Here is a 72,089-nt window from a genome sequence, read left to right as displayed (position 1 = left end):
AAATATTTAGAGAAGAGCTAACACCTAACCTTCTCAAACTCTTCAAAAATATAGCAGAGGGAGGAATATTCCCAAACTCATTCTATGAGGCCACCATCACCCTGATACCAAAACTAGACAAAGATGTTACAAAAAAAGAAAACTACAGGCCAATATCACTGATGAATATAGATGCAAAAATCCTGAACAAAATACTAGCAGACAGAATCCAACAGCACATTAAAAGGATCATACACCATAATCAAGTGGAATTTATCCCAGGAATGCAAGGATTCTTCAATATACACAAATCAAACAATGTGATACACCATATTAACAAAATGAAGGAGAAAAACCATATGATCATCTCAATAGATTCAGAAAAAGCTTTGGACAAAATTCAGTGCCAATTTTTGAAAACAACCCTCCAGAAAGTGGGCACAGAGGAAACCTACCTCAACATAATAAAGCCATATAAGACAAACCCACAGGAAATATCATTCTCAATGGTGAAAAACTGAAAACATTTCCTTTAATATCAGGAACAAGATATGGGTGCCCACTCTCACCACTATTATTCAACATAGTTTTGGAAGTTTTAGCCACAGCAATCAGAGAGGAAAAATAAAATAAAGGAATCTAAATTGGAAAAGAAGAAGTAAAACTGTCACTGTTTTCATATGACATGATACTACACATAGAGAATCCTAAAGATGCTACCAGAAAACTACTAGAGCTAATCAATGAATTTTGTAAAGTTGCAAGATACAAAGTCAATGCACAGAAATCTTTTGCATTCCTCTATATTTACAACAAAAAATCTGAAAGAGAAACTAAGAAAACACTCCCATTTACCATTGCAACATAAAGAATAAAATACCTAGGAATAAACCTACCTAAGGAGGTAAAAGACCTGTACTTAGAAAACTATAAGACAGTGATGAAAAAAATCAAAGATGATACAAACAGATGGAAAGATATACCATGTTCTTGGATTGGAAGAATCAACATTGTGAAAATGATTATACCACCCAAAGCAATCTACAGATTCAATGCCATCCCTATCAAACTACCAAGGGCATTTTTCACAAAACTAGAACTAAAAATTTTAAAATTTGTATGGAAACACAAAAGACCCTGAATAGCCAAAGCAATCTTGAGAAAGAAACATGGAGCTGGAGGGATCACGCTCCCTAACTTCAGACTATACTACAAAACTACAATAATCAAGGCAGTATGGTACTGGCACAAAAACAGAAATATAGATCAATGGAACAGGATAGAAAGCCCAGAGATCAACCCATGCCCATATGGTCACCTTATCTTTGACAAAAGAGACAAGAATATACAATGGAGAAAGGACAGCCTCTTCAATAAGTGGTGCTGGGAAAACTGGATAGCTACATATAAAAGAATGAAATTCAAGCACTCCCTAAACCATACACAAAAATAAAATCAAAATGGATTAAAGACCTAAATGTAAGACTGGACACTATGAAACTCTTAGAGGGAAACATAGGTAGAACACTCTATGACATAAATCACAGCAACATCTTTTTTGACCCACCTACTAGAGAAATGGAAATAAAGCCAAAAATAAACAAATGGGACCTAATGAAACTTAAAAGATTTTGTACATCAAAGGAAACCATAAACAAGACAAAAAGACAACCCTCAGGATGGGAGAAAATATTTACAAATGAAGCAACTGACAAAGGATTAATCTCCAAAATATACAAGCAGCTCTTGGAGCTCAATATCAAGAAAACAAACAACCCAATCCAAAAATGGACAGAAGACCTAAATAGACATTTCTCCAAAGAAGATATACAGATTGGCAACAAACACATGAAAGGATGCTCAACATCACTAAACATTAGATAAATGCAAATCAAAACTACAATGAGGTATCACCTCACACCAGTCAAAATGGCTATCACAAAAAATTTACAAACAATAAATGCTGGAGAGGGTGTGGAGGAAAGGGAACCCTCTTGCACTGTTGGTGGGAGTGTAAATTGATGCAGCCACTATGGAGAACAGTATGGAGGCTCCTTAAAAAACTAAAAATAGTACTACCATATGACCCCGCAATCCCACTACTGGACAAATACCCTGAAAAAACAGTAAATCAAAAATAGTCATGTACCACAATGTTCATGTAGCACTATTTACAATACCCAGGTCATGGAAGCAACCTAAGTGTCCACTGACAGATGAATAGATAAAGAAGATGTGGCACATATATACAATGTAATATTACTCAGCCATAAAAAGAAATGAATTTGAGTTATTTGTAGTGAGGTGGATGGACCTAGAGACTGTCATACAGAGTGAAGCAAGTCAGAAAGAGAAAAACAAATACCGTATGCTAACACATATTTATGGAATCTAAAAAAAAAAAAAAAATGGTTGTGATGAACCTAGGGGCAGGCCAGAAATAAAGACTCAGCCATAGAGAATGCACTTGTGAACATGGGGATGGGGGAAGCGTAAGATGGGACGAAATGGGAGAGTAACATTGACATATATACACTACCAAATGTAAAATAGATAGCTAGTGGGAAGCAGCTGCATAGCAAAGGTAGTTCAGCTAAGTGCTTTGTGACCACCTAGAGGGATGGGATAGGGATGGTGGAAGGGAGGCACAAGAGGGAGGGGATATGGAGGTATATGTATACATATAGCTGATTCACTTTGTTATACAGCAGAAACTGACACAGCTTTGTAAAGCAATTATACTATAATAGAGATGTAAAAAAATAATAATAATACAATTTTAAAAAGTTATTCCTTTTGATCATCCCACCTGCTATGTATAAGAACCCCAGTGTTCTCACACTCTTGCTAACATCTAATATGTTTTTATACTTATTGAATTATGCCAATCTAGTAAGCAAGAGTGGTATAAGATTGTAATTTCCATTGCCTTTTATACTTGACTGTCAGTGTTACTTGACAGGGTGGAAACTTTATGGATCACATTCCCTTTTCATCTTTAGAGGTTATGGTCATGGCTTCAACCAACTTCACAGGGAATACAGCCATGGTTTTGTAATAACTTTAAATGGAGTATAATGTATAAAAATGTTGAATCAGTGTTGTATACCTGAAACTAATACAATATTGTAAATTAACTATACTTTAATATAAATAAATAATGAAATCATGAACATTCTTTTCCCATGTCCCTCTCTACCTCTGTTTCATGTTTACTGATTTGGGCAGCCCTCTCTTACTTTGTTGCTCAGGAATTTAAGTGGTCTGCATGCTCCAACAAAATATTAAATTTACTTTTTTTTTTTTGCTGTACGCAGGCCTCTCACTGTTGTGTCCTTTCCCACTGCAGAGCACAGGCTCTGGACGCGCGGGCTCAGCGGCCATGGCTCACGGGCCCATCCCCTCTGCGGCGTGTGGGATCTTCCCTGACCGGGGCACAAACCCGTGTCCCCTGCATCGGCAGGCAGATTCGACCACTGCATCACCAGGGAAGACCTAAATTTACATTTTTATTTCTTATTTTTCCAGTTACTTTTTCATATTTGATAGAATAAGTAGGAAATGAAGGCTTTAATCAGCCATGTGAAAACTGGAAACATTTTAGTGTCCTTTTAAGGAAATATTTTATACCATATTTTCTTTATTGTAATTGGTCTATCAAGACTACCTATTCTTCTTGGCTCAATTTTAATACTTCACATTTTTCTAGAAACTATTTCATCTAGATTCTAGATTTTTTTAATGTATGTGCTATTATACATCTATCTTTTTTCAATGAAAAAAGTTTTCTCTTTATTTGTCATATTTACTTATCCTTTTTCCTTCAACTAACTTGCAAAGTAGGTTGGTATGGATCTTTTCAAGCTACCATATATATTTTTATATTTTAAATATTATTTAAGAATTTTTTTCTTTAAAAATTCTATTTTACTTGCATTTTGCTTATTCTGCTTCTAGATTTTGAATATAATACTTTATTTTAAACCACTTTTTTTTTTTCAAATAATGCTTTGGAGCTTCTAAAATTAACTCTGATTATTGCTTTTGTTGTCTCTCATAGGAATTTCTGAATAGTATTCTCATCGATTTTAAAAGAATCATTTTTATTGAATATAGTTGATTTACAATATTATATTATTTTCAGGTGTACAACATAGTTATAGGAAAAGAGTTTCTAATATCAATTTTGATTCTCAAAATTTGTTTTAAAGGCTGATAAAGAATTGTAACAGTTATCTATTTTTTAAAATTTCTATGTAAATAGATTAAGTTGGCTATTATTTCATTATTCATTTCTTAATTTATTGCATTGTGATTTAAGGATATAGCCAGAATAAAATCCATTTTTTAATTTTTTGTTTGTTTATTTTTGTTTGTCAATTTATTGAGACACTGATTGATGCTTAATATATAGTAAACTCTCTGTAGGTATTTCAATAATTTTAGAAAATAATGAATATTTTTAATTTGTGTTATATACTTCTATGTTTAGTGAATAAATGTTGCTCATGTGTCTTTTAAATCTTCTATACTTTGTTAGTTAGTGTCCAAGAAAGAACTATTAAAATGATATAGAATATTGAAGAGCGGTTCAAAGAATGAAGGAATCGTTAAGTGCCGACAAGAAAAATCCTCAAGATATAAGTGCTAAAACCAAGTTTTGGAACACCTCCTACAGGTCTTTGCTCATATCTGACTCTCTTAGGGGAGCTGCTTGAGCATCCTATTTAAAATTGCAACACTCTCCACTACACATACAAGAACTTCTCACACTCTTTGCTTTTCCACAGCATTTAAACATATTCTACAATATTAAATGATTTAATTGTATGTTATGTATATTGTTAATTGTCTGATTTTCTCCACTAGGATGTAAGCCCCACCAGTCCAGTGATTTCTGTCTTTCTTGGTCACTGATGTATCCCAGTGCCAGGTACATGATGGGTAAGTGTTTAATAGATATATATTGAAAAATGTGTATGTATGTTTTTGTAATTCATGTAAATACAAAATCCCAAACTATTTTGAAAACACATAATATGCAAATGCCTAGAAAAAGATCCATAAGTACACTCATGGAATTGTTAATTGTTTGATTCTAGGGTGGGATTGAAAAATCAAGGAAGCTTTTTACTTTTTACATGATATCCTTCCACATCTGATAATTTTTATAATAAAAAATGTGTAAGTTTTATGTATGTAATCACAAGGTTAAAAATTATATTAGGAGTAATAAACAGATCAGGATAAATAAAATGTTTTGATAAAGAGTTATAGATGAGGATTCTCCTTACCATATATGAAAATATAAGATGTCTTTGTAGAATGGAGCTGATAAAAGAATAGACCTACACATCATGGAACCAGGAGGATATCTGATATAAATTACTTAGCATAAATGAGAAAATACTATATAATAAAGGCATTTCAAATCAGGCAGGAATTGGAAAATGTGGGAATAATTATTGAGATCTTGGGAGTAGGGGTAAAACAATGTGAATTTTGATCTCACATCAAAAAGGAAAATATAAATAGGTTTGTGAATATAGAAACAACACAGAAAACATCGTAAGTAAAGTTAAAAGTCCAATACTACCTTGGAAAAACATTTTAAGCAAATATAGAAGATATTGGATAGAGATTTTTATTAAACCAAGCTCATGTACAACCAAAAGAAAAGCACTAACACTCTGGTAACTGAACAAAGCTCTTAGACATGCAGTACTGATTCATCCATAAACCACCAGTTTGGTTCTCTGCCTTAATGGACAAATAAGACATTTGCAGATGATTACTTTACACTGAGTGACCCTGAGTAGTCTGAAATCTACAAACAGTATACTTGCAAAATTTTTAAACCGCTTTAAGATCATAGGAGTACTGGTCTTTGTATAAGCCAAGACTTCCTACATTTATTTTTATTGTAGTTTAAACACAAATCAAGGATGCTGGTTCAATGACAGGCCTGTGCAAAGTAAACTGGGACAAGAAGTTTTTTTAATTGCTCAGAACAGGGAGAATCTCTCTCTCTCTATCATCCCTATCAGTAATAATTAGCCCTCTCTGAAAAGGCTGTTGCAGATACACAGTCAAAATGATTCTTAAAGAGAGGATATAATTTGGCTTACAGAAATCCATTACCAACAAATAACTGCTTGTGGAGGAAAAATACAACAAAGTACCACATTTGGAAGTGATAATCACAGTAAATAGCACCCCAAGCCTAGACTCGGTCTTATATAAGAAACTATCATATTGTCAATTAAGTAATATTTTCTCAGTGATAACACTTTGAAATGGAGAAATACAAAACTGGGAGGAGAAAAGGAGTCACTCTGTCACCTCTCTGTCCCCCTTCCCTGCCTCCACAGCTCCCCAAACAAAACTACACAAGAGAAAATCCAACCTTACTGTAAAAATGATTTTTCTGGCTCACTTTCATAAGAGACCTGGAAATAATATAGCATCAGTTTATAAACCAGACAGGGCCTGGCCCAGTGTGTCAACATAAAAAATCAATCCAGGAGTCCCAACCCTGCTTTGTGGCCTTTAGGGCTGCTTCAGAAATCAATCCTGGAGAAGAAGAAAAGGGCAGTGCCACAAGGCTCGGGAACACACACCTCAAATCAACAGCTGATACCTCCAGAGACTTTGCAATTTGAGTTCTAACTGTGGATTCAAGAGCAAGAATTGTCCTGGCCAAACATGCATGCTTTTTTGAAGTGATGCCATTTTTTTTTTCCAGACTGACATTTTTGAGGACTTCATGGGTTAGGTACTGAGTGAAAGCTTTACATGAATTACCTCATTTCATCTCCACAATAGCCCTTTGAGGTAGATGTTATTATAATTCCCCTTTATAGAAAGGAATAAAGATAATTAAAGTCAGTTGGCTAAGGTACTGATCTGGTAAGTGAAGTTAGCCCTTTTTATCTTAAGTGTTTAGAAAATAAAACCTTTTACTGGCATCTTTGTATTCATTTGTTTGGATAGCCAGAGCAAAGTACCACAGACTGGGTGGCTTAAACAACAACGGTTTACTGTCTCAAAGTTCTGGAAGCTGGAAATCCACGATCAAGGTGTTGGCAGGGTTGGTGTCTTCTGAGGCCTCTGTCCTTGGTTTATAAACAGCCATATAATCCCTGTGTTTTCATATGATCTTCCCTTCATGTGTCTCTGTCTCTTAATTTTCTCTTCTTCTAAGAACACCAGTCATATTGGATTATGACCCATCCTAATGACCTCATACAACCTAATTACCTCTTTCAAGGCCCTATATCTAAATATACTCACATTCTGAGGTATTAAGTTAGGACTTTTAACATGAATGTTAGTTGGGGGTGGGGGGACACATCTCAGCCCATAACAATCTTTATTATTGTAATTTTTATAGACTTTCCATTTAATGTTTTAGAAGACAATGACCATAACCTGTAAGTCCAACTCTTTGCCTATCCCATAAAAAAAAATTATCTGATTTTGGCTGGAGAAGAACCTACAACACACTAGCTGACTGGTCTCACTTTGCATTGTTCTTGACATTCAAGGTAGTTAGGGTGACTCAAAAATCGTACGGTACATACTCATCCAGTGGCTCTGAAATGTCAGTGTGCATCAGAATCCCTGGAGGATTTTCGGGGTTCACCCTCAGAAGTAAGGTTTGAAGTGGGTCTGAAGCAAGTCCTTGAGAATTTGCATTTCTAACAAGTTTTCAGGTCATGGGGATACTGCTGGTCTGAGGATCACCCTTTGAGAACCACAGTCCTAGTTCATTCCCAGTCCACTCTCTTAGGTGACTCTTCCACACCTACTGTTTTTAAAACCACCAACCTGCCCATCTTCACTCTCAGCTCATGATCTCTCTCTTTCACTGAGAAGTGAAGCAATCAGAAGAGAACTTGCTTAGACTCCCTTTACTGCCTTTCCTCACCCACCATTGACATACGTACTCACTCAGCCTTCCTGGCTGTTTTGAAAGATGAATTTTCTGTGTTCTTTTTAGAGCCAATCCCTCCACCTGTGTACTAGGTCCCAAGCCCTGTTGCACACTCTAAAGCATTAATCCATGTATTTTCCCTGTCTCTTACATTGTCAACCTTTTTCTCTTCTCTAACTCATCCCCATCAGAACATAAGCATTCTATTAATCTTCTCATCTTGAAAAGCAAAATCTAAACCAGAAAACACACCTTTTACTGGACTCGCTCTTCCCATCAGCCATCACACTATTTCTTCTAGTCTTTGTAACAAAGCACCTGGAAGAGGTGGTCTATACTCAGTCTATCCAGTTTCTCTCCTTCTAATCTCTCATAAACCCATTGTAGCTAGACCTTCACTCCAAGGTCACAGAAAACCTCCACATTGCTAAATCTCATGACCCAACTTTAGGTCTCTGATATTTTACACCATTTGACAGATACGACATTCCTTATTAATACACTTCTTTTGGCTTCTAGAGCATCACACTTAACTTGTAATGGGTTAATTATTTTCATTTAAAATATATTAGTGATGAAAATGTCAAAAAGTCCTCAGTTGTTTTGATAATATGGTAAATAAAATAGCTATCTATGATCCATATTAAAAAAAAGTCTTTGGGGTCTTCCATGACTTTTTTTTTTTTTTTTTTTTTTTTTTGCCTCTCACTGCTGTGGCCTCTCCCGTTGTGGAGCAGCCACTCCGCGGCATGTGAGATCCTCCCAGACCGGGGCACGAACCCATGTCCCCTGCAACAGCAGGCGGACTCTCAACCACTGCGCCACGAGGGAAGCCCTCTTCCATAACTTTTTAAAACTATAAAGAGATCCTGACACCAAAGGTTTGAGAAACACTGCAATCTCGAATGCCCCTGGTTTTTGAGATGTCCGTACTTCAGTGCCTTCCATATCACTCTACCTCTAGTGTTTACATTGAGTTTTATAAAAGGAGGGTTATGCATTGTGTAATGTGGATGATGAGGATGTGATTCTTAGAAAGGCACCACCATACCCAGAAAATACAAATATCTTTCATGTGGCTGAGGTTTAGATTTTTATCTTCATGAAGGAAGGAACAACATAGAGAAGGGACAAATCTTGCAGGGTCTCAAATCTTACAAGTTTCCCAGCTGCCAAGTCCCCATCAGGTTCTTTGAAAAGTGTTCCTTTGCCAGTGTAAACTGTTTGGGGACTTCATTATAGCCGTGCCTTCTCACCAAAGGCAAACAACCAGCAACATGTTGGAGGATTTGTTGAAAGTGTGGGTAAATTAGAGTTTTTGTTGCCATGTGAATGATTCCCCTGGCAGGCCTGAGCTTTAAGCCTAAAGATCTGTTATTCCAAATAGAAACTCTATAAATATTTATTGATTAATTTGGTTGGTTGATTGAAGAAATAAAAAATATAAATCAAGGAGAAATGATATATGTCAAATTGTCACAGCTGTGTAAATATCCTGAAAGAGATCATTTGGTTTCGAGTGAAGTTTAAGCAATATTAGTAATGTAATATTAGGAATGAATAATTTAAGACAAATTATAGTCACAGTAATTTTTTAAAAACCTATTCCCACAATGGTAAAAGCTATGAGATTGTGTTATTCACATTGGCAAATATCTTATATCTCTTGAATTATTATAAACGGGGACACAAAAAGCTCAGGTTTTCAAAGATGAATGATTCAAAATAGTATTATTTTAATGACACAAATAAAGGTTCCCAAGAACTATACAGCAAATTGATAAAAGTTGGTACTCTAACCTGGCAAGAACATATACTGCCTTCCTTTAGCAAGGAAATAAAGGGAAAAAAAATTACTGATAGTTAAATTATACTGAAATATTGCAAGAAAGAAACAAAGAAAGAAAGAGAGAGAGAGAGAGAGAGAGGGAGGGAGGGAGGGAGGGAGGGAGGAAGGAAGGAAGGAAGGAGGAAGGAAGGAAGGAAGGAAGAAAGAAGGAAGGAAGGAAGAAAGAATTAGGTGATGCATAAAACATAGTTTTTAGTGTTTCTCCTTGAGTTTCAAAACACAATTCAGCCATTGTTTCTTTTCCAGGAAGCCAAAAAATATTACTATTTGCAAACTAGGCAAGTAACATCAAGAGAAGAAAATATATTTCTCTTTATTTTCTCTGCCATTGAAATTCAACTAACATTAGCAGAGAAGAATCCATTAATACATAACAAGTCACAGTGCTCTATGAGCTTTATTCTATATCAACCTAAACAGGGAAATTATAATTCTGACTCTTCACTCTTCTTTACCCCTTTTTAAAACTATGTTAATGTGAAGCTTTCAGAGATAAAATGTTGCAATCCATTCTTTCCAAATCCAAAGAACTATTTGCCTATGAAAAGAAATCCCACCAAATTAAAGACATTATCTTAGAGAAATAGTAAAATACTCTTTCTGCTGGATAAAGAAATCAACTCCCACAGTTTATTCTAGCACCTACATATAAATGGTCTTCTCAACCTGTATCACATTTACAACCTTTCCACCACACAGTGTAGCTGTGTAGGAACAGAGGCTGCAACTTCTTACTCCTAGGACCCAGAGACTGCCTGGTTCAAAGTAAGTTCAACAAATATTTGTTAAATCGAAAAATTAAAGGCTGCCATCTGAATCTTCAACAAGCACCACAAATTCACCATTTTTGTCTCCCATTGTTACCTATCTTCATTGATTGCTTTATCACCTATCATTTTCAAGGGCAAAAATGTTGGCTTCCATGACTGCACAACCTCCCACTCTGAACTTTATGTCCAATTAATTAACAAGCCCAACAGACTGCAAATTCTCCATTGGTACAGAAATTCAGGTTTCATTACTACTTACCAAAATATTACTTTAGACTCACTCACTTTTCCTAGTGTAATGCTTTCTCCAACTCATTTTATTATAAAGTTGGCAGTATTTGCTTTATAAAAGGTGGGAAAATGAAATATAATTGATATGCTAAGAAAGGAGAAAAATAGAATCATAAAATGTTCAATTAAAACCACAAAAGGGAGAAGAAGAGTGGAAGACAAAAATAGAAACAAGGGCAATAAAGATAAAACAATAACAAATACAAATATGACAGATATTAATCCAACTATATCAATAATCACTTTGAACACCAATGGTCTAAATGCACCAGTTAAAAGACAGAGATTATCAGTGTAGATCACAAAACAAGACCCAACTATATTTTGCGTACAAGAAATCTACTTTAAATATAAAAACATGCATTGATTAAAAGCAAATGGACAAAGAAAAATATACCATTCTAATACTAATCAAAAGAAAGCAGTAGCTAGATTAATTTCAGACAGAGTAAAAAGTAAAAAAAGTTATCAGGGATAAAGAAGGATATTACATAATGGTAAAGAAGACAATTTCCCCCCAAAAATAACAATTCTTAACAACAGATCACACTTTCTTCTCAAGTGCACATGGAACATTCTCCAGGATAGATCATATCTTGGGTCACAAATCAAGCCTCCATACATTTAAGAAAATTGAAATCATATCAAGCATATTTTCCAACCACAATGTTATGAGATTAGAAATAAATGACAGGGAAAAGTAAAAAACAAAAACACATGGAGGCTAAACAATACATTACTAAATAACCAAGACATCACTAAAGCAATCAAAGAGGAAATCAAAAATTACCTAGAGACAAGTGACAACAAAAACACGACATTCCTAAACTTATGGGATGCAGCAAAAGCAGTTCTAAGAGGGACGTTTATAGCAATACAATCCTATTTCAAGAAACAAGAAAAATCTCAAATAAACAGTCTAACCTTACACCTAAAAGAACTAGATAAAGAAGAATAAACAAAACCTAAAGTAGAAGAAAAGAAATCATAAAGATCAAGTGGAAAAAAATGAAATAGAAGCAAAGAAAACAATAGCAAACATCAATAAAACTAAAAGCTCGTTCTTTGAGAAGATAAAAAGATTAATAAAACTTTAGCCAGACTCATCAAGAAAAGAAGGGAGAGGACTCAAATTAATAAAATTAGAAATGAAAAAGAAGAAGTTACAATGGACACTGCAGAAATACAAAGCATTGTAAGAGACTACCACAAGAAACACTATGCAAATAAAATGGACAACCTGGGAGAAATGGACAAATTCTTAGAAAGGTATAACCTTCTAAGACTGAACCAGGAAGAAATAGAAAATATGAACAGACCAATCACAAGCACTGAAATTAAAACGGTGATTAAAAATCTTCCAAGAAACAAAAGTCCAGGACCAGATGGCTTCACAGGTGAATTCTACCAAACATTTAGAGAAGAGCTAAGCCCCAGACTTCTCAAACACTTCCAAAAATCTGCAGAGGAAGGAACACTCCCAAACTCATTCTGTGAGTCCACCATCACCCTGATACCAAAACCAGACAAAGATACTAAAAAAAAAGAATATTACAGACCAGTACGACTGATGAATATAGATGCAAAAATCCTCAACAAAATACTAGCAAACAGAATCCAACAACACATTAAAAGGATCATGCACCATGATCAAGTGGGATTTATCACAGGGATGTAAAGATTCTTCAATATATGCAAATAATTCAATGTGATACACCATATTAACAAATTGAAGGATAAAAAAATATGATAATCTCAATAGATGCAGAAAAAAGTTTTTGACAAAATTCAACACCCATTTATGATAAAAACCCTCTAGAAAGTGGGCACAGAGAGCACCTACCTCAACATAATAAAGGCCATATACGACAAACACAGAGCAAACATCATTCTCAATGGTGAAAAACTGAAAGCATTTCCTCTAAGATCAGGAAAAGACAAGAGTGCCCACTCTTGCCACTATTATTCAACATACTTTCAGAAGTCCTAGACACAGCAATTGGAGAAGAAGAAGAAATAAAAGAATCCAAATTGGAAAAGAAGAAGTAAAACTGTCACTGTTGGCAGATGGCATGATACTATACACAAAGAATCCTAAAGATGTCACCAGAAAAAACACTAGAGTTAATCAATGAATTTTGTAAAGTTGCAGGATACAAAATTAATGCATAGAAATCTCTTGCATTCCTATACACTAACAATGAAAAATCTGAAAGAGAAATTAAAGAAACAATCCCATACACCTTTGCAACAAAAAGAATAAAATACCCAGGAATAAACCTACCTAAGGAGGTAAAAGACCTGTACTCAGAAAACTATAAGACACTTATGAAAGAAATCAAAGATGACACAAACAGATGGAGAGATATGCCATGTTCTTGGCTTGAAAGAATCAACATTGTGAAAATGACTATAATACCCAAAGCAATCTACAGATTCAGTGCAATCCCTATTAAACTACCAATGGCATCTATCTCAGAACTAGAACAAAAAATTTCACAGTTTGTATGGAATAGCCAAAGCAACCCTGAATAGCCAAAGCAATCTTGAGAAAGAAAAATGGAGAGCTGGAGGAATCAGGCTCCAGTACTTCAGACTATACTACAAAGCTACAGTAATCAAGAAAGCATGGTACTGGCACAATAACAGAAATATAGATCAATGGAACAGGATACAAAACCCGGAGATAAACCCATGCACATATGTTCACCTTATTTTTGATACAGGAGGAAAGAATATACAGTGGAGAAAAGACAGCCTCTTCAATAAGTGGTGCTGGGAAAACTGGATAGCTACAAGTAAAAGAATGAAATTAGAACACTCCCTAACACCATATACAAAAATAAACTCAAAATGGATTAAAGACCTAAATGTAAGGCCAGAAACTATCAAACTCTTAGAGGAAAACATAGGCAGAACACTCTATGACATAAATCACAGCAAGATCCGTTTTGACCCACCTCCTAGAGAAATGGAAATAAAAACAAAACTAAACAAATGGGACATAATGAAACTTAAAAACTTTTGCACAGCAAAGGGAACCATAAACAAGATGAAAAGACAACCCTCAGAATGGGAGAAAATATTTGCAAATGAATCAACGGACAAAGGATTAATCTCCAAAGTATATAAACAGCTCATGCAGCTCAAAATTAAAAAAAAAAAAAACAACCCAATCAAAAAATGGGCAAAAGATGTAAATAGACATTTCACCAAAGAAGACATACAGATGGCCAAGAGGAACATGAAAACTGCTCAACATCACCTAATTATTAGAGAAATTGCAAATCAAAACTACAATAAGATTTTACCTCACACTAGTTAGAATGGGCATCCTCAGAAAATCTACAAACAACAAATGCTGGAAAGAGTGTGTGGAAAAGTGAACCCTCTTGTACTGTTTGTAGAAATGTAAATTGATACAGCCACTATGGAGAACAGTATGGAGGTTCCTTAAAACACTAAAAGTAGGACTACCATATGACTCAGCAATCCCACTACTGCACATATAACCAGAGAAAAACATAATTCAAAAAGACACATGAGCCCCAGTGTTCATTGCAGCACTATTTACAATAGCCAGATCATGGAAGCAACCTAAATGCCCATCAACAGACAAATGGATAAAGAAGATGTGGTACATATATACAATGAAATATTGCTCAGCCATAAAAAGGAACAAAATTGGGTCATTTGTAGAGACGTGGATGGATCTAGACTGTCATACAGAGTGAAGTAAGTCAGAAAGGAAAAACAAATATCATATATTAATGTATATATGTGGAATCTAGAAAAATAGTACAGATGAATTCTTTTGCAAGGCAGAAATAGAGACACACAGGTAGAGAACAAACATATGGACACCAAGGGGGGAAAGTGGGGTAGGAGAGGGAGGTGGGTTGAATTGGGAGTTTGTGATTGACATATATACACTAATATGTATAAAATAAATAACTAATAAGAACCTGCTCTATAAAAAAAATAAATAATTAAAATAAAATAAACGTTTTTTAAAGTTAAAAAAAAATCAATAAGCCTCTTGCCAGGCTAACTAAGAAAAAGACAGAGGACACATATTACTAGTATCAGAAATGAGAGGGGACATCACTACAGATGCTACTGACATTAAAAGCATTATAAAGAAATACTGTGAACAACAAAATGCCCACAAATTTGGTAACTCTTGGGTTACACACTGCAAGCCTGCATGTCTCAAGATCAAAGAAGGAGACTGGAGTCAACGACAGAGACATCAATGGTTTAATAGATGGAAGATCTTACACTTCCAAAGCAAGAGGGTCCTGGAGTAATACTCCAACGTGGACAGCAGATGGCAGGCAGGACATGGCAGCAGTCTTCTTTACCCTGGAAAGAGTGAGGTTATCAGTTACAGGGAGAACTGACATCAGGTTGGTTCATTGGCTACCAGGGAAATCAGCAGAGGGGCAGACCCTTCACTGCTCCTTTGATAAACTATCGTAGTGGATACATTCTGATCTAAAGATTAGAAGAATCACTAGCTGAGGCAGGAGGCAAGTACATAGGCTTTTATTAATTAGGCTCTATGATTAAGATGGAAGGTCAGTTACATAAGTAGGGTGTAGGTGAACCAGGGGCTGGTTGAGCAGGGGATGTACAGAGAACAGCCATCTTGGGGGGCCTGATCATACAGTAATTTAGGTGAAATGGACTAATTCTTTGAAAGACACAATTTGCCAAAACTCACACAAGAAGAAATAGGAAACCTGATGAACCTGTATCTAGTAAAGAAATTGAATCAATGATGAATAGCTTTCCAAAACAGAAAACACCAGTCCCAGATAGGTTCCCTGGTAACTTCTACCAAAAATTTAAGGAAGAAGTTATACTAACTGTTTACAATCTCTTTCAGAAGATTGAAACAGAGGAAATGTTTCCTAACTCATGCTATGAGGCCAACAGTGTCCTAATACCAAAACCACAGACATTATAAGAAAAGGAAACTACAGACCAATATTTCTCATGGACATAGATGGAAAAAATTCTCAATGATAGCAAATAAAATTCAAATATATATATATATATATATAAAGAATTATACACCACAACCAAGTGGTATTTATCCCAGGTATGCAAAGCTGATTCAACATTTGAAAAGTAATAATGTAATCCATTCCAACAACAGATTAAAAAAGAAAAATTGCATGATCATATCAATAAATGCAGAAAAACATTTAACAAAATCCAACACTCATTTATTATAATAACTCTCATTAAATTGGGGTTAGAGAGGAACTTTCTCAACTTGATAAAGACTACCTACAAAACTACAGCTAACATATATAATGGTGAGAAACTTAAATCTTTCTCACTAATATCATATAAAAGTCAAGGATATCCCTTCTTACCACTCCTTTTTAACATAATATTAAAAATCCTTGCTAATGCAACAAGACAAGAAAAGAAAAGAAAAGGTACACAGATTGGGAAGAAAGACCTAAAAATGTCTTTGTTCACAATTAACATGATCTTCTTTGTTGAACATATGAAACAATAATAATAATAAAAAACATTCCTGGAACTCATAAGCAATTGTAATAAGGTTGCATAATACAAAATTAATATAGGTCAATTTTCTTTAATTTTTGAATTTTATTTTATTTATTGGTTTATACAGCAGATTCTTATTAGTTATCCATTTTATACATATTAGTGTATATATGTCAATCCCAATCTCCCAATTCATCACACCACCCACCCCCGCCACTTTCCCCCCTTGGTGTCCATATGTTTTTTCTCTACATCTGTGTCTCTATTTCTGCTCTGAAAACTAGTTCATCTGTAACATTTTTCTAGGTTCCACTATATGCATTAATATATGATATTTGTTTTTTCTCTTTCTGACTTACTTCATTCTGTATGACAGTCTCTAAGTCCATCCACATCTCTACAAATGACCCAATTTCATTCCATTTTGTGGCTGAGTAATATTCCATTGTGTATATGTACCACATATTCTTTATCCATTCATCTGTCGATGGGCATTTAGGTTGCTTCCATGACATGGTTATTGTAAATAGAGCTGCAATGAACATTGAGGTGCATGTGTCTGTTTGAATTATGGTTTTCTCTGGGTATATGCCTAGTAGTGGGATTGCTAGGTCATATGGTAATTCTATTTTTAGTGTTTTAAGGAACCTCCATACTGTTCTCCACAGTGGCTGTATCAATTCACATTCCCACCAACAGTGCAAAAGGGTTCCCTTTTCGCCACACCCCCTCCAGCATTTGTTGTTTGTAGATTTTCTGATGATGCCCATTCTAACTGGTGTGAGGTGATACCTCATTGTAGTTTTGATTTGCATTTCTATAATAATTAGTGATGTTGACCAGCTTCTCATGTGCTTCTTGGCTATCTGTATGTCTTCTTTGGAGAAATGTCTGTTTAGGTTTTCTGTCCAATTTTTGATTGGGTTGTTTGTTTTTTTTAATATTGAGCTGCTTACTTTTCTATATACCATTTGAAATTAAAAACACTATACCAATAGAAAAGAAAAACACAATACCATTTACATTAGCACCCAAAATGAATGAAATACATAGATATAAATCTAACAAAATATGTACATGATTAATATGAATAAAACCACAAAATTCTGATAACTGAACTCATAGAGGCACTAAGTAAAAGGAGAGATATTCCATGTTCATGGACAGGATGATTCAATATTGCTAAGATAAGAGTTCTTCCCAACTTGATCTATAGATTCAATGTAATCCCAACCAAAATCCCAGTAAGTTACCTTGAGGATATCAACAAAATGATTCTAATATTTATATGAAGAGGAAAAAAACACAGAATACCCAATATAGTATTGAAGGAAAAGAACAAATTTGGAGGACTAATCCTACTGTATTTTAAGGCTTACTATAAAGCTACAGTAATCAGGACAGTGGATATTGGAAAAAAAATGCTCAAATAAATCAGTGGAACACAATAAAGAGCCCAGAAATATGCTCCCACAAATATAGTCAACTGATCTTTGACAAAGGAGTAGAGGCAATACAATGGAGAAAAGATAGTCTCTTCAGCAAGTGGTACTGGAACAGCTGGATATCCACAACCAGTAATAGTAATAATAATAATAATAGTGATAAATCTAGACATAGACTTTATGTCCTTCACAAAAATTAAATTAAATGGGTCACAGACATAAATTTAAAATGAAAACCTATTAAATTCCTAGAATATAATATAAGAGAAAATCAAGAATAGCCTTGGGTATGATATTTTTCAATACAACACCAAAGACGCAACTCATGAAAAAAATAACTGGTAAGCTGGAATTCATTAGGATTGAAAATATCTGCTCTGTGAAAGACAATGTCAAGAGAATGAGAAACCAGCCACAGAGTGGAAGAAAATATTTTCAAAAGACACATCTGGTAAAAAAAACTATTTTCCAAAGTATACAAAGAACTATTAAAACACAACAATAAGAAAAAAAACAAAACAAAAAACCTGACCAAAAAATAGTCCAAAGATCCTAACAGACATCTAACCAAAGAAGATATACATATGTCAAATAAGCATTAGAAAAGATGATCCATATTACATGTCATCAGGGAAATGCAAATTAAAACAATAAGATACCACTAGATATCTATCAAAATAGCCAAAATCTAAAACAATGATGATACCAAATGTTAGTGAGGATGTGCAATAATAGAAACACTCAAAAATTGCTGATGAGGAATGGTACAGCCATTCTGGAACACAGTTTGACAACCTCTGATAAAACCAAACATACTCTTACAATCACACTTTTTGGTATTTACGCAAAGGAGTTGAAAACTTATGTCCACACAAAAACCTGCACACAGATGTTTATAGCAGCTCTGTTTATAATTGCCAAAACTTGGAAACAGCCAAGATGTCCTTCAGTAGGTGAAGGATAAATAAACTGGGGTGTATCCAGACAATGGAGTATTATTAAGCCCTAAGAAGAAATGAGTTATCAAGTCATGAAAAAGCATAGGGGAACCTTATATGCATATTACTAAGTAAAAGAAGCCAGTCTGAAAAGGCTACATGCTGTGTATTCTAACTATAGAACATTCTGGAAAAGGCAAAACTATGGAGACAATTAAAAACTCAGTGGTTGCCAGTGGTTGACGTGGAGGGGTAAATAGGCAGAGCACAGAGGATTTTAGGGCATTTTTAGCACTCTGTATGATATGTAATGATGGATATATGTCATTTTACATTTGTCCAAACTCATAGAATATACAAGATCAAGAATGAACTCACATGTAATTTATGGATTTGGGGCGATTATGATGTGTCAATGTAGATTCATTCTTGGTAATAAATATATCATTCTGATGAGTGACACTGACAACGGCAGAGGCTTTACATGTGTGGTGGCAGAGGGTATATGGAAAATCTCTGTACATTCCTCTCAATTTTGTTGTGAATTAAAACTGCTCTAAAAATGTCTTTTAAAAAGTGGATATGAAATGTTGCTTCTGCTTTCTTCTCAGCTTCCCCTCTGCTTAGGCTTTCAAAGGCTTCTTATTTTCCATATTAGCCAAATACTTACCATGTTCTACTGGATTTCACTATATGTCTCCAAACAACAGTTTCCTCATTAGCTCCTTCCTACCCTTTCCATATGCCCTATATTTCAAACTAGTGTCTCTGTCTTAAGTTGATTTCCCCAGAAGCAGATCCAGAAACATGATTTGTGTGCAATTGCTTTATTATTTGGGAGATGTCCCCAGAAAGGACCATAAACATTCAGGAAAGGGAGACAGGGAAAAAAAGAGAACCAATAAGGTATGCATTATCAACCAGGTTTTGGAATAGGACAACTAAGCTTCAATCTCACTGGAGAATCCTGGGATACAGTGAGAAACACCCCTCCCTGTTATCCAATGCCCAACCCCACTTGCTTCCAAGGGGTATCTGCTCCTGGATGCATTCACTCTAGCATTTTTAGCCTGTCACATGCATGAATAGATAGAATGCCTTTGGCAGTTATAAGTGCTTCCAGTAGAATGCATATTACTAGATTGGTGAATGCCAAGGACATATGGTTGAGCACTGGTCAGGACTATTTTAGTGGACATAGAACACAGTCTCACTTATATCTTTATTGCTGTGCTTAAACTGTTATTTGTGTTGGGACTGCCTCTTTTTGTTGTTGTTGTGGTTGTGGTTGTGGTTGCCAGCGAAATTCTACTCAACCTTTAATCCCAAGGTCAATTGTCACTTACTCTAATTCCATCCCTGGGGAAGAATTAATGATCCCTCCTCTGTACTTCCATTATACTTCCTTGGATATCAAAATGTCAACCTGTACTCATTGCTCCCCTCTACATGACCATGCAGTGCTATCATCTCTATTTTACAAATAAGGAAACAGTCAGAAACGTCATGCCCAAGATTAACTGACTTCTAAAATTTGAAGCCCAGACTCTAACCTAGTAATCTTAACCCAGAATCTTCTTTCTACTTGGCGCAAGAAACCAAACAACATCGAAATGAACTCAATTTATATCTGTTATATGAAATACTTAAAGACCAACTGATCCAAATAAATCCTCTGACATTCAGAGAATAAGTACTGCAGTGCGAAACATTTATCTGAAGACACTTTATATGGATTATTTCTATATGAATTGCTTCACAAAATCAGAGTGCAGATGAGAACATGTCTATATTTCCAATCAATAGCTCAAGCATTACCTGTCTTAAAAAAAGAAGCCCAGGTTCTTCCTCTTGGTGCTTCTCATCCCCCTGGTTTGTTCATAATCATGGCAGTTTAAACAAACTGAAAAGAAGATTTTACAGACTTTCACACCCAAGGGTACAATTCGGTGTCTCAAGTAACTATTTCCTTTGAATCCTGCTGCAGCACAGTGGACGATTAAACCTGGCCCCACACAGTCCACTAGTCAATGCTGGTCTTATGCTGTGATTATCTCGCTGGTCTAAACGCCATCCAGCTGACTTTCAAGGAATTCCACTGCTCTTGTATCCACAGGGCTACACTTAGCCTTCCAATACTGATTGAAGCAATGAGTGCACTATCCTTTCAGTCTCCTACACAACCAACTCATGGTGTTTGCTGGCCCCAGAGCACCAGGAGAGGATGGTTCAGGTACCTGCCACATAATATGGGTACCAATATTTTTTCCTTTCCTGTTTTCCCTTCTCAACCCTACTTCCTGTATCATCACTGCAATATTAAAGTTCTTGTTTTTTTTGATCCTATTAACAAGTGTGAAGCTCAGCCACAAGTTCAATTTGAGCAAGAAATAGACAGTCCCATGCATTATAAAACTCAACTTAATTTTTATTTCGAGACTCACCTTTACCATGGAGGTGGTGGGAAACTGAAGCTTAGTCCTCCTCATAATTTGCTGTCTCCTTTTGGGGTCTTGGAGAGTACCCTGGGATTCAGGAGTGGGACCTTTCTGATCTTCAGGCTTCATTCATATAGAAAGCCACTGAGACACCCTCAGCTCTAATGCACATGACCACTTCTAGACTGCTGGCTCACTCATGATTTCAGGTACATTGGGACATGGAACTCTCGTCTGAGCTTATGTGTGAATCCCACTTTCCCAAATACCCCACATAGCCATTCCTCTCAGAGATTTTGTCCCTGCTCACCATTCCTGTTGATGACTGAGGCCCCAATCCCTACTTCATATGGGCTTGTACATGCTATCTTGTTTTCTCCTTCCAGGCTAAGACACTTCTCTATAGTTTTAAGGGACTGAGTCCAGGTCTACCTGCTGCTTCTGGTTAAGACAGTTTTTCCAAGCTTCCATTTCTGTCTCTTCCTTGGGGTGTTTGAAAATCAAACAGATAAACTAACAAGTAAAAAGTCCCAAAGATTAGCACACTATTTCTACTTTCTACATTTTCATACCTCTTCCCTGGGCTGGATGGAAGGAAGAGAGAATAATTTAGGGAAAAAAAATATTCCAGATTACTATTGTGAATTATTAACCTACATACATCTGGAAACATAAAGATATAATCACAACCCTTTCTACTGATTCTGTCCTTACTCTCCATAAAGCTAATATCCTAAGCTCTATTCACAAATATCCCTTTTCTATTCCATTTCTCTCCAAATAGGTCCTCTTTCTTTCCTACTCTTGTATAGATAAAAAAATTTCAATTCCAGAAGGTCCCGTCCAACCTTCCTTTTTTAAAGAATTGCTTCCTAAAAGTCCAGGGTGGTTTTCTCACTAAAAATTTATCCTCTAATAGGATATCCTAGAAAAAAAAATAAACATAATAAGAAAAAAGTTTAAATGTGTCAATTGATATAACTTGATAAACCTTAATATCAACATATTCACTCCCAAAGGATATGGGTGGAGGGGAGGGTGAGGATAATCAGTGACTGGGGAACTTAATTCTGGGTTAGAACCTGGTCTTCTGTTTCTAAAAATATCTCTTTGCTATAAAAGACTTAAATATTTCTAGATAAAGCAAACTTTTACTCTTGTCCAAACAGGGGAAAATAATTTTGTGAGTGTCTGTTCTTATCTTCTAAAAAGCGTCATCTTAGAGAACAAAAGGGAGGATCAGAAAATTGCTGAAAATCAAATCTGCTATTCAGATGTAAAGATCATAGTCATCCTTTTTATGAGATACTCTGAAGATGCCGTTCAGAGGCTGCTTAGGAGAAAACAAGAAAAATGCAACTGTTAGATCTCAATTAAATAACTGTGTTTATTGCAATTCAAGCTAATAGTTATTCATTATTCAGTCAACTATTTGGTACAAACAAATAAATATTCTCCCACTTGTTCATCCCTGGGGGCTTTCTTAATCCTATCTGGATTTACTTTCTGTGAATTTCGGAGTAATCAGAAGTTATAGGTTGGATACATCTTGTGCTAGGGACACCCTAGCACAAGCAGGTGTAACTGCTTCATTTTTTTCTTTCCATTTCAAAGGAAATGGTCCATCCAGAGTGAAAATTGTTGTGTTTTTTTGGTGGTAGAGTATATTTTCCTCTTCGTCGGTGTTGTTATTGTTGCTGTTGTTTTAATCAGATAGTTAGTTCAAACAGAAGCAATCAAGTTCCTTTTTTCGTTGCCACCTCCCTCCACCCTTCCCACTCAATCCATACTGATAAGAAAATACCCTTGTTAGTAGAGTGATTCATCTATTTTTTGTGCAGCTGAAGCAGCTGGAAAGATCATTGTAAAGGAATCTTTTTAGATGGTCTGTATAAGTTAAAATGTCATTGGAAATATGGCAATGCCGCAGGGTCACAGGTATTTTCTGAGGTCTAATGTGTCTTCCAGAGAAAGAAAAATTTCCACTCATCAGGATACAGAAGAGGACACTTAATTCCAAGGTCTACAATCTGAAAGTGGTCCATGTATCTCCATCTGTCCCTAAAACTGGAAGCCATAGTCAGCCTCTTTTCTTTTCATCCATGCATCAGCTGGAAACAAGGACTTTCTCTACAGACAAACAGAAAATGTACTTCTCTCTGTTTAAGTGGAACTTAAAATTCCTACTGTGAATGCCGTGACTCTGGGTTTTCAGATGGACAGCTTACATGTTTACATGCTTCCACCCGGTAACATGATTTGGTTTACAGATTGAATTTCATCACTCCACTGAGAGCAAAACTCTGAGGGAATGAGATATAAAACAGTAAAATATGACTGCAGGAAGGCTGAACCTAAAGAAAAAAACCTAAAGAAAGGCTTGCTACAGGAGAAGTCAGATTAAAAAAAAAAAAACACAAAGGTAGAGTGAAGGGAGAACACAACCATCAAACTTATTCAAATCTGCACACAAAATGTTTTATCAAATGTTATTCAGAGTGTCTCCTTTCTATACAAAAAATGTATAGATTTTAAATATTGGTTGTTCCTTATGGTAGCTAAAACAACTTACTGAAAAACCAGCTGGTTTTTCCAATTTAGTATTGGATTAAATGAATCACAACCAGAAAAATTACAAAGAAAGATATTATTTCATGTTTTCTTAAATACAGTAAAAAGTTCTCTGTTTTTAATCAAAGTCAATGCAGTCAAAGGGACAATTATTAGATCTGATTTGTAGATATTTCTTCTTTGTCTTTCTTTGACCAAGTGGAAAAATAGCTCTAAGAAAAGGACTCCAAAGAGGAGATATTATGCTTCTTCCTCAGCATTTCTACTTTAGTTGAGGCAAATCAGAAAAGATATGATTATTGAAATATAGTCAAAATTATTATGGGTGATTTTAACCTGTTAAAAGTTGTAACTAGCATGTTCTATTCAAATTTTCTCCAGCCCACACATCCACAGTTTTTTATGAGAGTGTCAGCTAACTGGGCTCAAATTTCCTGAATGTAGTTACACTTGAGAAGTATAAACAATTTGATACTCAGAATGGACACTGTTGGGTAACCAGTGTGTGTGTGTGTGTGTGTGTGTGTGTGTGTGTGTGTGTGTGTGTGTGTTTGTAAGAGAGAGCATGAAAGAGAGTAGAAAAGAGACAACACAATAAGAGAGAAAAATAGAATGGATCTGTCCACAGTGCCCTTAAGTAGAAAAAGAAACTTCAGGGAAGTTCAGAAGCAGTATAGTATTCATCCACTCAGGTTTTTACCCTTCCATATCAGTATTTGAGTGCCTTTGATATGCCAGACACTAAGGACCAAGGGGCATAGTGACAAATGAGCCAGTTAGGAAGCAGTCCAGTGGCAGAAGAGGAAAGAGTTGAACCCAGTGTCAAGAGATCTGGTTCAACGGCAACGTCTTAGGCTTTGTAACCTTATAGCCTGTTCCACAGCCACCCTGTCCTACCAAACACCTAAACTACTTGAAAATTTTCATCTGTATGCCGTTTCACATGGTTGCCCCCCAACCCCATTCCCCCTTTACCTTGATTAAATAATGATCCTTTTCACTAACTCTATCTGCCTGACAAATGCCCACTCATCTTTCAGGACATAACACCAAAATGTCAGACTTCAGAAATTTTCTCCTGACTCTCTAGCAGGCGGGCGCTTCCTTCTCTGTGGTCTGTTTCACCACGCATGGAACATTCCTCTATTTGATGGTCTTTTCCCCAACTGAGCTAGAGACATCTCTAAGGCAGGGATTTTTATCTCCTTGTATTAGCATCCTCAGCACATAGTACAGCTTCTGGAACAAAGTAGACAGTATAAGGACTTTAGAGAATAAGTCAATGATAGTAAGAACAAACTCCAAGAAAAATAAGGAATGCCACCTTCCTTAACTCTGAGAGTTTTAAAACATGTGAAAATGCCTCAAATACATAAAATCCCACCCAATTATTAATAAACAAGTGCATATTGTGTGCCAACATAGACTAAGCATAAAATGTGTGGTGTTAGATACAGCCAAGGTTATGTGGTGCATGCTTCTTGTGACTTTATTAAAAGGCTTTCCATAGAATAAAATAATTCTGTCTCTTCATTTTAAATATATTTCCCAGTAGATTTCAAGTTCCCTGAAATTTCTATTAATAATTCCATTTATCCTAGTAATGTAATATGTGTCAAACATCACAACGTCTATGAGAGATTAATAAGTTTGTCAACACTCGAAGTGAAAAGACTGATGAAACAAAACTCTGGAAAGAGATTTTGAGGTCAAATGAAGATTTCAAGGTAAATTGATACAGAGCAACTTCAGAATAAGCATGTTGCCCTATGAAGTGCTTTTCAGGTGCTGCCTCCTACATACAGTGTGGTCTAGATTCACTTCATGTCCTGACCCCTCAGCACCTCAATTCTGACTTGGGCTCCTGTACTATCTCCTCACATGACAAGGTCTGTCTTGCTTCCAACTCTCTAGGCTTTTAAATATACTCTTCTTTTCCATTTCTGCTTATACTTCTAACAGTTGGGTTTTGAGTCATATCTTCTTTACAGCAGTTCTAATTTTGTTCAAACTAGTTTTCCTCAGGCTACTTTAGGTAAATCCCCTGACTGGGACCCTCTACTCTCAGGATTTATCTTTTGCTCAGTTGGAACCTGGAAACTTATGAAATGTGACGTATGGTGTCATCATAGTGCCCACAGCTCCTAGCCCATTGCTGGCATGTTGAGGGCACTCAACAAATACATGCTAAATACATTAATTGTATATTCATTTCTTACATAACTACTGTCACACTAAGCCATAAACAATGAGAAAATCAATGGAGTGAGGTTTTAAGCCAGGATAAAAACACCAAACAAAGAAAAAGCTAGAATGAAGTATAGGTGCAAATCACTGGTGAAGTGTGGAACAAGAAAGGAAAAAGGAACAACAGTAAATATAAGAAGCAGATTTGGGGGAAAGCTAATGAAAATTAAATCTCAGGGCTCTTCATGTGCATAGGCTCTCCCAAGGCCTGTACCTAATTTTACATTTATAACTTTATATTCTATTTCTTAAAGAGGGCACTAAACATTATATAACCTTAAAGTCCCACAAAAGTGAGACCTGCTCCAGTGAAGGAAAATTATAGTGATAATTATTGATGCTGTCACTCAGCAAACTGTTATTGAGAGTTAGGTCCTTTGCTAGTCACTGGAGACTCACTGTCAAATATGATCCAATGTCCAGCAAGTATGTTATTAACAATTTTATTTGTATCTCAAATTTGCATATTACTTTCAAGTATACAGATTATATATACCTCATCAATTGATCCTCACTACAAGTCAGTAAGTGGACCTTCCCAACAATATAAGTGAGAGACATTAGTTCCATTGCACAGATGAAAAATTTGAAGCAGAGAGAGGCAAAAATCATTGTAATAGGCAGAACGATTTCCTCCCTTGACATTGGGCTCTAAGCCCCAAAACCTGTGAATTTACCTTATATGGCAAAAGGGATTCTGCAGATGTGATAAAGGTTACAGATTTTGAACTGGGAAAATTTTTCTGGATTTTCCAGGTGAGTCCAGTCGAGTCATTTGAGCCCTTTAAAAGTGGAGAATCTTAAAAGTAGAGGGTTAGAGAGATGAAACAGAAGAGGAAACAGGAGAAATTAAAAGCATGGGAGGAATTAAACCCACAGTTGTTGGTATTAAAGATGGGTAAAAGGGGACCACAACTCAAGGAATGCAAGTAGCCTCTAAATGTGTGGGGTCATTCTCAGCTAACAGCCAGCAACAAAATGGGATCTCCGTCCTACAACCATAAGGAACTGAATTCTGCCAACAACTTAAAAGAGTATGGAGTTGGATCCTCCCCAAGAGCCTCCTGAAAGGAATGCAGCCCTGTTAACACCTTGATATTAACCCAGTAAGACCAGTAAGAAGCCAGACTTCTGACATACAGAACTATAAAACAATAAATTTGTGTTGTTTTAAGCTGCTAAGTTTGTGGAAATTTATTACACCAGTAGTAGAAAACTAATACAATCATATCTAGACCTAGGACCATTATACTGAGCAGAGGTAAGACTAGAACTCTGGGCTCTTGACTATTAGTCCACCTTGGATGAAGGGGTAACTCAAAAGAGATAAGAAATCTAAAGCAAAGGAAGCCCTCAAACATGGAGGTTTTGATAAATCAAAGCTAGACAAGCAATTCAGAATAAAAGTTGAAGAAAAATCAGTGACTAAAGCAACAGAGAACCAGCAGCTAGAGTCAAAGCCTGTGCCAGACAAGTACACCCTTCTACCTGTGTTTCCTCCTGTAGCAAAAAACACAGGCAGACAGCCTAGAACATAACCAGCAGATAGCAAACATTAAAAGCAATGTTCAGTGGAGATTTATAGCATTGTTGTTTTAAGAAATGAATAAAAATTAATGATTTAATGGTCTAATTTTAGAAGGAAGTTAGAGGAAAAAAGAATAAAATAAACCCTAAGAAAGTAGAATTAAAGATATAATAAACAGAGGAAAAAAAACTATTAAACTAAAACAGAAAATAAAGATAATATAGAGAGAATCAACAAAAACCAAAACTGGTTGTTTGGGAAAAAAAAAGTAATGAACTACAAAAGCAGATATACAAGTTGCAAATAAATTTATGAAAAGATAATCTACATCATATGTCATCAGTGAAATGTAAATTAAAACAACAATGAGATGCCTCTACATACCTGTTAGGATGGCCCAAATCTAGAACGCTGACAACATCAAATACTGAAGAGTATGTGGAGCAATAGGAACTCTCATACATTGCTGGTAGGAATGTAAATTGGTACAGCCATTTTGGAAGACAGTTTGGTGGTTCTTATAAAAATCAACATAGTCTTCCCATATAATCCAGCAGTAGTGCTCCTTGGTATTTACCCAAAGGAGTTAAAAACTTATGACTACAAAAACCTGCACAAAAATGTTTAAAGCAGTTCTATTCATAATTGCCAAAATTTGGAGGCAATCAAAATGTCTTTCAGTAGGTGAATGGATAAACTGTGGTACATCCAAACAATGGAATATTATTTAGTGCTAAAAGGAAATGAGCTATCAAGCCATGAAAAGACATAGAGGAAACTTATTTGCTAAGGGAAAAAAGCCAATCTGAATAGGCTACATACTGTATAACTCCAACTCTAGGACATTTTAGAAAAGTCAAAACTCTAGAGGCAATAAAAGGTCTGTTGCCAGGTGTCAGAGTTGGGAGACAGATGAATAGATGGAGTACAGAGGATTTTTAGGGAAGTGAAAACACTCTGTGTGATATTATAGTGATGGATACATGTCACTATAAATTTGCCCAAAGCCATAGAATTTACACCACCAAGTGTGAACCCTAACGTAAACTAAAGAGTTTGGGCAAGTATGATTTGTCAATGAAGGTTCAATAATTGTAACAAATGTACTACTCTGGTGAGTGATGTTGATCATCGGGGAGGCTATGCATGTGTAGAGGCAGAGGGTATATGGAGAACCTCTGTATGTTTCTCTCAATTTTGCTGTGAACATAAATCAGGAAAACCTGGCATTCAATATTTAAGTAAAAGAGAAAGATAAAGAAGACACATATCAATTATATTATGAATAAAGAAGGAGCAACTGCAGTTTAGGAGATGTTGTTGGTGCTTTGCCCAAATACCCTACTGGCCACTGTTGTGAGCCTCACAATAGCAGTCTCCTCTGTGTTACATGAGCCATTGTTCTCAAGGTAAAGTTATGGGCAATTCAATAAACTAAGTGCCCTATCTTAGGACTGAGGGAGAGAAGGAGCGGGTTTGAGAATGAATATTTTGAGAATGAACTAGTATGGTAAATGGCAAGTTGGATTCACGAGACCATAAAAAGTTCTTTTGCATAAGGTATAACAGATGTAGGCTGTGTCCAGGCTCTAGCCTATTATTTAGACATAAAGGTCACGCCACTTTCTCTAGGAAGATTCCCTTACTTACACCCAAGACTAATGCCCCCATTCCTGACGAGGTGTCTGCTTTCTCTGCTGGCAAAAAAACAAATTGTTTCTTCTCATGTCACTTATGACACTGTATTATAGTTGCCTGTGTAGTTACCTGTAACCCCCACCAGACAATCATTTCCATTAAGTAGAGACTATGTCTTGTTCATCATTGTATCCTCAGCATTTATTACCTAGCATATAATAGGAACTACATAAATATTTGTTACATTATCGAAGTACCAGACCAAAAACCAGAGATAAGAATGAGCAAGACTTAGTTCCTACAGTAAAAGAGTATTGCAGAGTGTGGCCAAGGGAAGACATGAGAGTAGCAAAAATGTGTCAACAAATCCTTGCAGGGGCAAATCTGAATCTAAAGTTCCTTGCTGAGTGAAAGCCAACAAAAGGAAGACAAAAATGACAAAGCCAAGTGCAAGATGGGAACTTGGCAGTCTGAATCCATCCCTATAGGCCCAGTCACTTGGACTAAGGGTTGTTTTAGAGAAATAGACACCCTTCTGCCCAGCTGAAAAGTACAGTTCTATGAGCCTGCCACCTACAAGAGGCTGCATGATGGTTTTGATCTAAGACTATTTGGTAGAGGATGCCCTTTCACTAGCTGGCCTACACACTTTGAAATATGTATTTTTTTCTTAACCCTAATGTTCTGGGCACAAAGACATTTCATGATGAAATAGACCAATGGGTATAATAAATCCTGAGAAAGCAAGCAATAGCTTCTTTTCACCGCTTTTCCTGCCACCTATCTGAGACAAGCATTGTATATAATTAGAGTATTTCTTTGTGTAAAAAGCTCCCCTATGTACATCATGTGTAAATCCAAATATTTTGAGCTATGCCCCAACATGAATACATAAATAGCATAATTTAAAAGGAATTTAATGTTCATGTAGCCAAGAATCATGGTATACACACTTATGTCATTAAAAAAAGGAGTATGTTCCAATCTTGGCAATAAGTAAAATAAACTAATTTCTCCTCATTTTCCCTGGGTGCCTCCCACAGTCTGTAAAAAATAGGCTTCATAGCCACAGACAGTGCCATATGCAAGGTTAATTTGCTTGGGGCTGTGGTGATATTTATGCAATGAAAAATGCTATTTGTATATCTGGGCAAGGTGGACTTGAATGAAGCAGTGCACAATAGGGTGTCTCTGAGTGATGTGGAGCAGTGCTTGGCTGACCTGTAAGAATGTTACATGAGCCCCTTATCCTTAGAGTGGCAGATTCCACGTCAAAGTTGAAAACTCCATGGACCTGTTTACATAGGATTACTGGATACTGAGGTTTGACTCTTCTGGTTGTTGAAAATAACAGCTTGAATGATAATTTTTTTGTTGTTTTTGTTTTCTATCCCTCTACTCTATTGATCTGTTTGACCCAAATATATAGGTTATATGGATGTCTTATAAACCCGCTTATACCATTTTCAAAACAGCAAAGGACTTGAGCCTGTTTAGCCTAGGTTCAGATGTAAAATAAGAGGGAGTAAATTTACCAGTTTACCAACTAATGCGAGACTTACCCCTCTCTCCTTGTGCAGACATATGTGATGCTGATAGAAAAAGTGGTTTCAGGAGGAATTATTTGGCTCAAATGGAAGGGACATCTAAGCAGTCAGAAGACCTACAGCCTCTCCTGGCTCTGATGCGGTAATGCCTCCTGCTGCTGGCCATAAAGTATAGTGTGTCTCTAAGAAAAGCAAGCCCCAGACACTTTTAAACTTTAAGTATCTGGATTAGAAAAGCTGTGATTTTGCATTTCTATTGGTGCCTTATGCTACTATATGTTTGCACTACAAAGATAAAAATAACATGTCACAGAGCCTCTGTAAATTGAACTGCAAGGTGGCAGAGAGGTGGCTACTGGAACACAGGAAGAATAAATTATCTTAGTTTATTTATTAAAAATATGTACAGCCATGTGGAAAACTTACTTTTCTCTCCACCCCAGTGTGCCTTTTCATCTCAGGTTCACTTGCTACATGAGAGAGGCACTTTCAACTTCATTTTTTACAAAATTTAGCTACTTCCCTCACATATTATCATTTTGAACATTGTTTTGAAACAATAGATGGTGTTGACTCCTAACAAGACAACAGCTTTTGGCTCCAAACTTGACATTTTTTCCCCCAATTTAAAGTTCTTCTTGTTACTGGTGACCTCCATTTCAAACATGCTCATTACCTTGACTATACTGAGGCATGTAGTACATCACAATACTGAGATTACCTTTCTTTGCTGTTAAAAACAAGGCCTTAAGAAACCAAAATGAGTCAATGATTTCATATTTTAGAGACTTGGAGTACACAAGGTGGTCCTGTCCCTGTGCCAGAATAAAAGCCTTGTAAAGCATTTAAGAAGTTTATTCTTCCCAAGACATAAAAACATAACCCAACTTAGCTTTCATTTGAGTTATGCACACACAGTGAATGGAAGGTAAACCTCTCCCAAGTGAATAAATCTCTTTGAAAGGGGGATATTGGCTTGCCTAAATGCATATACTGTACATAAAAATATAAAACATATATTTGTGGAGTTTAAGGCAGGTGAGAGGAGTTGAGTGGTGGCCAAGATTCTGAATAAGAGATGTACAACGTGTGAAGAACATGTGCTAATGTGTGAAAAATGTAAGCCTGTATATGGAAGGCCTGATCTATGTGTTTATGATGTGCTCAAAAGGTCATTTATTTCTATTTCAATAGTTTTTCAATCCATATCAAGGGGTCCCTTGTGACAAGGTTTTGCAAAAGGGAAACTCATTCTCATGAGTGAGTTCTATACTGAGTAAAACCAATCGAAGTTCTTCCTACTAGGTGGATATATTGAGGGCCACTAATGAATGTTGCTAATTTAGTATTAGTATTACAAAACAATTATCAGTATGTAAGATCAAGAAGTTCATCTTTCAAGATTCAGACCCAGTTTATGTATTTGTGCCTATAGGTTAAGTTACAACTCATTTCAAACTATTAACCAACTGTCCACACACCCCATCCCATCTCTTCTGACCACATGAGGTTCTCATGTATATTATGTCAAACCTGAGTATGATCTCCTTAAAGAGAACCTCAGTTCATGCTTCTGAAAATCCATCAAGACAAGTTGTCTGCCATGTTGTATGGCTGGAAACCTACTTGTTGCTGTAATCTACACAGAGAGTGCAAGAGTGTTGTAAAGTGCTGAATCATTCATGCTAAACTTGTCCCAAGGAAAGAGGAGATGTGAAGCTGAAGTAAGGCCTAAAGAGAAGTGATTTGGACAAATCTAAAAGAGTCCTCCAAACCAGAACTCATCCAAGAAAATGCTACTTTTGTTCTCATAATCATAAAGGGATATTAATTCTACCTACTACAAATAAGGCTTCCAGAAACATTCACAAAATGTACAGGAGAGTCAGCCTCCCTGAACATAATTTTTTATGGTAACAAAAGGCAAAATATTTATAACAATATTATAAATTCATTTACTGAAGTGAGATTTCCAGGGAATACACACAGTGAAAAGAGAAGCTCTGGGCAAGAACCCCAAGAAATTTTAATGCAGCATTAAAGCAGACAGAGAAAAAGTGACCCACAAGGGAGAATGAGAAAGGATGTCCACAGGAAAATCAGGAGAATGTATAGTTACAAAACTCTAGGCAAGAGAACTCTTTAAGAAGACAGGTCAAACGACACTGAGAAGTCAAGGAACCTAGGGACAGGGAAGAGTCCACTGGATTTAGCAATTAGGAGGTCAAAGGAGGGAGACCTTGGGGAAAGCAAAGTCATGGCCACAAGGAAGGAAGTGAAGATGTGGAGACTGTGAGTAGAAAGTTTGGCTCTGGATGGAAGTAAAAAGATGTAGACGAGAGATCGGAGGTTTTGATTATCTACCTGTTCATTTGTTGTTTTAAGGTGAAAGATTCCTTGAGCATGTTTTAATGTTGATGTTTTCCAATCAAGTAGCAATTGGAGAGTATTAATGTTTGAAAAGAATAAAAATAGGAAAAGGAGAGTTGAGTGAGCTCAAGTTAGTTAGTTTGGTGGAAGAAAACTGAGACAGTTCCCTTTTATGACTTCTGTTTTCTGGGTACTGTTGAAGGCAAAGTCATTTCCCAAGAGTAGGGAAAGATGACAGGGTCAGAAGTCTGAACAGAGTAGAAAAGTTCTGAAGTCACTGCTGAGAATGGGAAAGAGATGAATGGGAGAAACTTGGAGTGTCACCAGGTGTGAACATCCACTGAGCCTGGACAGAAAGAGTTAATGTTTTCAAGTCTTCTAGTCTCATATTTGGCAGAGTGTGTGCCTGGTAAAGACGAGTTTTGTTGTCTCCTTTATCATTTGAGATCCTTGGACAAAAGGTGTTATCATCAATAGAATTATACACATTTTCAGACACAATAGCCCAGCACAGTTTTTTTTAAATCTCTGTTGAATTACTCCCAATGTAAGTTTAGAGTATGCCAGATTGAAGAAGAAAATGGTTTGTACAAAATTATTTCGGGGAGATAAATGGAAGAGAGGGTCTTCTATATTTACAGAAAACAATCACAATCATTTCCCAGCATTCTTATGGAATGTTAACAAATAGTCTGTTTCTGTTTCAAACTTGTGTGCCCTCAGCAGCCCTACTTCAGATTGTGTTTTCAGCCATCTGCGTCCTGTCTTTCTTCCATCACTACAGAAAAGGGCTTGAAAATTCCTGGGTGAGAAAATACTTACAAATCAAATTTGTTGGGGTAAACTTAATACAATTTGAGTATACCTAAAAACAATAATTGCATCTAACAGATGCTCTTTTTAAGGGCCAGTGTGTTAACTACCAAAACTGTGTAAGAGAACATGAAAGAAACATGCCTAAGTGGCCTTTAGGCAGCAATCAGCTTGTTTTAGACTATGTCTTGAGAGCGTAAGCACAAGAATGTTTTCTCATTAACCGTTAATTATGTTATCCTATTGCCTAGACTTATTGCAGTCTCTCTTGTTTACCTTTTTCTTTTAATCTCACCCCATCAGCATTGCCAAAGGCTGAGATGTTGTAGCAGAGGAGTTTGTAACAGCTATGAAGTATCTCTCTTAAGTTTAAGTGAAGTGACATGGCATTAAAACTGAAGAGGGGAAAAAGTTATGTTATTGGATCTTTTGCTTTGCCATTTAAGTGCCATGCAATGTTTTGAGCCTGAACTAAGTACTTGATGAGGATTTTGATTTTTACTTAGAGTAATGTAACAGCATTACTTCTGATAGAGTATAGCACAGTAGGCAAGTATGTTATCCAGAAAAGCAGTCAAAATGCATTGCAATAATCCAGGGAGGGAATAATGGCTGGACTGGGATGGTGGTGGTGGAGGTGATGATAAATGGGAAGTGATGATAAAATTCTGTATTTTGAAGGTAGAGACAATGGAATTTTTTGATAGATTAAATGAGGGTATGAGAAAAAATTGAGATTCAAGGATGAATGTTAAGTGATGAGCCTGAGAACCCAGAAGTGGGAAGTTACAATTAACTTAATAGAAAACACAGTGAGAGAACCACTTTTGCAAGGAAGATCAGGAGTTCAGTTTAGGGTTTGTTTAGTTGTGATCACTATTAGACAATCAAATGGAAAAAGTTGAGTTGGCAGCTAGAGAGATAAGTCTGAAGTTCAAGGGAGAAGTCCAGGTCCAGAATATAAATGTGAGAATTGTGAGGGTATAAACAGTACTTAAAGTCATGAGGCCAGATGAGTTTACAATGAAATAAGTGCAACTAGAGAAGAGAAGAGTTCTGGCAGCTGTACCCTAGGGCATCCCAATCTTTAAATATTGGAATGATGAGAAGTAATTAACAAAGGGGATTGAAAACAAGTTAAAGGAATAGAAGGAAAACTAGAAGGCTGTGAGGAAATGGAAGCTGAGGGGAGAATGTTGATGTAGGAGTAGGGGAATAAGCTGCTGTTAATGCTCCTGCTGCCAATAGGTCACGTTAGGGGAAGGCAAAATTCACTAGTGGGTTAAGCCACAGGGAGGTCCTAGGTATTCTTGAAAAGAGCAGTTCCAGTGGACAGTAGGGGTGAAAGTCTTATTGGATCAAATTCAAGAAAGGACAAAGGGAAATGAATTCAAGACAGTGAGTATAGATAATTCTTTTAAGGAATTTCTGTAAATAAAATAGAGAAATTGGGTGATAGCTAGAGTGGAATGTGGTATAAAAAGATGATATTTTAAGGATAGGATTTTTTTTTAACTTTTTATTTTATATTGGAGTATAGCCAATTAACAATGTTGGGATAGTTTCAGGTGCACAGAAGGATAGGAGATTTTAAAGCATTTTTATATAATCATAGGAATAATTTTAGTAATGAGAAAAAAAAAAACCTATGATAAAAGCTGAATTACCCATCTTAGGGAGACTAGAGCCTTTGGCAAAGAGGAAATTCATGTGCCAATTGTTGAAGTGCAGGAATTATTTGAGTGTATCATGAAACCCATTTAACAAATTATTACTCTAGAATAGTAGACTGGACTGTACCAGAATTTTGCTGAAAACCACATTCTCTGGAATATAAAGGCCACAGGATGTTGGCAAATCATCTGAATACACCTACTGATGATATGATTGTTGGAAAGACACCAATGACGCAGTTAGAGGGTGTAAAGTTTCAAAAATAATAATAAGCACTTACTATGTGCCAGGAACTTTCCTAAGTGTTTTATGTATATTAATGCATTTAATCATCATCACAGCAACCTATGAAGATTGTTACTAATATCTCCATTTTACATGTAGTATACCCAAGGAATAGAGAATTTCAGTAACTTGCTAGTTAGTGTAGTATCTGGAAACCAAGCCTCACAGTCTGGATACAGTACAGAATAACCAGTAGCCTATACACAAAGCAAGGGACAAATAGTTGGACTTCTGATGGAAGTAAGGACTTTGCAGATCCCCATCCCCATGGGGTGTCTACCTACTGATGGTGCCACACTCACAGGAGAGCATCCTCCAGTAGTGGGAAACATTTGGATTCATTTCAGCCTACTTTCTCCCAAAATTAGGTTTACCCATTTAATCTCACAACATATATATATATATATATATATATATATATATATATCACTATTACCATCCCCACCAACAGCATCTTTCAGATATTTTTCTCCACTGTTTTTATTTCCTCCTCTTTGATTGAACACATATTAAGTCTTCTTCATTTAGTGGGAAGCAAAATTCTTTTTCTTGACCTTGTCATATTCTGTTGCCAAACGCTCTTCTTACTTTTGTGGAAAAAAGTCTCAGAAAGAAAAAGAAAAAGAAAAAAGTTTCAAAGTTGTATGACCATACCTCAAATTCAGCTTTATTTTAACTCATTCTCTATTTAACCTCCTTCAATCTGTCCCCTCACCACTGTATTGAAAAAAACATGCTTTCAAAACGTACTGGTGGCTTTTGAATCACCATCACCTTCTTGACTCTCATTCATTTCTTTGCAGCCTTTGGCATAATCAAGAAAGAGAGGAGGCAAAAGCTACATGAGTTTCATGTATAATGGTTCAAAAAGAGAAAATCATAATCCAAACTTATTTTCTCTCCTCTAATATCTAGCACAGCACCTTGTATATAAAAAGCAAATATTTGATGAATGAGTGAATGAAGGAATGATATTACATACATGGCATGTGGCCCACTTTAGCTCCACTGAAGAGCTTTTGGGTTTATTTTGGTATTCCCAGAGTCTATCAGAGAATGACTGCTTTCTAAAGCATCATATTTGGTATAATGACCTCTTATAATGTTGTATAAATTGGTGAGAAATTTCAGGTGAATAGTATGCTTAATTTTCATAGCATAGACCTAACAGGTTTAAGATCAGCTATAAATCATTAGTCTGAAATGATTAGTAGTTTTTTTTGTTTGTTTGTTTTTTTATGCTGAGCCATCATTGGAGACTACCCACTTTGCATTTGCAAAAGAAAAATTATTTTGTCTTTCACGTTTAGAAACTAACAACAGTTAGTGTATACACACCACAGACACACACTAGTTTAAGGTAACAGCTAAATTTATTTTTTTCTTATTTCTTTTTTCAAAACGAACTTTTAGAGCTAAGAATATGCCCAAGAGTTGAAAATGATTTGAAATAGCAAAGAGTATCTGAATATTCCTCTAAAAGTTTAATAATCTTACCTTATATTTCTGTTAATTCATTTCCTGGTAAAGAACATAGATGTGGGTGTATAATGGAGTTATTGGGTATTGGCATTGACTTTGCCATAAACTTTGTAAAACAAATCCTAAAGATGATACAGCACTACTCCTAAAGGAATAATGGATTATTTACCTTTCCAGATTGAGTAAAGAAAAATCCTTTGTAACAGCCACTGAAGAGCCTTTGACTTTTTTTCTTTGTTTGTTTTTATTTTTAGTTTTGTGCTTCTAACCAAGACCTCAAGAGCTGGATTTCTTTCTAAAACATCCTATGGAACCCTTGCCTTGCCTCATGTTGTCTGGGAGAGAGGGGTGGGAACTTCCAACCTCTTGTTTTTCATTATTGTTCCACTGACTCATCCAAAGAGTCTCCTTTAAAGACAAAACAACAACAACAAAAACCAACTGAAGTCATGCAAGGAGAAGAAAGGGGGAAAAAAAAAGTCTTCTATATTAATTTAAAAAAAACCAAACATATTCTGTCCAAGTGCTAAGCACTGGAATAATAAAATAAGCATAATTCTATTTCTGGTTTGTTGCTTTTCCTCTTCTTAACTTGAACAAATCGTAAAGTTATTAAGGGGGTTAATATTTTAAGGGGGATAAATTTGCTTCTTAAGATATAACCTAGAGATCACTTTACATGAGAATGTTTACTGGACTACATCAAGAGATTTGTTGAAATTCCTTTCAAAGTGGAGAAAAATAATCTAGATTTATAACAGTAAATGGAAATAAACTTTTAAATGCAAGGAAAAGGGGACAGCTTAATGTCTCCCAAGCCGTCACCCAATCAGCTAAGCATAAAGAAACTGGGAATTCAAACATTATGCTTTCAGAAAATAATGTTTAAATAAGCCGTATGAATATCCTCAAGGCACAAAAAAAAATGTTATCTTTTTAACAGCATGCCCCTGGAGATTTACATCTTGACTTTCTGTAGAAATAGAAATGTATATTCCATCTTTTAAAAGTCTGAAATTATTTCATCACCATTACTACAAATGCCTGAAATGTTTATTCACTTATTCAGATAACAGTCATTTTTCTAGGGTGACTCTAAAAAGAATTCAGTTGGCTATTGTTTGATTAACATGTTGAATAACTCAGCAACACTTCTTTCCTTTTGGTGTGTAAAAATTTTCTTATCAAATAAAATCATCCATTCACCTATTTTCTATATGCTAGAATCCCCAATGCCCTTTCAATGAACATCCTTGCAGAAATCTTACAACAATTATATAATAAATTCTTTATCAGGTGATTCAACAGGAGATAATTTACAAGCCAGTGTGCAGAATACACTCAATAACCAGTGAGGTAGCACAGCTCATAGACCATGGATTTCTTGCTTACTAGAAGAACATTTACCACAGGAGTAATGTGGCTGAAGTTCTCTCATAGAGATCACCACATGGGGCTTATCCTGTCAAGGATTAATACTATTCAACCAACATGGGCTTGATGTTGGGCAACATTTCAAAATGGAGATCTATCAGTGAATGGAATAGTCTCCCAAGGGAACTAATGGGAGTATAATTGGCTTTCTCATTTAGAACTGAGCCAGACAATGCCTTTCTGGAAAGAGCCATGACATTATGCCAGGGTGATGGACTGCACAACTCATGAGGTCTCTTCCATCTCTAATTTTATGACATGAAAAATAAAGAAACACATTAAAATTCAGGCATTTTAGCACATATCCATCTATCACTCTAAAATAATTCATAGCTGAAAGGAACAAATAACAATTTCTAAAATCCATCACTAATCATAGGATAGCACTAGTCATTGGAAATACTCTTTTAAGAACAGCCACCACCTGTAGTGACTATAGTTAACAATACTGTACTATATACTTGAAATTTGGTAAGATAATGGATCTTAAGTATTCTTACCACACATACAAAAAAGGTAACTATGTGAGATGATGGAATGTTAACTAGTTTGATTGTGGTGATCATTTTGTGATGTATAGGTATACCAAAACATCAAGTTGTGTTGTGTACCTTAAATATATATAATCTCTATTTGTCAATTATACCCTAATAAAGCTGAAAAAAAATAAAAACAACCACCACCCAACTTTTGGCACCTGTGGTTAGCAGTTGGGGAAACTGTCAGAAAACAAATCCACAGCTGGTATGTCCTGCAAGATTCTATATCATAATGTAGTTAATGTTCTTTTAGAAGAAAAGAAATTTCAGCTTTTCACAAGGTCTCTGCTATTGTTGTTACTTCACTTTTTGTTATCCTACAATATTTCATACAAAACATGACTCAGATATTGTTGGATATAAAGTATGTTCAGTGGTTTTCTAAGTGTAGTCCAGCAACTCCTGAGAGTCCCAAGACCATTTCAGGGTGTCCCTGAGGTCAAAATTATTTTCATAAAGATACAAAGATATTATTTGCATTTTTTTACTCTCAGTCTCTAAGGATAGGGTACATCATATCCTCACAATAATCAGAAAAGCCTATTAAAATGTATATCTGTATGACATCTGACTTTCTTCATATGCTTAATCGAAACAACAAATCATGATAGATTGAATACAGAGGCAGATATGAAAATCCATCTTTTTTCTATTAAGCCAAACATTAAAGAGATTTGCAAAATTGCATAAAAACTTGACTTATTTCTTTTTGCTTTGAAAAATATAGTTATTTTTCATTAAAAATATGTTATTATGTTAACATGTGATAGCTTATTATTTGAGTAAATTAATAAATATGTCAAATAATTTCTACATTTTAATTTTTAACACAGTAAATATCAATCACTGTAATGTATTATATATTATATTTAAAGGCATTCTAGTATAGCACAGGGAACTCCACTTTTCTGTACAGTGGAAACTAATACAACATTATAAAACTACTATACCCCAATAAATAAATAAATTAGCATATCTATCAAAAAAATAAAAAACAGCATTCTAAAACCAGAAAGTTTAAGAACTACTGACCTAGAAGCTTCAAAAACTCTAGATTGATTCCATGTCCCTCAGTAGGTACTATACTATTTCTCCACTTTGCTTTTTTTAAGCAAAGTTTCTAGAATTCTGTCTATAATTGGTGGCTCCACCTCCTTACCTCCAAATCTTTCTTTAATTTACTCCAGTCAGGGATTTTTCCCTCAAAATTTCCCAAACCACTCTTACAAGGCTGCCAATGACCTTCATTTTACCCGTTTAGAGGTCAATTCTTACTACTAATTATAATCAGCCTGTCAGTACCATTTAAGAGTTGACCTCTCTTTTTTTTTTTTACTTAGCTTCCAATTCACCACACTCCCTTGGTTTTCCTTCTGCCCCAGAGGCCATTTTACTGATCCCAGACCTTTGCACGGCTTCTTAAAAATCATTCATATTCCAACTCATGTAACTTTAAAGAGGTCTTCTCTGACCACCCTACCAAAAATATCACCTATTACTTTATCCCCTTATCCTGCTTTATTTTCTTCATAATTCTTAACACTATCTGAAAGTGCACATTTATCTATTTCCTTATTTATTGTCTTTCTAAATCAAAAAAGGACAGAGACTTTGGTTTCTTCATCACTTTTTCCTTAGACCGGAAGCTGAGCCTAATTCATAGAGTAAAGGGCATGCCATAAATCACAAAGATAATGATGATGATGATGGAACACATTTCCTTCAAAAAAATGTAAGCTTCTTCATGGCAAAACTGTGTCTTGCTCATATTTTTATAGGCAGCATTGAACACTATGCCTGGAATATAATATATATTAAATAAGAGATGAATAAAAGAAATAATAAATGTTAACATTGCAATGCTTAATGTTTACAAAATACTTTTAAATCCACTATCCTAGTTGATAATCACAATAACTCCAAACAATAGATAAAGTTACAGATAAATGCTCTAAAAATTAAAAAAATGAATAAATAATAAGCAAATTGAGCTGAAAATGTGTTTTTCTGTTAATTATCTAATCTTCTACATTCTGGAAAGATAAGAATTTTTTATACCAATTAACTATACCTCTAGGATTACTGAATAGTAAAAAAGAAATGGAGAAAAGTGCCAAAATTGAGAAACAAATAATTTTAAACTTTGCTAAGTTTATATTCATCACTCAGAGGGCTCACATGGTCTAGTTGAGAAAATTAATATTATTAAAATTATTAATTATCTTCCATGAGATGTGGATTGCTTAAAATCTAATTGAGTCATGAAGGGCTTCATAGAATCTGTGCAAAAGCAACCAGGCATTTTTCAAGTCTATGGAGAATCTGAAATATCTGAAAAGGCAGAATCTTAAAAGTCAATTTAGTTTCTCTTACAGACTACCTCTCTTACCGATAGTTTTGCCAATGATGGAATCAAGGCATCACCCCTTGGAGGGTGATGGCATTTGGTTTTGCTTGTATTAAAGGAGGCATATGTGGATGATCTAGCAGATATAGGAGGCTTCCTGCCAACTAAGCATCCAGGAAATCATGACCTGGGATTTAGCCTGAGACACAGCGTTACTATGCTAAGTGTATTGCTATGATTTTTGCATCTCTCTCTCTCTCTCTCTCTCTATCTCTTTGTGACAACTTCCCAAAAACCCAGATTTAGTTCCAGCATGTTCACTGTTTTGGAAATGGAGTTAAGATTAAATCTCTTGGGCCTGGCTTCATGCAACATGGAGAAACTTCTGGTTTGAGTTTTACTGTAGCATTTGTACTTTGAGCTAAGGAATCCTAAAGCATTTGGTGCACTTAAATCAAACAACAGTAAGTAATTGGGGTTCATCTTCCTGTTACTTAGATTCTTTAATAGGAAGCCTATGGTTTTTAAAGCAAAAGCATTAGTGTTCAAATTTAAGAGATGGTATGCATCTCCATAGTCTCAGAAATAGGATTTGGAAAGATTATGGAGATCATTCATATGCTTTCCTTTATGTCTCGGGAGTGCCCAAGAAGAGAAACAGAAACAGGATATTCCCTTCCAAAGTGTAGAATAGATTACATTTTTATGTAATATTTTTATAAATTTTAATTTGAAAATGACCCACGAACACAGCTTACTTCTTATAACAAGTTTTCATAAGATACTTACAATTAGTAAGACACTGCTGCAAAACACCAAGCGGAATTGGAAAGACAGGAATCTCTGACTTCAAAGCTCTCCACTTCCCTTCCCCTAACCCTCAACTCCACGCAAAAGCATGTCTCTTTTTAACCTCTGAAATTTCATGCAAGCCTGCAGTCTGGCTCTGACTACAAGGCAGGAAACAGCCCATATGCAGCATCCAGAGAAGAAAGGCAAAAAGCAACAACAACAAAAAAAATCACAAAAGTTTTTCTTTTTTTTTTTTCAATCTGATACTTTTCAAAGTTTATTTAGAAGAAGGGTTGGATAGTGTTTTTGTTTGTTTTGTTTTAAAACTGTCTGTTCCCAAGTGAACAATGAGCCTTGAGTTGAGGTGAGGACACGTTGGCTTTCAGCCTGCAGGCTCTTCCTTGTTACACCCAAAGGGAGTTTTAGAAGGATTTGGAATTCTTCAGATCTTTAGTTTAGAGACCATGGGTGGAGCCCAGACACACAGCATTCAGCTGATGGTTGATAAATAAATGCTTGCCGAGTGACCTCAACTGGCCAGACTATTTCACAGGGGAGGAAACAACACCTCATGAGATAAATGGGGGGAAAGAGGGATGTCTGGAAAAGCTTGCTGGAAACCAGAGATGCTAGCATGGAGCATATAACTCTGAAGGAGAGGAGGTTAGCCAACCTGGAAATCTGGGTCAAAGAAAGCATCCTTTAAGTCCACCCATAGTAAAGGGACAGAATTGAGAAGAATACTAAAATAGTTCTACTAAATTAATGAAGCACAGTCAAGCAAATAAAGTCAAACTATTGAGATTTTTACTTGGTAGTTAACAAAAATTTTCAGACTGATGAGTTTGATTTTATTTTCATTTAGATTGTAAATGTTAGTTCTAATCTCTCCATAGTTAGGGGAAACATAATCCCTGTTTAACTGCCTCAGTTCCTATTTAAACTGGAGTAATTATTAATAATAGCACCCCCTTATGATCTCAAAACACTCACAATTTGGAAGATAAATTTTATATATATATAGTCACTCTGTGACGAGACTTGCAAGGCTTCAGATGATTGCTAGTAATATATTATAGTGTGATAATTAGGGAGTAGTCACTGACAAGCTTAGTAAACTTAATTTTATCACAAACTTCTTAAAAGGACAACCAGAGTGAAAAGTCCAACAGTGCTTTGGCAATTAACCTTAGTTAAGTACAAATTCAAAACAAATTAACTCTGTCATGAGGCTGCCAAAACAAGTTAATAAGTTATTTTAAATTGCATAAATTGGAGCCTCATGTCCAGAACCAGGGAAGGTATTAGTATTTCTTTCTGTGCTTTCAGATTGCATCTCAAGAGTAGTATTTGTTCCTAAGCACACTTCTTGAGAAGGATTAATAAACTGAAGCACCTTCAGAAAACAGCAACCAGGATAGATACATTTTGAAATCTTTGACATAAGTGGTATGGTTAAAAGAACTAACAAAATGTACCTGAAGGGAAAGAAGGCTGTCAGTTCCTGCTAGACATCCTCAAATATGTTAACATATATCATATGGAGGAAAGAGTTGTCTTGTTCTGTAAATCTTTAGGTTGTATTGTAGGTTAAATTCAGCAGCAATAAAAATCTGTTCAGTGTGAGGGAAAACCTTCTAACTAACAAGATCTTCCCCAAACAGAATGAGATATCTTTGGAAATAATGAAAGTTGATTGAGGTATTCAAGGAAAAGCTAAATTATATATTCATAGGGATATAAGAGGGTAAATTAATGTACCACATGGAAGTTAGGACTAAAACATCCTAAACTCATTTAAACGTTATATACTATCATTCTAATGAAATAGTGGGTAGACAATTCAGGAAAATCCTCTACCACAGCATTAAACACTGTCACCCTGCCCATGTTTTGAAGGGTCTTTGAATCGGTCATACTGTCCTTTTTTATAGTCAGTATGACAGTTTGGTGCATTTATTCTTTCCCCGTGTACCAGGTATCAGTACCGTGGTCTAGATCTGGGGACATCATTAGAAATGAGCTGATCTGGCCAGCCTCCAAGTATACTTCACCAAAATCTCTTGGAAAATGCCTAGGAAGCTACAGGAAATATGTATTCTGGAATGATCTACCACCTGAATTTGTCACCCTACTAGCATTTACTACTCACTGAAAACCTTGGAAACATTCTTAAGTCATTTTTATCTTTGAAAGCTAGAAACAAATAACCCTGTCTCAAACACTATTATTATATTACTTGTTGGAAAATTGTATTAGGATACTTTAGAATGCATATGACAAAAAAATGTAACCAAAAAAGGAAAATTATTGGCTCAAAAAACTAGAAAGTTGAGAAGATGGTGCTGGATTCAAACATGATTCAGAAAGTTGGTCATAATCAGAGCCCTGTTTCTTATTCCTCTCCTCTAGTTGTTTCATTCTGCTTGACTCCTTTCCCCAAATGGCTCTATTTATGTAACAGCAAGATGGCTACCATATTCTTACAGCTCAAGTTCACTGAAAAAAAGCAAGCACTTTTTTTTTTTTACCAAAAGCTCAGAGAAGTCCCAGGGAGGATTCTGATTGACTGGCCCTGGGTCATGCACCCACACTTGGAGACACAGGGATGAGGGCGCCAGTCCCATTCTGAAGAAATATTATGGCAGGCTGACTGGGCAACCATGTATCCACTACAGAGGGTAATAAACTAAACTAAAGAATAGAAGGAATCCATAATAATATTCTATTTTATTCTCCAACAAGATGGCTATTTCATGATAATACTTGATAGCAACCATCCCCAACTATGGTGACATGCTATAAGTTTATAGTCTCTGCCAGAAACTATCACAATACATTAGGAAAATCCACACTTTGTGAATATAATCCACTAGGTTTCTATGGATTTGTATTATAGGAATGTGACTATACAGTATGTATGACTCATCACTGGATCATACTACCTATTACCTGAGCATGGAAAGTTCCTAGTAGGAGGGTCTCTTCATCCTGCACAATTCTGGGCTCTCCTCCAAGTGGCCTGTTAATGTGGTTGAATTGCTGATCTAGATTAAAATATTTGTTCTATAAAAGACAACAAAAGGAGTCTATAGACAGTACAAATATTAACGTATGAATCACACATAATTGAGGTGAAAAGGACTTTTCTAACCCTTAAGGTTTGGGATTTAATTCCCTGGTAGAAAGCCAACAGAAGCTGAGTACAAAATTCTTTATTATAAAATCCTTAAAAACTAAGGTCAGATTCAATTCAAATGAAATTATCACTTCTTAGAAGTTCAGTAGATTTGATTTCATTCACTTTCTTGATTTTCACGTAACTGATTAATTTCCTTTCAGTTGCCTTTCTGGTTTCCCATGCCTGCCACCTTTTTATAAACTCCTTTGATTGGTTCATTAAGTTAACAGCTAGTTCTTGCCCTGAACATCAGACTCTTAGGAGAACCCTGGTTACCTTTTCCCTCAACAACTTAATTGGAGACAAGGGAATTCTGAGCTACTCTGGTTTCAGGGACCTTTAAAAACCCCAATGGAAAGAGATTTTAATGGGCTTAACTACCTACTATCAAAGAGAAGTTAGATACCTCTGCCCCTCATAAGAGGAATATCACAAATATGTTTAAACTTCCACACATCCACTCCAAAGCAGAGTAGTTTGTCATTAACAAACTAGAGAACAAAAGGATGTCTTTATTCTGCAGAGGAATAAGGAAATGGAGAGAGAAAGAGGGAAGGAAGGAAATTGTCAAAGTGAAGTAATGAATATTTTCAAGATAAATGCTCAAAAATTGAATATTTGGCAATATGATGATAGTCAGCAAAAATAATTAGCAGGAGAATTTATACTGTTATATGTTGTATAATCAGAAAGCCTTCCATCAGGTTTTCATGGAATACCTTATCATAATCACCTAAATAGAAAGTAATAAATTATCTCACCATACAACTTAATAAAAGCTATGTAACCCTTTGATATCACTAATGGATTTGCCAAATAATTACTCTTCCTAGATAATTGATCTTGTTGGAAAATTTTGGAGCTGCCTGGGGAAACAGTTTCTCATGTATGTGGAATGTAATACTAATATCTTTTCCCTGCTTCCACCTGCAGTTCCCAAGGGATCAGGCTTCCAAAGAGAATTCTTTTATGCAGGTTGTGAATATTTTTTTTCTTTAATTTTTTTGGAAAGGGTCAAAGTCAAGGAGGGGTCTTTTTTCCCATTGATCCATTTCCTGTATTTAATTATTTGATACAGTTGACTCATGACTGTGTAATTATCTCTTGGAGTATTTAACATTAATGTAGAATGGTACTGTATTTCTAAGCCAAAGGGGATTTTTAGGAGGCCATGCAACCCTTCTTGGCTTTACTTTTTGTTTAATGGTCATGCTGTAGCAAACAGCAATGTGCAATATGAACAGTTAAACTATTCTCTTAATTATTGCATCTGGTTTACCATACCCTGCCCATCTAGTATGTTTTAACTGAAAGGCAGAAAAAATCTCTGGTTGATCATTGATGGTTTTAAATTGGCACATAATGATAATACTGAGTTCTGGAGGGAGTTCTTCCTGAATCTCAGCATATGTCTTTATGTTAAACAATTAAACCACATCTGGAAAGAGAAAGCAGATCAGTACATTCCTCAGTGGACCCTATGAGAAAACTGATTCAGTGGGCTGAATACTTGTTACCAAAAAAAAAGAGAGACAGAGAGAAAGGTAACCTTGAATTAGAGAGAATTTGCTGATTTTTTTTAAAAAAGGAACAGGTGTTTGAAGGAAAATTCCCACAATGAAATAAACAGTTTTATATCGGCAAGGGCATTTAAGCAATAATGAGGAGATTTCATGCATTATATGCAAGGGCAACGGGGGAATTAGTAACAGAAGAATATAAAGATCTTATTTCAAGAAAATATATTATTATTAGGATTTGCGAAGTCTCTTGTACAAGGTAGCTGAACAAGGAGTTACTTACCATTTAAAAGATAATTCAGAAGATGTTTAGAAAGGGTTAATATGCTGTTCACATTGCCTGAGGCAAATAAAACTAAAAGTTACACTTGGGCACACATTTCCAGGTGAGAGTTAAGAGGAATTTTCATGGACCCCTATCTCCTCCTTGGTAAACCAGGGCTGATGGTGCCAATCGCCCAGTCTACCGTCTCTCACCTTGAATTCCTTCTCACACACTCCTCTGGGAGGCCAAAACAGAAGTCTTCCCCAAACAGGCTTTTATCACATTAATTTTCTGCTGAAAAGCCATCAATGCCTTCTCATCTTTTGCCTTTGAGAAGAAATCCAAATTAACGTACCTGACAGTCAAATTCTTCATACTCTGTCTCTACACTATTTTCCTCAGCTTATTTTTTGACAGCTCTCCATAGGAATCCTCTATTCTAGCCTACCTGTTTACTCTTATTCCCCAAATATCTTTTGTACTTTTTGATTTTGGTGACAAAATTTCCCTTGCCTAGCATATCTTCTCTTAGCTCTTATCTAAAATCTCTTCTGATTTTGAGACCCAACTAAAATAGACATCTCTCTAGCAAAAAAGTTCCAACCTTTCCAGTTTAAAGTAACATTCCCCACTTCCTGGCCATCCCCAGAATACCCACATTGGTGCTATTTATTCACCACTTCTTGATTTTGGGGTGTATTTTTTATGTGCAGATGGCTTAAGTACACAAATTGAGTGTAAACATCATGCATTCCAGAATCTTTTCTCGTATTTGGGAATACCCACTTTCCCAGAACTACTCCATATTCTTTCACATAATAGATGCATGTTTTAAGTAATTAACAATTCCAAAAACACCTGAAATTAAAGTCCAGTTCTGAGGTGAGCAATCAATGCAAGTTGTAGCCTATGTTAGTTAACTTGAGCGGCCATAACAAAATACCACATACTAGGTGACTTAAACAACAGAAATTAATTTTCTCACAGTTCTGGAAGCTGGAAGTCCAAGTGTTGATTTCTTCTGAGGTCTCTCTCCTTGGCTTGCTGATGACTGCCTCTTCCTTGTGTCCTCATATAATCTTTTCTTTATTCATGCACATCCTTGAAGTCTCTTTATGTGTCACAATTTCCTCTTCTTATAAGGACACTAGCCCTTAGGGCCTAAGGGCCTCATTTTAACTTAACTACCTCTTTAAAGACTCTACCTCCAGGGACTTCCCTAGTGGCGCAGTGGTTAAGAATCCATCTGCTGATTCAGGAGACACGAGGTTCGAGCCCTGGTCCAGGAAGATCCCACATGTTGTGGAGAAACTAAGCCCATGTGCCACAACTACTGAGCCCATGCACCACAACTACTGAAGCCCGCCTGTCTAGAACCTGTGCTCCACAACAAGAGAAGCCACCGCAATGAGAAGGCCATGGACCGCAATGAAGAGTAGCCCCCGCATGCAGCAACGAAAACCCAAAGCAGCCAAAAATAAATAAATAAATAAGACTCTACCTCCAAATACAGTCATTCTCTGAGACAGGAAGGTTTAGAGCTTCAACCCATGAATTTGGGAGGACACAATTCAGCCTAAAATATACTTATATATTTTATACATATATATTTTATACATATATATATGCTATACAACACTCTTTATTTTTTATTCTGTCTCCTGCTACATTTCCAAATAGTTGCACTTGTCAGAAATTACAAGTAGAAAGATTAAATTTAATGAGTTCCAGCACAAAATTAAAAACCTTAGATTTTGAGTTTTAAATCTAAATTTCTAGGGTTTTCATTCTCTCCTGCTTTCTCTTCACTGGATTTATTTCCATGTTTTCTCACACATTCATTGCCATGATGCTTTTTCCTTCAATTCCAGAGCATCAAATCTCACTTTCAGAAAAGACCCAATGAAAATTAGAATGTAAATAATCAATGTCAACTGAGAGTCCTTCAGATGCAATCAACAGTAATCCAAACTAAACTTTCTTCGATATCAGGAGAATTTTTGGATTCACATAATTTAAAAATAAAAGAGATAGTGGAACATTAGGTTTGGATCAATCCAGGAGTTCATATAGCACTAGGACCTGGTTTCTCTCTTTTCTCCTACAGCTTGCTTCCTCTGAGTTCATTCCATTCTCTGATATATCTCATCTTGTACTAAAACAACGTACTCCACAGGATTTGCGGGGAGATTCCAATGGATATGAAATGAAAGTGCTTGGCTCAGGGTCCGGCCCATAATGAATGCTCAGTGCAACAAGCTACCTAATGGTAGGCTGATTTATTGTGACTTGTTGCTTGTGTTGTTTGTCCTGGCATGAAAGAGGTTGGATGGCTGGGCCATCTCGCCACCAGAAGAAAAATGGTTCTAGTACCTTAGCATATGTCTTTTCAAGTTCAATTTTCTTTCCTCATAGCAGTTTCCAAGACTCAAGACTTTTTCTTACTGGGAGAGCTCAGGATGTGTCCAAAAACAGGACTTGCATCACATGTGCCACCCCTGGAGATGAGTATCGAGCATCCCTCCACTGCCACTGATGCACACAAATTAAGAGTGGGAAAAGGAGTAATTCCCCAAAAGGAAATTAGAGTTTTGTTTAAAAAAGGAGGGGGGATAGAAACAGGCAATCAAATTTAGCAAAATCTCACAGCAACATATAACTTCAATCTACCACCTCTTTTGATAGTGGGGGTAAGATAGTAGCAGAGAAACAAGGACTCATTAAACCATGAAGGCAATGAACATTTTAAAATTAAGTTCCTCCCTTGTAGCCCTAAAGTTATACCACATAGTACTCAGCCCTGTTTGACTGCCCCTGATTTGGCCCACTTATAGGAACAAATTTACTCTCTGGTGCCCCAGTTTTCTCAATATGTCTCTAAAAGCCAGAGTCAGGATTAGGTCTGGAATTTAAGTTATTGAGGATTGCCTAATAAAAGGACAAGGCAATTTGGAAATGGAAAGCCACATTCAAACTCTTATTAATAATTGTGTGTCTGCTGAGCACATGTAGAGACAGATAATTAGATTCACATAGAGTGCTCTGTAATTGGATCCAGATGTGAAGAAGTCTACAGACATCCACTAAAGGGAAACTGTACAAAATAACCAAGAAACAAATGGAATTGCAATGCGGAAGTTTATGAAGAACGTTCGGCTAAATGACTACAAAGGCTTTCAGGCGGCTTTTAGTCACACACTTGAAGAAATTTATTGTTGCACTGAGCATTATTATACAGCAGCATTGTCAAAAACCAATGGTGCTCCCTGCAGAAAGAATACAATATGGGATGCAGAGTCCTCAGGAAGGACATTATAAAGATTTTAACTGTTCTAAAGATTCCACTCTTTTTATTCATCAGCTGTATTTAATATTAATTCCACATATTAGAAATTAATGCCATCACTTTTGGATCTCCAGTTTATGCCTGTACTAAGTGGGGAGACTGTAAACACTGCTAAAAAAGCTAACTTGTTTCCACTCAATAGAGGAAATCTAACTAGATGTTTGTCCCACTTGGGTCCAAATGGGTATATTCAACCCACAAGTAACCATAACCAGGTGTTAGAAGGAGACAACAGTCGGCATCAAAACCACCCACATATGATATCAGGATCAATAAATGCAAATACATACACTCCTTCCTTTTGAGGTAAAAAGGAATTATGTAGGTCTTGTGGAACACTTAAAATCTGAAATCTATCTTCTCCATAGGCAGTTAATAGTCATTTTGTGAGTAGGAGAAAGAACACTCCAAACAGAGAAAACAGTATACTCAAAGTCCCTGAGCCAGGAAAGATTTTGTATGAGGAAGTGGGAATAAGCAAGGATGGTTGGATTATAAAGAGAAATGGGAGAGTGATGGACTGGGGACCAGACAGAGCCATAATTATAAAATTATGGATATGATTTTCTGGCTTGCCTAAGTGAAATATAGTATAATTTTCTAAGATAGAAATGACTGGGAAAGAGAGAAAGCATATATTTTATAGTTAAAGGGATTTAGAACATGTCAGGTTTGAGATGTCTGTGAACCACCCAACTAAAATGTTGAGTAGGATATGAAAGTCTGGAGATCAGAAGAAAAGTCCAGGCTAAAAACATATATTTAAGAATCACTGTTATAAAGATGGCATTTAAATGCAGAGAAATTCATGCCATCTTTTGAGAGAGTGAATAAATAGAGAAGATCGTTCAAGGTGAGGTAGAAATCACAAAAGCTGTGAAATGGAGTGGCCTGTGGGATGGAAGAAAGGGCTGAAGACTGTGACAACAGAAGCCAAAAGAAGAAGCAAAAAAAAAAAGTTGGGGGAGATGGAAAAATGCTATCTTTATGATGACAAAGATGAAACCAAAGAATTGTACCCTGGATTTAGCAACATGGGAGTCACTGACCAGAGTCATTATGATAGAGCAATAAGTCCACCACAGGGAGTCAAAGAGGAAAGTGGATATGAAGAACAGAGAAGAGTGATGCTGTGACACACAAGCTCTGTGATGGCAGGGACTTTATATTTGGTGATTTGGGGTCTCCAATGTCTAAAATATTACCTGGCATAGATAAAATAGGGGCTGAATAAATAGTTGTTCACTATTGAAAGAAAAGTTATAAATTTAAATGCAAAATGTTCCATTCAGTTGTGAAATTTTTCTAGAAAAGCTAAACTTCTCATATATTGGCTTTGAGGCAGCTGATGGATGAGTTCATCCAGTGTTGGAGTTTTTAGGAGAAGAATGAGAGGAAGAAGATGGGAAGTGCATAGAGAGTATTTTCTGTGAACAATCATAGTGAAGGTATATGGAAACTGTGCAGAGCAAGAAAGAGACTGATGAGTAGAAAAAAATGTTGGGTGACTACAGATTGGACATCTCAATTTTGCTAAAGAATAGTGTCATTAGGAGAAGTTGAAATGTCATGGGGAAAATAAAACGTTTATCAGAGGCTGGGGTGTTTGAAATCATTTCAAAAGTGAAATACTTTCGATGTGGTCCTGGGTAGCTAGGGTGAGACGAGGTGTGAGCAGATCAAAGGACAGAGGTTATTAGGTAGATTATCTATATGGATGCTCAAGTCACCAAGAATAATCACAGAATCTGGAGAAGAGAAAAATATTTTGAGCCAGCAACTAAGACTTTTGATAACTGAAGTGAATGGGGGTCAATAGATAAAAGCAATGAGTCTGGGAAGAATATGGTATAACTAAATGATATGCACCTCAGTGGAGCAATGTGTGTGTGTGTGTGTGTGTGTGAGAGAGAGAGAAAGAGAGAGAGAGAGAGAGAGAGAGAGAGAGAAAGACAGAGAGACAGAGAGAGACAGAGATATAGAGAGACAGAGACAGGCCATAGTGGTCTGAAAACGGTGATGGGGAGTAAGTTAAACACTATTCTCACTTCCTGTCCCAGAGATATATGAGCATGAGCAATAATGCCTTGCCACCAGGAGGCTACAGGAAAGTAGGGGCCTCAAGAGCAAGAAAACTTCAGTTATAGCAAAGTGACAAAGCAAAGTTGTTCAAAGAAAAGTTGGAGGATAGAGAAGAATTGAACAAAAAAGCAAGGGTCCAAGAAAGCAGAGTAGTAGGGTTTGGGAAGGAAGAGAGAGCAAGGTGGTTGGATCAAAGCAGGACAGGGGTGTGATTCTACTAATGATGGGTGACCAGGGAAGACAGACACACAGCAGTGACTGAGAAATAAGGATGAACGGCAAAATCCCAATCATCTCTGAAAGGAAGTGTGAGTTGTGGTTCCATTTCTTTTTTTCTGCCTTTAATACAGGCCAAATGCCCCATGAGGGTTGCCAGGGGCTTCCGAGGCAGCTGGGTACAAGATGTGGCATTGCAGGGCAACAGTTTTCCTTTGGAGTAAAGTTTTGGTAACACTTCATGAAGTTGTGCTTTATGATTTCTGTAAGTAAGGAATCCAGGAGGGGTTCCATTGGGTGGTTCTGGTTCAGAGCATCTTCTGAGACTGAAAACAAGCTTCCAGTCAGGGCTCCTGTCATGTGACATCTAGACTGGAGGATGACCCGTTTCCAAGTTCATGTGTGGTTAATGGGAGGTATCAGTTCCTTGGTGGTTATTGGTCAGATGCTCAGTTCCTAATCATGTGGGCCTCTCTATAGCCTGCCTGAATGTCCTCCTGAACATCTCAGTGGCAGATTGTATCCCCCAGAGAGTCATCCAAGAGACAAAATATAGACAGAAATCATAGTCTTTTATTACCTAATGTCAGAAGTGACACACCATCACTTCTGCCATATTCTATTGGTCACACAGACCAACCCTGGTACTATGTGGGAGGGAACTATCCAAAAGCATGTGTACCTGGATGCAGGGAGTATTAGGGGTTTGGGGGGAAGCTGGATACCCCTAGAATCATAGTCCACCCTCTGTTCCTCACTCATTCACATCCTTTCCACATGCAAAATATACTCGGTTACTCCCAAAGCCCCCAAAAGTCTTATCCCATTACAACATCAGGTCAAAGTCCAGAATTTCTCTATCTAAATCAGATACAAGGAATGAAGAGGCTTGACAGCTTTGGTTCCTTAGTACAGCTCCTCAAGTATATTCCCCCTTATCTATATATATATTTTTTAATTTTAAAACAAAATTTTTTGTTTAAACAATAAAAAAGTTATCATACTATCATATAATAGTGGTACTGGAATAAGGTAAGCACTATATTCAAAATGGGGAAAATAAGAAACACACAGGAGTCACTGATCCATAACAGTCCTGAATCAGAGGCAAGTCTTAGACATTTCTCTACCAGGACTCTGTACTACATCTTCCCAGGAATGATTCTCCATGGTCCTTGGTTCAGCAAGATGACTTCCTTCTGTTTCCTAGGTACAGTGGAGCTCACAGCCTAGTACATCACAAAAAGAAAAAAAAAAAAAAAAACCTCCTGATGAGATTCCCTCTACTCCTTAGTCACCTCTCCTCAGTTTCCGTCCCTTCTTCCCCACTGACATGTTACTGGAGGTGGTTACCTTGTTGCACAGGAAGAAAAATGAAATGGATGGAGAGAGATTTAGAACTTTGTTTTAATTTCTGAGCTCATTAAATATTTGTAAAAATCTTGTCTTTGGGTGAGATTTATCCTGGGACATGGCCTGACTTCTATGATATGGAGAATGCCATAAAGACAAGAAAATCTCCTAAGAGTCACAACCAGTATTCCCTGTCCTAACTTAGCATAACCCAAGAGCTAAAACTACAAGTAGGAGAATGAGTTCATTTGTTAGCTATAAGAAAGAAAAAACAAATCCCAAATCGGACAGCCTGAGATGAAGCAGTTAGATGACAATTATATAGATTCACTTCCACTGACTCACATGGGCATTCTTTAGATACTGCTTACTCAACAGCCCATTTTCACACTTCCAGACCTTCCAAACAAGGTCTGGCTTTGGTTCTCCAACACTTCAGAGACCTTTCATACTCAAATCACTGTGATCCTCTTCCTAACTCTTAGCTCTTCTTTATACCTCAGGAAAATGTTTTCCATTTATATCCCCAGGTCCAAACTCTCCTCCAAGTTTTCATTATTTCATCCCACCCACTGATCTTTCTCAGTTTTCGCTGTTTGTCTCTTTCAATGGATTTTTTGTTTGTGTTTCTTTAATGCTAAATTTAATAAACTCATTTATCTAATTAATATAATTTTGAAGCTCATCCCTCTTTGGCATTTAAACAACAGTTACAAATTTATTAATAATTTATCTTGATTTTAACTGCCATTATATATGTGGTTAATTCTTTCGAATATTGCAAATGCTTGAAATAACAAATAAAATATATACAAATATAACAATTACAAAGCCAATTAATTATTTTAAGTGTCAACATCATGGGTCTATTTCATTATTATTTCTTTACTTTTATTTTTATACCTATCTAGAATAACCACTATATTTATTTTGATTTACTTCCAGGGTTGTAGACCCCAAAATTGAAAGAATACCATCTTTGACCAGTTGATTAAGGTACTTTGGTTACTGATGAATTGATTGTTGGGCAGGGCTGGATTTAGATTGCTATTTCTAAAGCAAATTAAACTCAGGCTACTGGTAATCAAATTAAATTGTTTTGATAAGTAAATTTTATTTGTTACGTCAATAAGACTTTTAAAGTCCTTACCCTTCACATAGACTTTAGTTACTCCACTTAAAATATTACATTTTCAAGTCTTGTTTGGTGAACATTCATAGCCTATTTATTTTGTTTAAATGAAATACCTCTTCAGACCTGTCATTATGAAATATTGACTTAATCTGTTAGAACTATTTTTAAAAATATGTTTGCCCTATTAGTATTTAATTGAAATGATCAGAGCCACATAGAAGTTTTATCTACAAGAAATGAGAGATTGAATACACAAAGTTACATCTTCTCTTGAAGATATTTGATTAATGTATTTTCTGTCAACATATTATTGAGCCTCCTTCCCCTCCTTTATATGTTTTTCTTTTCAAATTAATTTTTAAAATTTATTTACAGTAAATTTTACTCCTTTTGGTTCTTAAAGTTATATTTCTCCAAAACTACCACAAATTGCCCCTTTGTAACTAACCCCTCCTCCCACTCCCAAGTCTCTGAAAATCACTGATCTATTTTCTGATCCAGAATGTCACATAAATGGATTCATGCAGTACATAGCTTTTGAGTTCTGACTCTTTTTAATGAAATGTAATACATTAAAGATCCATGTATTAGTAATGTGTTCCTTTTTATTGATCACAGAATTCCAACCTATGGATGTACACAGCTTGCGTGTCCATTCACCAGTTGAAAAACATTTGGGTGGTTTCCATTTTTTGACAATTATGAATAAAGCCTTTATAATTTTATATAGGTTTTTGTGGGAATTTAAATTTCTGTTTCACTTGGGTAAATACCTAGGGTTGGGCTATGGGCCATAATTCAAGTATATGTTTAACTTAAAAAAAAATTGCTATGTCCTTTGTCAAAGTGACTGTACTCTCCTGCATTCTCACCAGCAATGTTTGAGAGTTCTAGTTGCTCCAGCACTTTTCATTTTCAGTGTTTTATTAGTAGTAGTAGCAGTCGTAGTATTTTAACCATTCTAGTAGGTATGTAGTGCTAGGTCATTATCATTTAATTTGCAATTCCTTAATGACTAAGGATATTTAATAACTTTTCATGTGAGCCCATCGATTTTATGCTCCACTAGCACAGAGTTTGCATGTTAATGCTAACCATCAAATCCTCAGCCCTTAATGTTTAGCATATATTGATTTTCAGTAAGTGCTTGTTAAACAAAAGAATATGTTCAAAAGTTAGAGAACACAGTCTTTATTTCAGGTCTTGCTAGTTAAGCCTCCATAAAAGTTGGAGAAAATAAAAAGACAGGAAATAAAAAGAATGCCTAAAGTATGTGCATGGTTTCCTTGCTTCAAGGTAGAGTCAGGACAAGAATGGAAGCTTGGAGGCAGTCCATGGTCACTGCTGCCACACCAGAATACACCAGTCTGAGCTGGAGATAAGCAGCAAGACTCAGCATCCCAAGCAAGAAGGTACACGTGACAACAAATCTCGCTTTAACAACAGCAATATAACTCTCTCAAAGACCAATCAAGTACAAGGCCCTCCTCCTCCTCCATTTCCTCCTTCTTCTCTTTCTCATCATCATCACATTTATTGAGCAATTACAGTGTGCCAGCACTGTTCCCTAAGTACTTTGCATAGAGTATGTCATGAAGTCCTCACAGCTCTGAGAACACGTGCTATTATTATTCTAATTGTGCAAATAATGAATTAATTCTTACAGCCTGCCCAAGGTCAGAACTGACCTTCACAACTTGTTTCACAACTAAGCCTCAAAGTCTGCTCTGTCAAACACCAAACCACTGCTACTTAACTCTACACAGCCACCTGCTCAGTGAGATTTCTTTGATGGTCTCGTCTAACACATTGCATTCTACTGTAATCTATTTCTGGTTTGCCTGTTTCCTTGGACATGAAGACCTAAGGCCAGCCTACTGCATAGATCAATCAGGTAAGACAATTTCAGGGACCCTGGGAAGGCCCAGATGTCCTAAGTTCTCTCTGACACAAAGATTGATACATATTTCATTCTTTAACTTAAGATTTGGGATTGCATTGTTGCCAAAGAAAGGTAACATTTTAGTTGCTTTTAAAGTTAGTATGGGTGAAAAAAATACCAGAGAGAAAGTTTTGATGGTAGTAGGGAAAAAAGAAACATGAGAACAGTGGGTATAGAGAAGATAAAGGTATGGGAGAAAAGATACAAAATAGAAAGATGAGAGTCTCCAAAGATATAGTGTTTGATATGTATTTAGTGAATAAATGAATAAATAAAAGATAACCTTGAGCCACTTCTCAAGTTCAGCCCACTGGGAGCTCTGGCTTTTTTTTGCTCAACATTCTTCCTTGCAGAGTGACAGGCTAAGGAGCCTCCCTGACATCAGCACTGTCCTTCAACTTAATCAACTGGGAAACACTGATGAATGATGACTCTTAACCAGTATGAAAGCTAAGGAAATAATTGCCAGGTGATCCCCTACTTGCATCATCTCTGATTTCACTAAGTTGAACATCACACTGCTCAAAGAGATCATCAAATGATTTCTGAGTAGCTTGAGGTACAATAAAGTGCAACACATTTTTCCTCCAGCACTTTCTGCTTAGTTTTTGTGATCAATCATGACAAAGTAAAACTCATTTGTGGAACTTATTAAAACTGAGAGATGAAGACACAGAGCAGCTGGCTGGATCCAATTCCTCACCCACCACAGTTCTAAGGGTTTGAGGCTCTTCAGGGTCAAGCCCAGATACCAGCAGGCATGGACATAAAGTCTATAACGTGGAGACTGTGATAAGAGTGGGTCATGGATGTGATCAGGAATAAAAGCGGGGAAGCTTGGGAATGGATTAGAGACAAACTAGGAGCACCCACATCTCCTACTCCTAATTCCTTCTACACTAAAATTTAAAACCTACTCATCTAGACTCTTTTTCATGCAGGTTATTATGTCCACTTCTTGTATTTATAGGAACAGATAGTATAACCAGGAAGTGGTAATGCAATTAACCAAGAGTAGGAACTGAAGGGTGAAGGTTGGAGAAGAAAATGAGTTTTGCATATGTATGATATGAATTTCTGGTAGAGTAGTCACATGAAGATATCCACTGGAGACATAGTCTAGAAATTTTTAAAACGTACTTGGGGCTGGACATAGAGATTTGAGAGTTATCAGCATATAGCTTGTAATCAAAATCACTCTAGTATAGCTCTGACTCAGGGACCAGTCATCCTTGCTGAATTTGCCAGACATTGGACTTGATTATGCTTGAATTTCTGCATCTGGATCCCTACCCTATTCATGGTTCCTCAGTATTTCTTTGGGTCCCTTACCTCATTATTCTAAGACTGTGATAGCCTCCCGTGCTCCTTCTACCCCTTCCCAAATGCCCCCTAACAGAGCCCTATGTAAGATCAAAATTTATCCTCAAGACTGTGCCTGGTATCTCTGTCCATCACTACAGTCTGGGCCTTGCCTGCTGTTCCAGAGGAGAGTTTCACTGGTTGCCACCTCATGCATAGTTCACATTGCCCATCTGGACATCATTGCTATAGACACTTGTGAGACCATCTTGAAGACCCATCCCTATAGCCGTCTGACCTCTAATTCTACGTTTGCCAAGCTGCCATATAAGGAACACATTGATTATCTTATAAAGACTTATCCCACAGTATCTCACACATCTATGATGATCATATAACCAAATAATGTGGTAATACAGTCTCAGCCCCTCTGATCCATCTCCTCCAGTTTTTAAAAAACTTTTTCTGCCTCTCTAAATGACACACCTTAGCATCCACACAAATGCATCGATTCTCATTGCCTTTTCTGCAAATCTGCCTCTCACGTCCTCTACAACCTTAAAGCTGCTTCTTTTTCTTGGGGCTTCTGATAAACCTCCTTAGGTCTTTTGTGTATGGCTACAACTTTAGGTTGGAATTCCCAGGAAACAGACTCTCAGCTGGAGATAGGCAGGCCTAGGAGGTTTATTGGGAGAACACTATAGAACAGCACTTGTAAGCAAATGAGGGGCATAGGATTGGCTGAGCAGAGGGAGAAAATGAACTGTGTTGCTTTTGCACCAGGGGCATCAGCTAATCCTACAGGAACCCTGAAGATGGATGGCACATCCAAGTTATCTTGAACTGGAGGAAAAGGACCAAGCCTTTAAGACCTTTCCATTAACAAGTCATTGGACAGAGACTACTTCCAGGAATGGGGAAACGCCTTGGGCAAAGCAGTTCCTTTCAGCTAAGAGCCATTGCAGGGAGAGGAACTCTCTATCGCCAGAAAGAGGTACTGGTACCTGGGGAATGGGTGCTCAGTCCCAGAGATGGATCTGGATGCGTGACTCCATCCACCACATCTGTCATTCATCTGATGAACCCATCCCCATTCCTCCTTTGTTTGAAACAAGTCCAGACTAACTTCATACTAAAAGTAAAAACCTTCCCTGCCTCTCCTTCCTCCTCAAGTACTGCCCTACTCAAATGTGCAGATGTTACCAGCTGTATGCGGTGGCCCTCATGACCATTGTGTGCAAAACAAGACCTACAGTACCAAGTGAATTCCATGTATATAAAATCAACAAACTATTAAACTGTTATGGCAACTTTATTCTAAACCATTCTAGTCCATTGGGAACTCCTTATGCTATTAACATAACAGGCTATCACAGATACATTGAATGCATTACATACATTTTTCTTACATGGTTAATGTACATTATTAAAAAGAAAAAAACTTTAGAGACCTTGAAGCTCTACTCACTAAATACATTGATACCTGTGCATTAAATTTTTTAACTAACTTTTAAGATGTGGCATGCATATATATATATATATATATATATATACACACACATATATATAAATGGAATATCACTCAGCTATTAAAAAGAATGAAATAACACCATTTGCAGCAACATGGATAGACCTAGATATTATCAAACTAAGTGAAGTAAGGCAGACAGAGAAAGACAAATACCATATGATATCACTTATATGTGGAATCTAAAATATGACACAAATGAACAGATGTACGAAACAAAACAGACTCACAGATATAGAGAACAGACTTGTAGTTGCCAAGGGGGAAGGGGGTTAGAGGAGAGATGAATTGGGAGTTTGGGATTAGCAGATGCAAATTATTATATATAGGATGGATAAACAACAAGGTCCTTCTGTATAGCACAGGTAACTATATTCAATATCTTGTGATAAACCATAATAGAAAAGAATATGAAAAATAATATATATACGTATAACTCAGTCACTTTACTGTACAGTAGAAGTTAACAGAACATTGTAAATCAACCATACTTCAATAAATTTTTTAAAAATTTAACTAACTTTTCAATATGAAAAAATGGTTATGTTCTCTATGAAATAGCTACTTTTCCACTTTTTTTTTTTTTTTTTCGTTACACGGGCCTCTCAATGTTATGGCCTCTCCTGCTGCAGAGCACAGGCTCCGGATGCGCAGGCTCAGCGGCCATGGCTCACGGGCCCAGCCGCTCCGCGGCATGTGGGATCTTCCCGGAACCGGGGCACGAACCCGTGTCCCCTGCATCGGCAGGCGGACTCTCAACCACTGCGCCACCAGGGAAGCCCTTATCCAACATTTTGAATAAGAAACAGTGTTCCTTAAATATGCACTATGGTTACCAGGAAAAAATGTACTAGATTTATCATCAGGAAACCTAGATTTGAGATCAAACTAAGCATACTTAGTAGTTGTGTGATCTTGTATAAGGTAAAACCCATTTTGAACCTAAATTTTTCTCATCTGTAAAATGGTAGACATAATAATAATGCAATCTACCTCATAAAGTTAACCAAATAATTGAATAGCATTAACAATAACAAAAACTAATATTGATTCATTACTTCTTGCTAATCATTCTGTTAATTACATTACATGTATTTTCATATTTTAAGCCTCAGTATAACTCTAAGAAATATGTACTGCTATTTTTTCTACTTTAAGGAATAATTGAATTGAAAACGGAAAAGATTAAATAGTTTCCCCAAGGCCACACAACTAGTAACCATCAGGGCTGTCCAACTCCAGAGACAATGATTTAATTCTCTTCTACATTTCCTCAGTAAAATATACCTGAAAGTATTTTAAAGCTGGTAAAGCCTCATTTTAAATGCTCCTTTGTGTTGTCCTTTGTCTTTGTTGAGCTTCTTTTGTCCCGGGGCGTGTCTCTGTGGTGAGAAGGTAGTTAGTCTAAGTTCCATGTGGTCCATCACCTTGTCTGGACAGTTCATCCGGAACTTTAGCCTGGTAACAGGCAAGAGGCGGTGACAGCATTCGCTGGCACCAAAAGGACATGAAAGTTGAATTCACACTTCCTGGCAATATCTGATGGCAAAGTCATTCCCAAAGCCCAATGAATCAACTGCAAACATAGCAATTCTTGCAAGACTGAGGACACATTGCATATTTTAAGTGATACTTCCCACAGATTTATTCCTACATTGGTGAACATCCAATGATATTAACATCTTACACTTTTTTATAAATTAGGCAAGCACCACTCTCTAAATATACTTTATTATTCCAGTGATGTAATGGGTAAGCTCAGCCTAGTTCCTTTTTTAATTACTCTATTTCACCATGCCAAAAAAAAAAAATCTGTTTCAAAATATATCAGAACTCAGTCCAAAATATAAGCTATTCACCTGTAAAAATAGGGTTGGGGGACTTTAGAAAAATGTAATTACATTTTTTTAAGACACAAAAATACTTTAATTGCTCACTTTATTTTTCCAAGGTCTCTGAAAACTCAAAAGAGGGTCTAAACAGATTCTAGACTTTATAAAAGAAATTAATTTCCCAGATTAATATACTGTTTGCCAAGTTTCAGTTTAGAGTGAATTTTTACAACCAAGTTATAAAACTCCTGAAAAGACCGTGGGGACTAAGAATGGAAAAGCTCAGAGAACTCCAATATATCTGATGATAACTTAAGAGCCAAAAACACATGGTGAGATTGCTATCCCAAATGGTAAAAAAGGGGCAGAGTCAGTTCATATGGTAAAATAAATGATATATTTTATGGCCTTCATATATTTTGAAAGGCATGCCATAGTGTATTCTGTGAAACTTTTATTTGGATCTGTGGGAGACTGAATGACTCATTGGCTGGTAATGGGATACTGAGCTCTCTGCTTCGGGGCCACTGATACAAATCTTCCCTGGGAAGAGAGCGATATAAAATTGTTACAATAGATCAACTTACGTTTAATCCCCACTCACCACCCACCCCTGCACTCCGCACTCTCCATGCCTTGCCCAGGCCTCCAATCTTGAAGCTGAAAGATCTCATTTATAATTGAAAGATACATACATGTTTAATAAAGTAAAAATTGATGATTCTCATTCATTTTATCTCTAAGTCAGTCAATAAATAATTTGTGGAAACTTTAACAAAGACATCAAGAAACTAATGTCACATAGCACAGCTTATTAGCAAATGTTCAATGGACCTCCTTGGTGCTTAAAAAAATCAGCACAAAATATAAGAAAGTATCTATCTAATGAAAATGTATGCAAAGAACTGAGAATTTAAAGAAGTAGAGGAACAGGAAACACATTCATTGGGCACTTCCTATGGCTTGAGCATCACTTATACTTCCACTTTTACAACATTTAATTCTCATGATCCTCTGAGATAGATATGTTTTATTTACATGTTGACAGATGAGGAAACTGAAGCTTAAAGAAAGTAATTTGCTCAAAATGACACAGCTTGGAAGAGATAGGACTTAGACTCAAACACAGATCTCTATTATGCCAAAGCCTGTCTCTCGTTTTAGCCTTCAGCCTCTGGGAGTATGTTCAAGACATAAAACTCATTGTCCTCTGTCCCCAGCAAATTAAAACAACTGTGCTGCCAATGAAACTCCACTATTTAGTTTTCCAAACACAAGTAATCTATTCTTCTGGGGCATCTCTCCACCAAAAATCTTTAGCAACCTGATTCTAAATCTTCCATCGGAGCACACTTCATAATGACAAAAATGTATATCTCCATTCCATTAACAGAAATGCTTCACCTAGTGGCAACTCTAGCCTGTGACACTCAGAGCAAATCATTTTTAACACACTCTCCTCTCTATGACAAAATTATTATCAGAAATAATTAAGAAATGAAACAAATAATAATGAACAGAAAAGAATTGCAGGCAAAATTTTCTTTTATTGAAAATCATATATATATATAAATTATGTAGGTAACTGCTCCTAATTACTACGTAGATTTTAATAAAACTGAAACATCTACAAAAAGTACAATTTAGCACCAATGTAACATTGTATTTTTTATTTGTTCTTTAGTTTTAAAATGATATAAAAAGACATTAAGTTGAATTTTAAAGCTATTATTCAATTGCAGTAAAATATTTCACATATGAACAATTTGCACTTCCAGTGAAGAAATTTGTAGTTCACATTTTATATTTCAAACACTGATTTAAAATCCAAATGGTCACATAGGATGATAGAATTGAAGTAACTCAAGTTCTAGTTCTCCTTTTTTACAAACGCTTTATGACCATTTATCTCAAATCTACTGGTTAAAACACAGGAACATGTAGTGCCCTAGGAATTTAAGACACAAATAGTCCCTGAACAGTCGAATCCTTAACTAACTTCTCAAAACAAACGCTTATAGCTGAGTCCATATGTGTTGGGGAACCAGCTGTATCACTGGGAGTTCTCCAAAATAACTTCACATAGAAAACTGTTTATTACAGGCCACACAACAGAGATGTGTTAATTTGAAGCTTACATATATATTATTCAAATTCATCATTGTAATTGTTTAGAACTTAAGCCAACAAACATTTTTTTTGAGAGAGAAGTATTTTGTTAATGACTATCTAGAATTTCCAGCATGTGGTTATAATAAAAACCAACCTACTTTCAGTGAGTCTTATTACTGTTAAATTCCCTCCTGTTCTGCACCCAGGGCAGATCAATCACTGCCACTCGCTGAGGTTCAACACTGACTTACCAAAGATGTCTGCAATGGGATGATATCTCCTGGAAGGTATGGGTTATTTAACTCTTCCACCATGAAGTACAATTAAACTCTTTGTGGAAATCTTTCTTCATGGGGGAAATATCATTCTTTCTGACACTATATGGCACTTCCCTCAAGTGCCCACTTGAAACTGCATGCCCTTAATCACCACCCCCAATAACAAAAGATGGAAACACTTGGCTGCTTTGGGGTTTTGGGTCATCTTAGTGCTATGTCCAAATTGCAACCAAGAGAATATGGCTACTTAACAGCATGAATAGGGTAATAAATATCAGATGACGGGCTTAATTATGTGACATAAGAACAGCTCAGGCAATTGTCCATCAAGAAAAGGCTGATAGAAGTCCAAGTCCTTGTATTAACATTTCACCTTAAATAAAGCTTATACTTTAATGTGGACGTGTTTGTCAGCTATTCTGCAGGAAATCATGTCCAGCATAATTAAAAATAGATTGGGGGGATATACAAAGTCTGTCATTTAAATCAACAAATAAACAAAAATGAATTCCATCATCTGTAAAACATAGTTGATCACCAAGATCAACCCTGAAGATGGATAGAAGGTGGAAAGACACGACAGAGATGGTATAGAAAATTATAATATAAAGTGGAAACCAACGATTAGGAAACAGGAGATGGAAAATTAGCAAAAGTCAGTGAAAAACAAAATCCAACTAAATTTGTCCAAAAATGCATTTTTTACAAGAGCTTTAAAACTCTACACATGAATTGACTTTTGCTCTAGTACATAAGAAAAGCACAACTTTGTGCCTAAACTTCTATATGAAATAATCCTATATAATACACTACATGCAAAACACACACACACAAAAGCAGCAACAGTAAAAATCACAACATGAGTTTAAAAAGTACTTGAGTCTGTCAAAACTTCTCTGCAATATAATCCTGTGATATTTGTGACAATAATTTGATTGTAAATTAAACTAAGTATTAGGAGGTTTTTTTTTTTTTTTAAGGATCTTTTTTTTTCTTTAGATGTTGGGGGTAGGAGTTTATTAATTAATTTATTTAGTTTTGCTGTGTTGGGTCTTCATTTCTGTGCGAGGGCTTTCTCTAGTTGTGGCAAGCGGGGGCCACTCTTCATCGCGGTGTGCGGGCTTCTCACTGTCACGGCCTCTCTTGTTGTGGAGCACAGGCTCCAGATGCGCAGGTTCAGTAGTTGTGGCTCATGGGCCCAGTCGCTCTGTGGCATGTGAGATCTTCCCAGACCAGGGCTCGAACCCGTGTCCCCTGCATTAGCAGGCAGACTCTCAACCACTGCGCCACCAGGGAAGCCCTGTTTGGGGTTTTTTTAAACATCTTTATTGGAGTATAATTGCTTTACAATGGTGTTTTAGTTGCTGCTGTATAACAAAGTGAATCAGCTATACATATACATATATCCCCATATCTCCTCCCTCTTGCATCTCCCTCCCATTCTCCCTATCTCACCCCTCTAGGTGGTCACAAAGCACCAAGCTGATCTCCCTGTGCTATGTAACTGCTTCCCACTAGCTATCTATTTTACATTTGGTAGTGTATATATGTCCTTGCCACTCTCTCACTTCATCCCAGCTTAACCTTCCCCTTCCCCGTGTCTTCAAGTCCATTCTCTATGTCTGCATCTTTATACCTGTCCTGCCCCTAGGTTCTTCAGAACCATTTTTTATTATTTTTTTTTTAGATTCCATATATATATGTTAGCATACGGTGTTTGTTTTTCTCTTTCTGACTTACTTCACTCTGTATGACAGTCTCTAGGTCCATCCACCTCACTACAGGTAACTCAATTTCGTTTCTTTTTATGGCTGAGTAATATTCCATTGTATATATGTGCCACATCTTCTTTATCCATTCATCTGTTGATGGACACTTAGGTTCCTTCCATGTCCTGGCTATTGTAAATAGAGCTGCAATGAACATTGTGGTACATGCCCCTTTTTGAATTATGGTTTTCTCAGGGTATATGCCCAGTAATGGGATTGCTGGGTCATATGGTAGTTCTATTTTTAGTTTTCTAAGTAACCTCCACACTGTTCTCCATAGTGGCTGTATCAATTTACATTCCCACCAGCAGTGCAAGAGGGTTCCCTTTTCTCCACACCCTCTCCAGCATTTATAGTTTGCAGATCTTTTGTTGATGGCCATTCTGACTGGTGTGAGGTGATTCCTCATTGTACTTTTGATTTGCATTTCTCTAATGATTAGTGATGTTGAGCATCCTTTCATGTGTTTGTTGGCAATCTGTATATCTTCTTTGGAGAAATGTCTATTTAGGTCTTCTGTACATTTTTGGATTGGGTTTTTTGTTTTTTTGATATTGAGCTGCATGACCTGCTTGTAAATTTTAGAGATTAATCCTTTGTCAGTTGCTTCATTTGCAAATATTTTCTCCCATTCTGAAGGTTGTCTTTTCTTCTTGTTTATTGTTTCCTTTGCTGTGCAAAAGCTTTTAAGTTTCATTAGGTCCCATTTGTTCATTTTTGGTTTTATTTCCATTTCTCTAGGAGGTGGGTCAAAAAGGATCTTGCTGTGATTTATGTCATAGAGTGTTCTGCCTACATTTTCCTCTGAAAGTTATATAGTGTCTGGCCTTACATTTAGGTCTTTAATTCATTTTGAGTTTATTTTTGTGTATGGTGTTAGAGAGTGTTCTAATTTCATTCTTTTACATGTAGCTGTCCAATTTTCCCAGCACCACTTATTGAAGAGGCTGTCTTTTCTCCATTGTATATTCTTTCCTCCTTTATGAAAAATAAGGTGACCATATGTGCATGGGTTTATCTCTGGGCTTTCTATCCTGTTTCATTGATCTATATTTCTGTTTTGGTGCCAGTACCACACTGTCTTGATTACTGTAGCTTTGTAGTATACTCTGAAGTCAGGGAACCTGATTCCTCCAGCTCCATTTTTCTTTCTCAAGATTGCTTTGGCTATTCAGGGTCTTTTGTGTTTCCATACAAATTGGGAACTTTTTTGTTCTAGTTGTCAGGACTTTTTGAACCATTCTTAGCTAAATCCTTAATGATTCTTTATTCTGGACCTGGATTTTTTATTTAGTGTTCATACACTGCTATGTTATAAGAATAAATGCCTCTCCATAAACGCTTCTCTGAATGTTGCCTTCATCTTCACCTTCTTGCACTAACTGAAATCTGAAGCCCTGGAGGACATTGCTACCTTTGTGGTGCTTTTAAGGGTGGCCCTTTTTCCTCCTCCACCCCACTTCCCACTAAGCCAGAAAATGGCATATATACTTAGTGCTCTTCATTTCTTTTCCCAGTCATTAGTTCCTCCACATCCCTACAAGTGCCCTGCTCCTTTGAAGCACTTGGACTCTATTCCCCTGCCATGTTGCAGTCATCTACCACCCTTCTGGACCCAGTCTTATGGTCACTCTTTCTCCTTCAGTGAATATTTGATTACCAGTTTACTGCCCATCTCTCTACCACTGCTTTGTCATCTTTCTCTGAAAACCACTAACTCAATGGAAACTCACTTCCTAGAAATTCACTTCCTTGATGTCCTTATCTCCAATCATCTTGTCTTTTACTTATATCAGGTCCCTCACCCCATTTTCACAACACCAATAACTACATCACCTCAAAAACATCAACTATATGGTCATGAAATTATTTTAACCCCCTCCCAAGGAGCTTAAAAAATTGACCAAATCACTTTTCATTGTATTATCCTGTCCTATCCTTACTTCCTTCTTTATACAACTTGCATCCCATTCTATGGACCATCCTTATAACTACTCCTGTGTATATACCTGGGCTCCCCTACCTGTCTTTTATTCTGCTATAATTACTTAGCAAAACCATATTCCTGGTTAAAAAGGACTCTCCATCCACTCTCTGCTTTTATCCAGGCATCTGAATATTCAGACTGATATCACTAAATTTATGTCCACACACCTCAAAACATCAGCACTGCTTAACACTCCAACTGCAGTACCCTAATCATTTTACTTTCCTACTCTCTGAGACAACTATTTTACACCTTGTCTTTTATCATCAAAACACTGACATCCACTATCCTCCTTACTGCTCTCAGCTGTTGATCTTTTTTCCAGTTCAAGAAGCAACCAGAAAATCTCCTCCCACAACTGAATCTTTTGACTTACCTGCATCTACACTCATACACTCTTTTTTCCTTCATGTCCCATGGCTCAGTTATTGTCCATACTCCTTTCAAACCCCATGTTTATACTGGATTTTATCCCCACCTGCCAACTCAAGGACTTTGTTCCTATAGTTTTTACTTCTTTCCCCTGTATCAGTTTCCCCCTATTTTCCAAATCATTTTTATCAGCATAAAATTATGCATATCTTCCAATTAAAAAATAAACAAGAACTGCTGTCTTAATCAGACGTCTCTTGTAGCTACTGTTCCATTTCTCTGATTCACTTTAAAGAAAATCCCTTAAAATGTGACTGTACTAGATGTTTCACAGTCTCCTATTTTCTCTTGAGAAAACATCAGTTGGGATTTTTATCCCCATTCTTCTATTGTCTTATATTGGTCACTAAAGACCCCATGCTGTTAATTCAATGGTCTGCACACCACTGTAAACTTACTTGACCTCTCAGGAGAATTTTGCACAGGTGAACACTCTTTTTTTTTCATGAAAACCTTTTTTTATTAGACCTCTTTACACCCCACTTTTGGATTTTCTCTTGCCTCACTGGACTCTCCTTTCAGTCTCCATTGCTGAACCCTCCTCCTCTTCATGACTTCCAAATGTTAGAGTGCTCCAGGAATCAGACTTCCATCCTTTTTTCTTCTCTATCTACACTTATTTTCTAAATAATCCTCTCTAGTCATATGTTTTTCAGTTTCACCTAATAGTATCTACCTTATATCTCTAGCTCAAACTCTCCACTGAGCATTCAACTTGCGCACATAACTGTGTATGTGACATTTTCACTTGAATATCAAATAATCATCTCAAACACAATATCTATATATGCTCTGCTCCCCCAACAGATTTCTCATCTCAGTAACTGGTATATTGTTCAGCCAATTAGTTGTTCACTTGTTCTTGGAGCCTCATTGATAAACCATCAGCAAAGTCAGTCTGTTGAACATCAGATGTACCTCAAGTCCAACCACTTCTCAACATCTTCATGACAATCACCTTATTTTGAACAATCATTATTCCTGCAGTGAATGCCACTGCAGTGACATTCTACCAGGTCTGGACTTCTGATACCTATAGCTCATTCTCCATAGAGAAGTCAGAGTTGTCCTTTAAAAATATGTCAGATGACATAACTTCCCCATTTAAAACTCTTCAATGACTTTTCACCACACTGAGAAGAAAATCCAATGTTCTTACCATGATCTGCAGTGTCCTACATGGCCTACCTCTGGTTACCATTTTAGTATCATGTCCTATCACTGACCTCCTACTCATTTAACTTCAACTCCATGGCATCCTTACACTTTCTCAAATAGGCTGAGACTATTGTTTGCCTTAGGCCTTTGCCTTTGCTATCCCATCTACTTGGAATGTTCTTTCACTTGATCTTTGCATGGCTTGCCTCTGTGTCCAATTTAAGTCTCTGCCCAAATGTCACCTCATCAGTCAGACTTTTACTAATTATTCCATTTGAAATAGCACACCTTTATCCTGTTTTTCTCTTCTTACTGCACTTATCACCAATGCTATTTTAGTGTGCATTAAGTAGTGTGATACTGGGATAATCCTATGAAGATGGACATTTGAATCTAGAGCTCATGTGAGAGCTTATCCAATTACCCTTATCCAATTAGCTACAACCTAACAAAACAGACTGTAAGAGATGAAGAACTAGCATTAAACCCAAAACTCTAAAACTGGAAGAGGGAAATGTGGGGTATAGACTCAGTTGCTAATGCTGAAGTGTCCAATGCTGCAGTGACAATGGGGCATTGTGGTAGACAGGCAGCATTTGGGTAGCAAAGAGGTTATCAAGCAAGCATTCCAAAATGTCTAAACACCAAGGAATAACCAAAGTTGTTATGTATCTCCAATTATTAGATTGCTGTCCTAACTCTCATTAACTGCTTTGGATCTACTTATCTGTTTTATTTCCTATTTACTTCCTATTTGCAATACTACTCCTACTTTTTGGCTAGGATTTGATGTTTGTCTTTGGGCTTAACCCACCCAAAGCCAGAAGAGGACCTACATTAATAGATACAGTTTCTATGAATCACCACGTAAAGCCAAGTTAAGGAGTTATGAATTTTCCACTATCTTTCCAATTGTCTCTACCATCAGACTGGCATGGCCTTAAAAATATCTTTCATACCCTCATTTCATGAGTCATTTTATTGTCAATTTTTTATGTTTCCATCTTCTCCATTAATTTATAAACTCAACATTAATAATCTCCAAAAACTTGCCACAGTGGCTGGCTTATTCATCTGACTTTTTTTTTTTTTAATTAAATACTATTCTGGATATCCTGACTATCTGATTGCTAACTCTTACATGACATCCAGGTAGTTCTTTAGGGGAAAAAAAATATACATGTGATTAATGTCAGGTTTCGCCAACTGCATTAGAGAGATTTCAGTCAGATTTCACCATACCAATTATTTTAATAGAGAGATTTTGATGCAAATATTGTTCATCAGATATCAGAGAACTGAAAAGGCAAACTGGAACACCAAGGTATCACAGACATGTGAATTACAGGCAGCAACTAGCACTCCCAGGACTGGAAAACAAAGGGAAGAGATTGAAATTATTAAAACTTAGAAGCTTAGATGAAAGGGCAAACAGAGCTGGGACTCAATACTCTGAGGAAAGACGTTGGTGCTAGGAGATGAGGCTTGTTCTGTGAATATTGGAAACGCCGCAAATCAGAGTCATGAGGCTACTGACTGCTGCCAACCTCAAGAAACCGGGCTCACCTTGACAAGAACAGGAACAAACAGAAAGGAGCAAGTCCCTTCTCTTTACTCCAGCCTTCCAATCTCCATCTAGGAATTCATTATATTTATGTAATTATTTGTTTATTATTTGTGCTCCTTTTAAGACTTTGAGTTGTATTACTCTTTGGCCCACCATTAAATCTTTAAGTCTGGCAAACAATAAGAATGAATTTACAAATAAACGAATAAGACCCATTCATTTAACCAACCTTCCTGGGAATTGGAGAATTGGTTGGACAGTAAGAAAAGACTTCGCTGGAGAAGGTAAAAGTTTTAGGATAAACATCTCTGTGATTTTTCCAATGAAGCATTCATAGTTATGGGCAGTAAATATTGCAATAATTTTATCATGGTAGATGGATAGACTTCTTTTTAACCTAAAAGCAAGTTGTTTCCATATTTTCTCAATTTTGTTTGAAGTCCTCTGGTGAGCACAAAACTAAACTTTTTAAAAACTAAAATTCCATGAGACCAAAGCATATTTTTGTGTGTACAACATACTTTGAGTACTCTCCTTCTAAGATTTATAAATTCCGTGAGTGAGTTTGTTTTAGGGTAATCTTCCCCCATTGTTGATATCAGGCAGTCCAGGAGAACACAGGTTAGACCTCCTGGCTTATTT

This window comes from Orcinus orca, chromosome 1, assembly GCF_937001465.1.
Source record: "Orcinus orca chromosome 1, mOrcOrc1.1, whole genome shotgun sequence".
Lineage (NCBI taxonomy): Eukaryota > Metazoa > Chordata > Mammalia > Artiodactyla > Delphinidae > Orcinus > Orcinus orca.
Note: the sequence above shows the minus strand (reverse complement) of the source record.